Source organism: Mus musculus, chromosome 6, assembly GCF_000001635.26.
Source record: "Mus musculus strain C57BL/6J chromosome 6, GRCm38.p6 C57BL/6J".
Classification (NCBI taxonomy): domain Eukaryota; kingdom Metazoa; phylum Chordata; class Mammalia; order Rodentia; family Muridae; genus Mus; species Mus musculus.
Genome location: NC_000072.6, coordinates 57,937,417 through 58,009,505, shown reverse-complemented (window position 1 = coordinate 58,009,505; position 72,089 = coordinate 57,937,417). Strand labels below are relative to the sequence as shown.

Below are 72,089 nucleotides of genomic sequence, written 5' to 3'. Positions count from 1 at the left end.
AAAAGTACCAGTCTCAGGTGCACTACAGAAACACAAAGTGTGTATTCTGTGTAGATATGACTCTAAGTACATTCATTGTCCAAAATATTCTCTCTATATAAGAAATACTTGGAGGGTATATAGAAATGTAGGATATAGCTAATATGAAAAATCAAAAAATAAACATCTTACTCAAGAATTATTAGGGAAAATATGATTATATACCCTTACTCTAAAGTAATCATAAATGTGACACAATATATTTTTTTTCAGATATATGAAAGAGATTTCCATTATGATTTAAGATGAATATACTACACATTTATGTCTTCAATTAAGAATGTCCTTTATTTCCAATCTGGACTTGGAGTTCTAGCCAATATGTTTCTACTGATTTTCTATATTTTCATAGTCTTAGGTCACAGACCTAAGCCCATAGACCTGATCTCCTGTCAACTAAACTTTGTTCACATAATGATGTTCCTTACTGCAGGGGATATTTGGCTTACAGACTTATTTGCGTCACTGAACATTGAGAATAACTTCAAATGTAAGGCAACTTTTTACATAAACAGGGTGATGAGAGGCCTCTCTATCTGCATCACCTGCCTCCTGAGTGTGTTCCAGGCCGTCACTATGAGTCCCAGTACCTCTTTCTTGGCAAAATTTAAACATACACTAAAAAAGTACATCATATACATTTTCTTCTATTTTTGGCTGTTCAATTTGTCTTTCAGCAGTAACCAGCTCTTCTCTGCTGGTGCTTATACCAATGTGAGTGACACCAACCAAATGAAGATCAGCAAATACTGCTCATACTTTCCCACAAACAAAATTATCAGGGGATTGATTTTAACAGTGACAACTTTAAGAGATGTGTTTCTTGTAGGAGTCATGGTGACAACAAGTGCATACATGGTGCTTTTATTGTTCAGACATCAGAAGCAATGCAAGCATCTTCATAGCATCAATTACTGGAGAGCATCTCCTGAGAAAAAGGCCACACAGACCATCCTGGTGCTGGTGGTTTTCTTTGTGGTAATGTACTGGGTAGACCTCATCATCTCATCTACCTCAGTCCTGTTGTGGAGGTATGACACAGTCATACTGACTGTACAGAAGTTTGTGATGAATGTCTATCCCACAATTACTCCTTTGGTACAAATCAGTTCTGATAACAGAATACTCAAATGCCACCAAGCTTTTTTTAAAGGGGCAATTTTTGTCTTCTTTAAAAAAGATATTTATTCCTCCGGTCTGTGCCAGCATCATGCCACTTTGGATCTGAATTCAGTGGACAGTCCCACTGTCTCTGGAGGAATCTCCACCATACAGGTCCACTAACACTCCCAGGATCTTAGGATCACTGGTGAGTAGAACACAGCATCTGTTCCAAAAGAACCGGGGATGCCTGGGGAAAGCTGGAGCACAGAAACATTCATCATGATCAAGTTGGCTTCTTCCCAGGGATGCAGGTATGGTTCAATACATGGAAATACATCAACTTAATCCATAATATAAACAAACTCAAAGACAAAAACCACATGATCATCTCATTACAAGCAGAGAAAGCATTTGACAAAATCCAAAACCTGTTCATGATAAAAGTCTTAGAAAATCAGGAATTCTGGGCCCATATTTAAATATAATAAAAGAAATATACAGCAAACCAGTACCCAACACCAAACTAAATGGAGAGAAACTTGAAGCAATCCCACTAAAATCAGGGACTAGACAAGGCTGCCCACTTTCTCCCTACCTATTCAATATAGTACTTGAAGTCCTACCCAGAACAATTAGACAACAAAAGGAGATCAAGGGGATACAAATTGGAAAGGAAGAAGTAAAAATGTCACTGTTTGCAGATGATATGATAGTATATGTAAGTGACCACAATTATTCCACCAGAGAACTCCTAACCCTGATAAACAACTTCAGTGCAGTAGGTGGATATAAAATTAACTCAAACAAATCAGTGGCCTTTCTCTACACATAGGATAAACAGGATGAGAAGAAAATTAGGAAAACAATACACTCTACAATAGTCACAAATAATATAAAATACCTTGGTGTGATTCTAACTAAGGAAGGGAAAGATCTGTATAATAAGAACTTCAAGTCTCTGAAGAAAGAAATCGAAGAAGATCTCAAAAGATGGAAAGTCTCATGCTCATTGATTGCCAGGATTAATGTAGTAAAAATTTTTGCCGAAAACAATCGACAGATTTAATGCAACCCCCATCAAAATTCCAACTCAATTCCTCACAGAGTTAGAAAGAGCAATTTGCAAATTCATCTGGAATAACAAAAAAATCTGGATAGCAAAAACTATTCTCAATAATGAAAGAGCCTCTGGTGGAATCACCATCACCAACCTCAAGCTGTACTACAGAGCAATTGTGATAATAACAGCATGGTAGTGGTACAGTGACAGACAGGTTGATCAATGTAATATAATTGAAGACCCAGAAATGAATTGACACACCTATGCTCACTTGATCTTTGACAAAGGATCTAAAACCATCCAGTGGAGAAGAAGAGAGCATTCTCATAAAATGGTGCTGGCTCAACTGGCTGTTAACATGTGAAGAATTTGAATTGATCCATTCTTATCTCCTTGTACAAAGCTCAAGTCTAAGTAGATCAAGGAACTCCACATAAAACCAGAGACACTGAAACTTATAGAGGACAAAGTGGGGGAAAAGCCTTGAATATATGGGCATAGGGTGGGGGGGAATTCCTGAACATAACAGCAATGGCTTGGGCTGTAAGATCAAGAATCGACAAATGGGACCTCATAAAATTGCAAAGCTTCTGTAAGGCAAAGGACACTGTCAATAAGACAAAATGGCAACCAACAGAATGTGAAATGCTCTTTACCAATCCTAAATCTGATAGAGGGCTAATATCCAACATATATAAAGAACTCAAGAAATTGGATTCCAGAAAACCAAAAAAGAAAAAAAAAACCTTATTAAAAATGGGGTAGAGAGATAAACAAAGAATTTTCAACTGAGGAATATTAAATGACTGAGAAGCACATAAAGAAATGTGCAATACTCTTAGTCATCAGGGAAATGCAAATCAAAACAACCCTGGGATTCTACCTCACACCATTCTGAATGGCTAAGTTCAGAAAATCAGGTGACAGCAGATACTGGCTAGGACATGGAGAAAGAGGTATACTCCTCCATTATTGGTGGGATTGCAATCTGGTACAAACACTCTGGACATCAATCTGGCATTTCCTCAGAAAATTTGGACATAGCACTATCAGCAATACCTCTCCTGGGCATGTACCCAGAATATGTTCCAACTTGTAATAAGGAAAAATGCTCCACTATGTTCATAGCAGCCTTATTTACAATAGCAAGAAGGTGGAAAGAACCCAGATGTCCCTCAACAGAGGAATGGATACAGAAAATGTGGTACATTTACACAATGGAGTACTACACAGCTATTAAGAACAATGAATTCATGAAATTCTTAGATAAATGGGTGGATCTGCAGAATATCATCCAAGGTGAGGTAACACAATCACAAAAGAACTCACATGATATGCACTGACTGGTAAGTGGATATTAGCCCAGAAGCTCAGAATACCAAAGATACATTCTGCAAAACACATGAAAGTCAAGAAGGAAGACCAAAGTGTGGATACTCCAATCCTTCTTAGAAGGGGGAACAAAATATCCATGGAAGGATTTGCAGGGACAAAGTGTGGAGCAAAGACTGAAGGAATGACGATCCAGAGACTGTCCCATCTGGGGATCCATCCCATAAACAACCACCAAACACAGACACTATTGCAGATATTGCACTAACAAGAGCTTGCTGACAGGGCCCTTATATAGCTGTCTCCTGAGAGGCTCTGCCAGTGCCTGACAAGTAGAAGGGGATGCTCACAGCCATCTGTTAGACGGAACACAGGGTCCCCAATGAAGGAGCTAGAGAAAGTACCCAAGGAGCTGAAGGGATTTGCAACACCATAGGAGAAACAACAATATGAACTAACAAGTAACCCCAGATCTCTCTGGGACTAAACCATCAATAAAAGAAAACACAGGGAGGGATTTGTGGCTCTAGCTGCATATGTAACAGAGGATGGCCTAGTTGGTCATCAGTGGGAGGAGAGGTCCTGTGAAGGTTCTATGCCCCAGTATAGAGGAATGTCTGGGCCAAGAAGCAGGATTAAGTGGGTTGGGGATCAGGGGGAGGGGAGAGAGGATAGGCGATTTTTAGATGGGAAAATAGGAAAGGAATAACATTTGAAATGTAAATTAAGAATATATCTAACAAAGCCGGGCAGTGTTGGTGCACACCTTTAATCCCAGCACTTGGAAGGCAGAGACAGGTGGATTTCTGAGTTTGAGGCCAGACTGGTGTACAAAGTGAGTTCCAGGACAGCCAGGGCTCTACAGAGAAACCCTGTATTGCAAACTTTATAGGAGAATGCTAGGGCCAAGAAGCGGGAGTGGGTGGTAGGGGAGCAGGGCGGAGGGAGGGTATAGGGAACTTTCAGGATAGCATTTCAAATGTATATTAAAAACTATCTAATAAAAATATAAGAATATATCTAATAAAACAGAGATTTGTTTTAGTTATGTCATTTTATTTTATATGTATATGTGTTCTGCCAGCATATGTCCATTTCTGGTGCTCCCAGAGGTCATAGGAGGTCACTGGATTCTGTGGGACTGAAATTAGTAATGTTTGTAAGGAGTTACATTGGTCTAGCTTCAATTATTTCTTAAAAAAAAAAACAGGTTCCTTTTAAGCTGTTTCATAGTTCAAGCAGCAAAACAATTTTTATGTGATTTAAATACAAGTAGTGCTTTTATACATTCGTTTTAACATTTCTGCTCTATTTTAAATCATATCATAAGCCTGTCCAGAGAGAGCAGGTCTCCCAGGAGTGTTAACATATCAAAGATCACAAGACCACCAGTGCTGTCCAAATACTAGCCACAAATGGGTCCTGCCCAGAGCCCACAGGACCCAGGAACTCCAGAGCAGCCAGGTACAGGATCCTCCCAGTTTCCATCTGTTCCCCAGGGCTGACCCTGTGTCACAGCTATCTAGTCCCGAGTCCCACGCTAAACCCTAGTACTCTCCAGAGAGAACAATTCTCCCAGGAGTGCTAATACACCAAAGATCACAAGAGAGCTGACACACCTAAGAAGGCAGGCTCTTCAAGTCACAGGAGGGACAAGCTCCAGTCAGAGGCAGAAAAACGAGCTATGACCAGAGATAATCAGATGCCAAGAGGCAAGCACAAGAACATAAACAACAAAATGCAAGGACACCAGGCATCATCAGGACCCAGTTCTCCTAGCACATCAATCCCTGGATACCCCACCACATCTAAAAAACAAGATTGGAATGTAAAATCACACAGTGTTGGTGATAAAGGACCTTAAGAAGCACATAAATAACACTGTTAAAGAAATGTGGGGAAACACAGGTAAAAAAGTAGAAGCCCTTGAAGTGAAAACACATAAATCCCTTAAAGAATTATAAGAAAACATAATCAAACAGGCAAAGGATTGAACAAAAACATCCAGGATATAATAAAGGAAATAGAAACAATAAACAAATCACAGAGGGAGACAACATTTGAGATAAGAACCTAGGAAAGAGATCAGGAGTCATAGATGCAAGCATCACCAACAGAATATAAGAGAAAGAAGAGAGAATCTCAGGAGCAGAATATATCGTAGAAAACATTGACACAACAGTCAAAGAAAATGCAAAATGCAAAAAGATCCTAACTCAAAACATCCAGGAAATCCAGGACACAATGAGAAGACCAAACGTAGGGATAATAGTTATAGGAGAGAGAGAAGATTCACAACTCAATTGGCCAGTAAATATATTCAACAAAGTTATAGAAGAAAATTTCCCCAACATAAAGAAAGAGATGACCATAAATATTTAGGAACTCTACAGAAGTCCAAATAGACTTGACCAGAAAAGAAATTCCTTCCATCACACTGTAATCAAAACACAAAATGCACAAAAAAAGAATATTAAAATCAGTAAGGGAAAAGGACAAATAAGATATAAAGACAGACCTATCAGAATTACAGCAGACTTCTCACCAGAGACTAAAAGCCAGAAGATCTTGGACAGATACAGAAAAAAACAAACAAACAAACAAACAAAAAACCCACAAATGCCAGCCCAGGCTACTATTCACAGAAAAACTCTCACTTACCATAGATGATGAAACCAACATATTCCATGATGAAACAAAATTTAAACAACATCTTTCCACAAATCCAGCACTACAAAGCATAGTAGGTGGAAACTACAACATAAGGAGGATAACTACTCTAAAGAAAAAGCAAGAGACATTGCCTGAGCATCAGCAGCAGACATCTTGGTTCTGGGACCCCGCTGAGAGTATTCTGCACAGGCCCCAGATATCTGACCACCTTCCCGGCCAGAGGATAGGGGTCCACCCGGCCCGGGAGCACATTGCCTGAGCATCGGCAGCAGACATCTTGGTTCCGGGAACCCACGGAAAGTATTCTCCACAGGTAAGTGTGCAGAATACAGAAACTAACAGCTTCTGGGACAGGCGGGAGCCACAGAGCTTCTAAGGCAGCCCCCTTTTCGGGCCCCAGACATCCGGCCACTTTCCAGGCCAGAGGATAGGGGTCAGCCCAGCCCGGGAGCACTTTGCCTGAGCATCTGGTGCAGACATCTTGGTTCCAGAACCCACCAAGAGTAATCTGTACAGGTGAGAGCGTACAATACAGAAGCTAACAGCTTCTGGGACAGACCAAAGCAACTCAGCCATGGGACAGGTCCTGTTTTGGGCCTTCACCTTTGGTGAGGAAGAAGGTCCTAACGCCAGATATCTGTGCACCTTCCCTGTAAGAGGAGAGCTTGCCTGCAGAGAGTGCTCTAACCACTGAAACTCAAAGGAGAGATCTAGTCGCCCAGGTCTGCTGATAGAGGCTAACAGAATCACCTGAGGAACAAGCTCTAACCAGAGACAACTAAATCAACTAACTCCAGAGATTATCAGATGGCAAAAGGTAAACATAAGAATCTTACTAACAGAAACCAAGACCACTCACCATCACCAGAACCCAGCACTCCCACCTTGCCCAGTCCAGGGCACCCCAACACACCCAAAAAGCTAGACCTGGATCTAAAAGAATATCTCATGATGATGGTAGAGGGCATCAAAAAGGACTTTAATAACTCACTCAAAGAAATACAGGAGAACACTGCTAAACTGGTAAAAGATCTTAAAGAGGAAGCAAAAAAGTCCCTTAAAGAATTACAGGAAAACACGACTAAACAGGTGATGGAATTGAATAAAACCATCCAAGACCTAAAAAGGAAAGTAGACACAATAAAAAAAAAAAAAAACCCAAAGTGAGGCAACGCTGGAGATAGAAACCCTAGGAAAGAAATCTGGAACCATAGATGCAAGCATCAGCAACAGAATACAAGAGATGGAAGAGAGAATCTCAGGTGCAGAAGATTCCATAGAGAACATCGGCACCACAATCAAAGAAAATACAAAACACAAAAAGATCCTAACTCAAAATATCCAGGAAATCCAGGACACAATGAGAAGACCAAACCTACGGATAATAGGAGTAGATGAGAATGAAGATTTTCAACTCAAATGACCAGCAAATATCTTCAACAAAATTATAGAAGAAAACTTCCCAAACCTAAAGAAAGAGATGCCCATGAACATACAAGAAGCCTACAGAACCCCACATAGACTGGACCAGAAAAGAAATTCCTCCCGACACATAATAATTGGAACAACATATGCACTAAATAAAGATAGAATATTAAAAGAGGTAGGGGAAAAGGGTCAAGAAACATATAAAGGCAAGCCTATCAGAATTACACCAGGTTTTTCAACAGAGACTATGAAAGCAAAAAGAGCTTGGACAGATGTTATACAGACACTAAGAGACCACAAATGCCAACCCAAGATACTATACCCAACCAAACTTTCAATAACCTTAGATGGAGAAACAAAAGTATTCCATGACAGAACCGAATTCACACATTATCTTTCCACGATACCAGCCCTTCAAAGAATAATAACAAAAAAAAAAAAAAAAAAAAACCAATACAAGGATGGAAACCACGTCGTAGAAAAAGCAAGAAGGTAATCCCTCAACAAACCTAAAAGAAGACAGACACAAGAACAGAATGCCAACTTTAACAACAAAATACTAGGAAGCAACAATTACTTTTCCTTAATATCTCTTAATATCAATGAACGCAACTCCCCAATAAAAAGACCTAGACTAATAGACTGGCTACAAACAGGACCCAACATTTTGCTGCTTACAGGAAACGCAGTCACTACCTCAGAGTGAAAGGCTGGAAAACAATTTTCCAAGCAAATGGTCTGAAGAAACAAGCTGGAGTAGCCGTTCTAATATCGAATAAAATCGACTTCCAACCCAAGGTCATCAAAAAAGACAAGGAGGGGTACTTCATACTCATCAAAGGTAAAATCTTCGAAGAGGAACTCTCAATTCTGAATATCTATGCTCCAAATACAAGGGCAGCCACATTCATTAAAGAAACTTTAATAAAGCTTAAAGCACACATTGCACCTCATACAATAATAGTGGGAGACTTCAACACACCACTTTCACCAATGGACAGATCATGGAAACAGAAACTAAACAGGGACACAGTGAAACTAACAGAAGTTATGAAACAAATGGATCTGACAGATATCTACAGAACATTTTATCCTAAAACAAAAGGATATACCTTCTTCTCAGCACCTCATGATACCTTCTCCAAAATTGACCACATAATTGGACACAAAACAAGCCTCAACAGATACAAAAATATTGAAATCGCCCCATGCATCCTATCAGATCACCATGGACTAAGGCTGATCTTCAATAACAAAATAAATAATAGAAAGCCAACATTCATGTGGAAACTGAACAACATTCTCTCAATGATATCTTGGTCAAGGAAGGAATAAAGAAAGAAATTAAGGACTTTTTGGAGTTTGATGAAAATGAAGCAACCACATACTCAAACTTATGGACACAATGAAAGCATTTCTAAGAGGGAAACTCATAGCTCTGAGTGCCTCCAAAGAGAAACTAGAGAGAGCATACCTAAAAGCTCTATAACAAAAGGAAGCAAATTCACCCAAGAGGAGTAGACAACAGGAAATAATCAAACTTAGGGGCAAAATCAAGCAAGTGGAAACAAGAAGAACTATTCAAAGAATCACCCAAACGAGGGGCTGGTTCTTTGAGAAAATCAACAAGATAGACAAACCCTTAGCCAGACTCACTAGAGGGCACAGGGAAAGCATACTAATTAACAAAATCAGAAATGAAAAGAGAGACATAACAACAGATCCTGAGGAAATCTAAAACACAATCAGATCCTTCTACAAAAGGCTATACTCAACAAAACTGGAGAACCCGGATAGAATGGACAAGTTTCTAGACTGATACAAGGTACCAAAGTTAAATCAAGATCAGGTTAATGATCTAAACAGTACTATATCCCCTAAAGAAATAGAAGCAGTCATTAATAGTCTCCCAACCAAAAAAAGCCAAGGACCAGATGGGTTTAATGCAGTTTTCTACCAGACCTTCAAAGAAGATCTAATCCCGGTTCTTCACAAACTATTCCAGGAAATAGAAGTAGAAGGTACTCTACCCAACTCATTCCATGAAGCCACAATTACTCTGATACCTAAACCACAAAAAGACCCAACAAAGATAGAGAACTTCAGACCAATTTCCCTTACGAATATCGATGCGAAAATCCTCAATAAAGTTCTTGCTAACCGAATCCAAGAACACATCAAAACAATCATCCATGCTGAACAAGTAGGTTGCATTCCAGGGATGCAGGGATGGTTCAATATACAGAAATCCATCAACGCAATCCAGTATATAAACAAACTCAAAGACAAAAACCACATGATCATCTCGTTAGATGCAGAGAAAGCATTTGGCAAAAACCAACACCCATTCATGATAAAAGTCTTGGAAAGATCAGAAATTCAAGCCCCATAGCTAAACATGATAAAAGCAATCTACAGCAAATCAGTAGCCAACATCAAAATAAATGATGAGAAGCTGGAAGCAATCCCACTAAAATCAGGGACTAGACAAGGCTGCCCACTTTCTCCCTACCTATCCAACATAGTACTTGAAGTCCTAGCCAGAGCATTTCGACAACAAAAGGAGATCAAGGGGATACAAATTGGAAAGGAAGAAGTCAAAATGTCACTGTTTGCAGATGATATGATAGTATATATAAGTAACCATAAAAATTCCACCAGAGAACTCCTAAGCCTGATAAACATCTTCTTCGGTGTAGTAGCTGGATATAAAATTAACTCAAACAAGTCAATGGCCTTTCTCTACACAAAGAATAAACAGGCTGAGAAAGAAATTAGGGAAACAACACCTTTCTCAATAGTCACAAATAATATAAAATACCTTGGCGTGACTCTAACTAAGGAAGTAAAAGATCTGTATGATAAGAACTTCAAGTCTCTGAAGAAAGAAATTAAAGAAGATCTCAGAAGATGCAAAGATCTCCCATGCTCATGGATTGGCAGGATCAATATAGTAAAAATGGCTATCTTGCCAAAAGCAATCTGCAGATTCAATGCAATCCCCATCAAAATTCCAAGTTAATTCTTCAACGAATTAGAAAGGGCAATCAGCAAATTCATCTGGAATAACAAAAAACCTAGGATAGCAAAAACTCTTCTCAAGGATAAAAGAACCTCTGGTGGAATCACCATGCCTGACCTAAAGCTGTACTACAGAGCAATTGTGATAAAAACTGCATGGTACTGGTATAGTGACAGACAAGTAGACCAATGGAATAGAATTGAAGACCGAGAAATGAACCCACACACCTATGGTCACTTGACATTTGACAAGGGAGCAAAAACCATCCAGTGGAAAAAAGACAACATCTTCAACAAATGGTGCTGGCACAAAGGCCAGCATGTAGAAGAATGCTGTTATCGTGTAGAAGAATGCGAATTGATTCATTCCTATCTCCTTGTACTAAGGTCAAATCTAAGCGGACTAAGGAACTCCACATAAAACCAGAGACACTAAAACTTATTGAGGAGAAAGTAGGAAAAACCCTCGAAAATATGGGCACAGGGGAAAAATCCTGAATAGAACAGCAATGGCTTGTGCTGTAAGATCGAGAATTGACAAATGGGACCTCATGAAACTTCAAAGCTTCTGCAAAGCAAAAGACACCTTCAATAAGACAAAAAGGCCACCAAAAGATTGGGAAAAGTTCTTTACCTATCCTCAATCAGATAGGGGACTAATATCCAATATATATAAAGAACTCAAGAAGGTGGACTCCAGAAAATCAAATAACCCCATTAAAAATTGGAGCTCAGAGCTAAACAAAGAATTCTCACCTGAGGAATACCGAATGACTGGGAAGCATCTGAAAAAATGCTCAGGATCCTTAATCATCAGAGAAATGCAAATCAAAACAACCCTGAGATTCCACCTCACACCAGTCAGAAGGCTAAGATCAAAAATTGCGGTGACAGCAGATGCTGGTGAGGATGTTGAGAAAGAGGAAAACTACTTCATTGTTGGTGGGATTGCAAGCTTGTACAACCACTCTGGAAATCAGTCTGGTGGTTCCTCAGAAAACTGGATATAGTACTACCAAAGGATCCTGCAATACCTCTCCTGGGCATATATCCAGAAGATTTCCCAACCGGTAAGAAGGACACATGCTCCACTATGTTAATAGAAGCCTTATTTATAATAGCCAGAAGCTGGAAAGAACCCAGATGCCCCTCAACAGAGGAATGGATACAGAAATTGTGGTACGTTTTCACAATGGAGTACTACTCAGCTATTAAAAAGAATGAATTTATGAAATTCCTAGGCAAATGGATGGACCTGGAGGATATCATCCTGAGTGAGGTAACCCCATTCACAAAGGAACTCACACAATATGTACTCAGTGATAAGTGGATATTGGCCCAGAAACTTAGAATACCCAAGATATAAGATACAATTTGCTAAACACATGAAGCTCAAGAAGAATGAAGACCAAAGTGTGGACACTTTGCCCCTTCTTAAAATTGGGAACAAAACACCCATGGAAGGAGTTACAGAGACAAAGTTTGGACCTTGTCAAAAGGATGGACCGTCTAGAGCCTGCCATATCCAGGGTTCCATACAAGAATCAGCTTCCAAACGCTGACACCATTGCATATACTAGCAAGATTTTGCTGAAAGGACCCAGATATAGCTGTCTCTTGTGAGACTATGCCGGGGCCTAGCAAACACAGAAGTGGATGCTCACAGTCAGCTATTGGATGGATCACAGGGCCCCCATTGGAGGAGCTAGAGAAAGTACCCAAGGAGCTAAAGGGATCTGAAACCCTATAGGTAGAACAACATTATGAACTAGCCAGTACCCCAGAGCTCTTGACTCTAGCTGCATATGTATCAAAAGTTGGCCTAGTCAGCCATCACTGGAAAGAGAGGCCCATTGGACTTGCAAACTTTATATGCCCCAGTACAGGGGAACGCCAGGGCCAAAAAGTAGGAGTGATTGGGTAGGGGAGTGGTGGGAGGGTATGGGGGACTTTTGGGATAGCATTGGAAATGTAAATGAGAAAAATACCTAATAAAAAGTATAAAAAAAGCAAGAAATTAATATTCTTTCAACTAACCCAAATGAAGATAGCCACAAAAACTTAATTCTACTTCTAACAACAAAAATAAGAAGAAGCAACAATCATTAGTCCTTAATATCTTTTAATATCAATGGACTCAATTCCTAAATAAAAAGACATCAACTAACAGACTAGATACATAAACAAGACCCTGCATTTTGCTGCATACAGAAAATGCACCTCAGTGACAAAGACAGACACACAGATTAAAAGGCTGAAACATATTTTTTTCAGGAAAATGATGCCAAGAAACAAGATGGAGTAGCAATTCTAACATCAAACAAAATTGTCTTTCAACTAAAAGTTATCTAAAATGTGTGGAAGAACATTTCATACTCATCAAAGGATAAATCTACCAAGATGAACTCTTATTTCTGAACATCTATGCCACAAATTCTAGGGCACACACATTCAAAAAAGAAACTTTTCTAAAGCTCAAAAAGCACATTGAACCTCACACAATAATAGTGCAAGACTTCAACATGCCACTCTCACCAATGAAGAGATCATGAAGACAAAAACTAAAGAGAGACACAGTAGAACTAACAGAAGATATGAACCAAATGGATTTAACAGATATCTTTAGAATATCTGTTAAAGAACATTTCATCCACAAATAAAAAGATATACCTTCTTCTCAGCATCTCATGGTACCTTCTCCAAAACTGACCATATAATCAGTCTCAAAACAGGCCTCAACAGATACAAGAAGATTGAAAAAGTTCCAAGCATCCTACCCGATCACCATGGACTAAGGTTAATCTTCACTAACAACATAAATAATAGAAATCCCACATACACATGGAAGCTGAACAACAATGGAAGAAATAAGGAAATAAAGAAATTAAAGACTTTTTGGAATGAAAATGAAAAGACAACACTCTCAAACCTATGGGACACAAAGAAACCAGTGGTAAGAGGAAAACCCATAGCTCTAAGAGCCTCCAAAATGAAATTGGACAGAGCATACACTAGCAGTTTATCAGCACATCTGAAAGCTCTGGAAGAAGAACAAGCAAATACACTCAAAAGGATTAGACAGCAGGATAAAAATAAAACTCAGGGCTGTAAACAACCAAGTAAAAACAAAAAGAACTATACAAAGAATCAACAATATTAGGTGCTGGTACTTTGAGAAAATCAACAAGATAGATAAACCCTTAACCTCTAGTTAGTCTAACTAGAGGACACAGAGACAGTATCCAAATTAACAAAATCATAAATGAAAAGGGATACTTGATAACAGAAACTGAGGAAATTAAAAAAACTCAGCATATCCTATACCCAGATGTCCCTCAGCAGAATATGGATACAGAAAATGTGGTACATTTCCACAATGGAGTACTACACAGCTATTAAAAACAATGAATTTATGAAATTCTTAGACAAATGGATGGATCTGGAGGATATCATCCTGAGTGATATAACCCAATCACAGAACACATACGATATACACTCACTGATAAGTTGATATTAGCCCAGAAGTTCAGAATACCAAAGATACAACTTGCAAAACACATGAAACTCAAGAAGAAGGAAGACCAAAGTGTGGATACTTCAGTCCTTCTTAGAAGGGGAAACAAAATGCCCTTGGAAGGAGTTACAGAAACAAAGTGTGAAGCAGAGACAGAAGGAATGATGACCCAGAGACCGTCACAACTGGGGATCTATCCCATAAACAACCACGAAACCCAGCAAATATTGTGGATCCCAACAAAAGCTTGCTGACAGGAGCCTGATATAGCTGTTTCCTGAGAGACTCTGCCTATGCTTGACTAATACAGAAGTGGAGGCTCACAGCCATCTGTTGGACAGAGCACAGGTTCCCAATGAAGAAGCTAGAGAAAATGTCCAAGGAGCTAAAGGTGTTTTCAGCCCCCTAGGAGGAACAACAATATGAACTGACCAGTATCTCCAGAGCTCCCTGAGATTAAACCACCAACCAAAGAAAATACACTGTGGAACTCATGGCTCTAGCTGCATATGTAACAGAGGAATGCCCAGTCATCAATGGGAAGAGAGGCCCTTGGTCCTGATAAGGTAATATGCCCCAGTATAGGGGACTCACAGGGCCAGGAAGCAGGAGTGGGTGGTTTGGTGAGCAGGGGGAAGGGATAGGGGATTTTCAGAGGGGAAACTAGAAAGGGGGATAACATTTGAAATATAAATAAAGAAAATATCTAATAAAAAATTCTGGAAGGTATACCAATGGTCCTCTACTGGATCTATGCTTTTAATTCTAGATTCTGAGAATTTAAGATTTCATGGGAAAAGAAACATTAAAAAAGATGAATTGAGATAGACCTTTTGCTTATTAAAACTGCCATATTAATAATTATGACAGAGACTCATTAAATTGTGAGTCAAAATGTGGATAATTGCAAAATGGAGCATATTCAAATTATATAACATGATGCTTTCTCATCTGATTTTTTGGGATATCTTTCATGATTTTTCCCTAGCTCACCAAAGTTTTTGTTCATCTGTTCAAATGTGATTGATCTTCTATGCTCATTACTACTGTTTTAGTTCTTAAGTATGAAATGAGTCAATTTAAAGCAATGGGATTTGATTTCTAAGATATGAGACTCAGGTGCAAGACAGGAGCACAAAGTATTTTGTGTAGATATGACACTAAATACATTCATTGTCCATAATATTCTTTCTTTATGGGAGATACGTGAAGGGTATAAAGAAATGTAGGCTATATCCAGCATGAAACATCAAAAGTGAAAGACACAATTTACTCACAAGTTAGTAGGAAGGATTGGACCACCAAACAGGCATCATATACCAGCTGATATAAGGCCCTAACACACATACAGTAGAGGACTTCTGGGCCTTCTGGGTTCATTCAGAGATGATTCACCTAACCCTCAAGAGACTGGAGGCCCCAGGAAGTTTAGAGGTCAGGTGGGGTGGAGGTGGAGATATTCACATGGAGACAGGGTGGGATGGGGAGGAGGTGTGGGATGTGGAGCAGTCGGAAGGTGAATCGGGGCAGGTGTAGGGAATGGAATATGGAGTGTAGAAAATAAATTAAATTTTAAAAAAGGAATCAGTAGGAAAAATAGAATGATTATATAGCCATGCTGTGAAACAAATAATAAGTGTGATATATAATATATTATGTTTTTCATAATATATGTTTTTTATAATATATGTTTTTCAGATATATGAGATAGACTTCCATTATGCTTTTAAGATGAATACACTTTCTATTTAGGTCTTCAATTAAGAATGTCCTTTATTTCCAATCTGGACTTGGAGTCCTAGCCAATCTGTTTCTACTGACTTTCTATATTTTCATAGTTCTAGGTCACAGACCTAGCCCATGGACCTGATCTCCTGTCAACTGACCTTATACACATAATTATGTTTTTTTTTTTACTATGGCTCTGTAATGTTACTTTAAATGAAGTACTGTGATATTTCCTGTAACACTTGTATGTGTAAAATAAATATTTTATCTTCTATACTATCAGTATCAATATTCTTTCAACAAAATTGAAATCCAGCTAACTACATTTTGACACAAGCCACATGTCATTAATATCAATTATAATGTCCCTATAAAAAAGTTTATTCTGACATGTAATGTTTTACTATCACAAATACAACTTTTTCTAAAAATTGTGACTGTACACAACTAGAAGGTATCAATTTTTACATTATGTCTACACTGTACTCTAGTGTTTATTCATTTATTCTATTTAAATAATAGAGAAAAGAGTTTTTTAGTAATTTACGTACTATATAGACTGGAGGTATATAATTTACATTTTTTTAGGAAGACTTACTTCATTTTTCATTCATCTACTGCTGATATTTTCTATTTACTTGGTTTAAGCAGCATAATGTCATCTATATAGTGGACCAGTATAATATCCAGAGAACAAAAAAAGAAATCTAGATCCCTTTGAACTAATTACTGATAAAGGAATAGAGAATTAATATACTTTGAGAAAGAAATCTGAATATTTACTCCTGACATTGAAAAATGAAAGAGAGTGCTTTTGTTGTACCTTTGGAAAACTATTTTAAAAATGCATTTGTGAGGTCACTATATGTTCACAGGGATCAGAAGATATGGTAGCTTGTTGAAGACAAGCTTGTACAACCACTCTGGAAATCAGTCTGATGGTTCCTCAGAAAATTGGACATAGTACTACCGGAGGATCCCGCAATACCTCTCCTGGGCATTTATCCAGAAGATGTTCCAACCGGTAAGAAGGACACATGTTCCACTATGTTCATAGCAGCCTTATTTATAATAGCCAGAAGTTGGAAAGAATCCAGATATCCCTCAACAAACAGAGGAATGAATACAGAAAATGCGGTAGGTACATTTACACAATGGAGTACTACTCAGCTATTAAAAAGAATGAATTTATGAAATTCCTAGGCAAATAGATGGATCTGGAAGATATCATCCTGAGAGAGGTAATCCAATCACAAAAGAACTCACATGATATGCACTCACTGATAAGTGGATATAACTTACAATACCCAAGATACAATTTGCAAAACACATGGAACTCAAGAAGAAGGAAGATCAAAGTGTGGATACTTCATTCCTCCTTAGAAGAGGGAACAAAATACCCATGGAAGGAGTTACAGAGACAAACTTTGGAGCTGAGACTAAAGGAAGGACCATCCAGAGACTGCCCCACCCAGGGATCCATCCCATAAACAGCCACCAAACAGAGACACTATTGCATATGCTAGCAAGATTTTGCTCTCAGGACCCTGATGTAGCTGTCTCTTGTGAGGCTATGCCAATGCCTGGCAAATACAGAAGTGGATGCTCATAGTCATCTATTGGTTGGAACACAGGGCCCCCAATGGAGAAACTAGAGAAAGTACCCAAGGAGCTTAAGGGGTCTGCAACTCTATATACAATATGAATTAACAAGTATCCCCAGAGCTCATGTCTCTAGCTGCATATGTAGCAGAAGATGGCCTAGTCATACATCATTGGGAGGAGAGGCCCTTGGTCTTGCAAGATTATATGCCCCAGCATAGGGAAATGCCAGGGCCAGGAAGCAGGAGTGGGTGGATTGGGGAGCAGAGCAGGGGGAGGCTATATATAGGGGACTTTCAGGATAGCATTTGAAATGTAAATGAAGAAAATAATTTTTAAAATTGCCAAAAATAAAACAGAAGAAGAAGAAGAAGAAGAAGAAGAAGAAGAAGAAGAAGAAGAAGGAGGAGGAGGAGGAGGAGGAGGAGGAGGAGGAGGAGGAGGAGGAGGAGGAGGAAGGAGGAGGAGGAGGAGGAGGGAAGGAGGAGGAGGAGGAGGAGGGAAGGAGGAGGAGGAGGAGGAGGAGGAGGAGGAGGAGGAGGAGGAGGAGGAGAAAATGTCCAATATCCTTAGCCATGCAAATAAAATAGACCTGAGATTCTAACTTATACCAACCACAATGGCTATGATCAAAAACTCAAGTGACAGCAGATATGGGAGAAAGAAGAACACTCCTCCATTGCTGTTGGGACTGTAATCTAGTATGACCACTCTGGAAATCAATCCAGCATTCCTCAGAAAATTGGCAATAGTTTTTCATGAAGACCTAGTTATACTACTCCTGGGCATATACTGAAAAGATCCTCCATTATGCCTCCATAAAAAGTGTTCAGCTATGTTCATAGCAGCCTTATTCATAATAGCCAAACACTGGAAACAACCCAGGTGCCCCTCAAAAAAAAATATGGATACAGAAAATGTGGTTCATTTACGCAGTGGAATACTATTCACATATTAAAAACAAAGACAACATAAATTTTGAAGGCAAATGGATGGAACTAGAAAATATCATCCTGAGTGAGGTAACCCAAACTCAAAATGGTACGTACTCATTGAAAAGTGGTTATAAGCCAAAGCGTACAGAACACCCATTATACAACTCAGATTGTATGAAGGTTAAATCAATTGATTTTTAATACACAAGTCCAAAGTTTTTCCACAATCCTCTCCAAAACCCATGGTCAGGTCTCTGCAAGGAATAATAAATTATCTTAATACCAACTTGACTTAGGCTTACTTTTGCTATGATGAATATCATGATCAAAAGCAAGCTGGGAGGAAAGCTGATACTTCCATAAGTTAGTACTTTTTTTGGCAAAGGTCAGGAAAAAATTCAAACAGAACAAAAACCTGTAAGTATTAACCAATACAGAGGCTATGGAAGGGTGCTGCTTACTGGCTTGCTAGATGTGGCTTCCTTAGTCTGTTTATTTTAGAACCCAGGACCACTAGCACAGGGATGGCACTACTCAGATCCCCCATCAATCACTCATAGTATCACACAGTTTTGCTTACAGCTAAAACTTAGGGAGATAAGTTTTCTTTGTCCTTTTTAAAATTAATTTATTCCCTTTATATCCCAATCACAACCCTTCTCACTCTGTTTCATTTTTTTGTCTAATTTTCTTTTTTTAATTTATTTTTACACCTCATATTCCATTCCCTGCTCCCCCATCCACCCTCTGACCATTCCACATCCCACACGTTCTCCCCACTCCACTATCTCCACGTGGATGCCCCCCCCCCACCTGACCCTTAAACTCCATAGGGCCTCCAGTCTCTTGAGGGTTAGGTACATCATCTCTGAATGAACACAGACCTGGAACTCCTCTACTGTATGTGTGTTGGGGGCCTCATATCAACTGGTGTATGTTTGGTGGTCCTGTGTTTGAGAGATCTCTGGGGTCCAGATTAGTTGAGATTGCTGGTCCTCTTGAAGGATCACCCTTCTCCTCAGCTTCTTTCAGCCTTCCCTAATTCAGCAACAGGGGTCAGTTGCTTCTGTTCATTGGTTGAGTGTAAATATCTGAATCTGACTCTTCAGCTGCTTGTTGGGTTTTTGGAGGGCAGTTATGATAGATCCCTTTTTGTGAGCACTCCATAGCCTCAGTAATAGTGTCAGGCCTTGGGACCTCCCCTTGAGGTGGATCCAGCTTTGGGCCTGTCACTGGAACTTTTTTTCTTCAGGTTCCTCCCCATTTCCGTCCTTGTAATTCTTTCAGACAGGAACAATTATGGGTCAGAGATGTGACTGTGGGATTCATTTTCTTAATTGAAGTCTTCTCCTGTCACATGACTTTAGCTTGTGTCAAGTTGACATAAAACTATCTAGAACATAGATATACTCTCATTTTTTGATAGATATCTAGTAATGTGGTAGGGACTAATTATACCATGCCTACTTATAGCTTCCTTTTTTTCAAATTTACTCTAACTGAAATGGCACGTCCCCTTCTGAGAGACTCTCCGTGATTCTGAAATCCTTAACGTGCTCTCCAGTTATTCAAATTCGAGAAAGGAAATGGGTTTTTTAAATTAAGTATTTATTTCATTTACATTTCCAATGCCATCCCAAAAGTCCCCCACACTCTCCCCCACCCACCCACTTCTACTTCTTGGTCCTGGCGTTCCCCTGTACTGAGGCATATAAAGTTTGCACGACTAAAGAGCCTCTCTTTCCACTGATAGACGACTAGGCCATCTTCTGATACATATGCAGCTAGAGACGCGAGCTCCAGGGGGTACTGGTTAGTTCATATTGCTGTTCCACCTATAGGGTTGCAGATCCCCCCCCCCAGCTCCTTGGGTACTTTCTCTAGCTCCTCCATTGGGGACCCTGTGATCCATCCAATAGCTAACCATGAACATCCACTTCTGTGTTTGCTAGGCCCCAGCATAGTCTCACAAGAGACAGCTATATCTGGGTCCTTTCAGCAAAATCTTGCTAGTTTATGCAATGCTGTCAGCATTTGGAGGCTGATTATGGGATGGATCCCTGGGTATGGCAGTCACTAGATGGTCCATCTTTTCGTCTCAGCTCCAAACTTTGTCTCTGTAACTCCTTCCATGGGTATTTTGTTTCCAATTCTAAGAGGTGGCAAAGTATTCGCACTTTGGTCTTCTTAGTTCTTCCTGAGTTTCATGTGTTTCGCATATTGTATCTTATATCTTGGGTATTCTAAGTTTCTGGGCTATATCCACTTATCAGTGAGAACATATCATGTGAGTTCTTTTGTGATTGGGTTACCTCACTCAGAATGATGCCCTCCAGATCCATCCATTTGCCTAGGAATTTCATAAATTCATTCTTTTTAATAGCTGAGTAGTACTCCATTGTGTAAATGTACCACATTTTCTGTATCCATTCCTCTGTTGAGGGTCATCTGTGTTCTTCTTTCCAGCTTCTGGCTATTATAAATAAGGCTGCTATGAACATAGTGGAGCATGTGTCCTTCTTACCGGTTGGAACATCTTCTGGATATATGCCCAGGAGAGGTATTGCGGGATCCTCTGGTAGTACTATTCCCAATTTTCTGAGGAACCGCCAGACTGATTTCCAGAGTGGTTGTACAAGCCTGCAATCCCACCAACAATGGAGGAGTGTTCCTCTTTCTCCACATCCACGCCAGCATCTGCTGTCACCTGAATTTTTCATCTTAGTCATTCTGACTGGTGTGAGGTGGAATCTCAGGGTTGTTTTGATTTGCATTTCCCTGATGATTAAGGATGCTGAACATTTTTTCAAGTGCTTCTCAGCCATTTGGTATTCCTCAGGTGAGAATTCTTTGTTTATCCTGAGCCTCATCTTTTAATGGGGTTATTTGATTTTCTGGAGTGCAGCTTCTTGATTTCTTTATATATATTGGATATCAGTCCCCTATCTGATTTAGGATAGGTAAAGATCCTTTCCCAATCTGTAGGTGGCCTTTCTGTCTTATTGATGGTGTCTTTTGCCTTACAGAAGCTTTGCAATTTTATGAGGTCCCATTTGTCGATGCTCGATCTTACAGCACAAGCCATTGCTGTTCTGTTCAGGAATTTTCCCCCTGTGCCCATATCTTTGAGGCTTTTCCCTACTTTCTCCTCAATAAGTTTTAGTGTCTCTGGTTTTATGTGGAGTTCCTTAATTCACTTAGATTTGACCTTAGTACAAGGAGATAGGAATGGTTCAATTCTCACAGAAAGGAGATGTTAGAATCAAGACCACATACTGCTCATTTCACATTCATATATAGCCATCTCATTTCCATTCTTATGGATTATGGTATACTTGCTGTAAAAAGAAGAGATAAAAATAGAGAGAAAGAAGAATGGAAAGAAAGACAGAGTAGGAAGATGGAGAGAGGGAAGGAAACAGGAGAGAGAGTCAAGGAGAGAGAGAGAGAGAGAGAGAGAGAGAGAGAGAGAGAGAGAGAGAGAGAGAACAGGGAGAGACCTTTCCAAGACTTCCCAAGAGCTCAAGTTCCAACAGAAGGGCAAGTATCCTAATTCTATCTTCCAGATGTTACAACCCTAAGACACACTTCCTGTTGTGTGTTGAAATCACCTACCCTAAACAAATTGATGTTAATCTGTGTCTTTTAATCCAGTTTTAAAATTTGTTTAATATGAAACTGGGTGTCACTGAGTATGATACATATTTGTTTAGGACCGTACTGTATTCTTTTTTTAAAAAATATTTTTATTATTTTCTTCATTTACATTTCAAATGCTATCCCCTCTCCTAGTTTCCTCTCTGAAAATCTGCTATCTGTTCCCCCTGCCCCCGGCTCCCCAACCTACCCACTCCTGCTTCCTAGCCCTGGAATTACCCTATACTGGGGCATAGAATCTTCGCAAGACCAAGGATCTCTCCTCCCAATGATGGCCAAGTAGGCCATCCTCTGCTACATATGCAGCTAGAGACATGAGTCCCACCATATGTTTTCTTTGATTGCTGGTTTAGTTCCAGGGAGCTCTAGGGGTACTGGTTAGTTCATAATGTTGTTCCTCCTCAAGTGTTCCATTGACTAGAATGAAATGCCCCTCTTTATCTCTTCTAATTAGTTTTAGTTCAAAGTCTATTTTTGTCAGAAGTTAGGATAGTACCACCAGATTTCTTCCTGGTTTTATTGGGTTACATTTGTCCATTCTTTTACTCTAAGGTGGGGACTATATTTACAACTGACTTTTTTTCCTTAGAGGCAGCATATAAACATGTTTTTTAATCCTTTCAGTCAGTCTGTAACTTTTGAATGGAGAATTGAGACCATTTATAGTAAAGTGTTGTTGAAACATGTGTTTAAGTTCTGGTCATTGTGTTGTTTATTTTTAGTGTTGTGTTCTCAGTGGTACTTGGTTTTTTACTAGTGATGGCTTCATATTTTTTCACAGTCTCTCTGTTATGCTCATTCCTCTCTTCTGTCCAAAATAATGCTACCTGACTTGCCTTAGGTTAGATTTGTTGAATATAAATTTTTATATGTCTATGTTCTGGAAATTTGTTTTTCTTCTTTCATCATTGCAGCAGTTTACTTGGTATATTATTTTACATTGGCTGTCATTTAGCATGGGAGAGGCACTGCTGTGTGCTCTTCTGAGTTTGAAGGTTTACCTGGAGAAATCAGCTGTTCCAACTCAACCATTTTCTTCTAATTTGGAAAGTTCATTTTTCCATTTAATGGGTTTTATTTGTTTGTGATTTAACAGTTTTTCTCTTAGAGCTAGCAATCCACTTTTTAGTTCTGTATATTTAGTGTTTTGTCTATAAGATGCATGGAAATTTTTTATTCTACTCTTGTCTTTTTATGTGGTCTCTGTGTTTCTTGTGTTATATAGGTATGTCTTTGGGCTGGTTTATTTTATGATCTTATTGAATGCTTTGTGTTTGCTATTGACTTGGGATTATTTTCCATCACCTGTGGCTATAACTTGAAGGTATGACTTATTTCATTCAGTTTACTGAATACTTTACATACAGAATACTTTCTAGGCATGTACTCTATGAACTGAGCTATATCTCAAGCCCACAGCCCAGTTTCTCCTGAAAATACAGTTACATGTTCTCACTTCTATCTGCTCTGTAAGAAACATTTCTCTCCTAAGTGTGTTTGGAGGAGGTGACATTTTCTTAATTTTATCAAAAGAGCTGTTAATTTCTAGGTGAGATCCTAAAGCCATTGTCAAGTATGTATGGAACTGACCATAAGTGATTTAGAAGAACAAAGGATACCATGGAGGAATCTAAAATGTTTTTTCTATTTCTCTTAAGTGGGTATTAATGTTGTTACTACTGTTTTGTTCACAGGAACTGGGATCAATTAATCTACACAAACAGATGTGGCCTCCAGAGAATAGCTCACATGTGGAAAACTCAAAGCTCAGCTGTTCCTACTCTACTGTTTTCTTGGGATTAGGAAAGTTCACTTTGGCATTTGAGCATAGCACTTCCTAACAACCTCAAGGTCAGAACTGCCTTCTCCAGATGACATAACTATGGGTATACAGGGAGATGAACTGATAACATCTCTTCCTTACTACTTCTTAGGGCCTCATTCAACAAGGATGTTTGTCAATGGCCCAGCTGGTGAGTGTTCTTTTTCTTTTCATTATAGTGAGAGCTGTTTATAGTGGGTAAAATAGGAACAGGATTCTGTAATAAATGATTATAGAATTCTCTGCTTAGAATATTACTTTTGAGCCATACAGTAAAATAAGCATTCAACAGATGCTTGTAGACATAAATGGGTCAGTGTAACAATTTATAAAAGAACATAGATTTATCTTAATGTGATCTCTGATTGCATATGTTACAGTAGAAGGGACTATTGGAAAGGTGATAGGGCCTATCAGAAGGATGGATAGAGAGATAGGAAAGGCTAATGGGTGAAAGTAATCAATGGCTAATATGTATTGAACAAACATGCCCTGAAACCCATCACTTTTTAAAAATGAATGTATACAGGTGTACATGTAAAAGTAGGTCCAGATGCAGTATTTTAAGGAGCATTTCTGACATAGGATTCTCCAGAGTTTGTACTCTAATAATTCTAAGAATGTGGTTCTACCTAGGTATTGCCAAATGTGTTAGTTTTCTATTCCTGTAACAGAACACTCAAATACCTTAGAGGATGATAAAGAAACACTCTTATTGGTGTGCAGGATTACCTTCATAGAATTAAATTATCTTTAATTGTATTTTCTCATTTTACTACTTTTGTCAAGTTAACTGGCTGTATGCATTTAAGTGTAAGAACCTTAAGCTAGGAATACAACAAATATTAACTAATTTAGTGTTTATCAGTAATTTCCCAATTTGGTAAATTGGCATATAACTTAGGAATTCTTAGGAAAGATTCTACTCGTGGCCTAGAAAAACTTAAGGCATTGTTAGCATTATATAATAAGTTCTTTTTTTTTTTTAATAGTGAGATTTGGTTACTCTCTTGCAATGATTTCTTATAAAGTGGATCTTTACTATGTAATTCAAATACTCACTATTTAAAGTATCTGGCATCTCACATTACTTATTTGTTAAATCCATGTAACATTATCCTTAAAAATTATAATCTGGATAAGTTTCAGTGGATATTTAAGTGTTTCAATTAAAGCAAAATCAGTTTTAATATTTCAAGTTTTCTTCATTGAAGCTGGTAACATTGCTAAGAATATAGTATGGAGTAAACTTTTTATTAGCAGTGAGAAAAAAATATGTTTAATTCTCAAATAGTATAAAATTATTTAGAGTTACAATCCCCAACATTTCCTTCAATAGTTATAAAATACAATTGCTCCTTAAAATATGCATTCCCAAAGAAATGCGAAGTAAGTTTTAGTTAAGGTGATGTATATCTCAAGTCTATTTTTATTTTTCTGGAATATCAGTTACTAATGTATATAGGAGATAAAAATGGAAAATGAAGGCAGGTTTGGTGGCACACATCTATGATCCCAGCATTTTCAAGGCTAAGGCAGGAAGAACATGGGTTTGATTGAAGTCAGTCTGAACTACAGGTTGCAATCTCCCTCCTTTGTTTTCTTAAACATACACACACACACACACACACACACACACACACACACACACACACATTTCAAGTGAACATTTTCATGTCTTTCCCAAACTCACTCAATGCAACTTGTAATGAAGCTCAGGAATGATTGCTTCCCCACAGTCTCTGCAGTGACACTTCTGCTGCTGCTGCTGCTGCTTCATCTCAGAGGAACCGGCTTGTAAGTGAGAGACTGTAATATGCTAGTCAGCTTCTAGTGATTTCAGTTACATCAGTGCTAAACTCAATTTTCAAAGAACTATTCAAACATTTCAGTTATTTAAGAGTATCATGTAATAATTGCAAGTTAATTCTTATTAAGTGGCTATCAATATTTAGTCATGCTGTCATTATCTAGTTCATAAAGATTTCATAGAACTAGCTTGGGTGGCTAAGGTCCTCATCTACTGAGATTCCTGATGGCTTATTGTTGCGGACAATGGACCATCAGCCAATACCATGCATCTGTCACCTGAAAGTCACATGCTCACTTTATGTTCTCTATGAGCAGTCATACTGCTTTTGGTCATTGCTAACAAAAGGTGGCAAAACTTAAAATGAAAATGATACTTGTCATCTGTTATATTTGTATGTCCCTTAGATTATTAAATCTCCACAAAGTAGAAGGCAAAGATCACCATAAATTCATAAACCAAGGCTGTTATATAATCAAATAGTGTGATAATGATCTTTCTTTTAAAATGTAGAACTAAGTAGAAAGCAGCTCTCAGTCTCTGATTTCTTATCTCTTGAGATAGCTGTCTATATACTACTTTGTTTTTTTTGGATCTGGGGTCAATTTAATAGTGATGGCTTCTCCGCAGTAATTAAGGTTTATGGACACTGGACACACTTTGGTTTTTATTACTTGGAACTAAATATTACAATTTCTACTAATGTGAAAGTCCCCAGAACTTTATTTTTTTTTCAAGTAAAAATAATGACTTTTTTCAGTGCATGCGTATGTTAACAACCCAGTTTCTAGCTCTGGTAGCTCTGATCTTTGCTGGTCATGTCTTAGTTTCAGTGAACCCCAGAAAAATATGCCACTTGATCAATTAGAAGACATGCCATCTTCTATATGTGAAAGACATTTACAAACAAAGGCTATGAAGGAGAGAGTTTGGGAAATAAACCTTTGGAAAAGAAAAAAAACACTTCAGACTACTATCTTTTATCTTATATTATCATCTTTTATATTACTTACGTTATATGTGCTATAAATTGTAGATATAAAATTAATCAAAAATTTTATACATATATGATTTGTACATTTGCAATTTTAAATGTATATGGCTACTATTTTTTCAATTTGCAGATGAAGGCTTGAATTAAGTATTATCCCAGAGTTTTTATTTAGTTACATCTTTATTTCTTTTATTTTATGTATATGAATGTTTAATTTGCATGTATTTCTGTGTCGCAGGGCAATGGGTTCACCCAAATTACAATTACAGACGGTCAGGTCATAAGCCACATGTCATTGCTGGGAATCAAGATCCTTTGCAATAGTTAAAAATACTCTTAAGCACCAATCCATATCTCCAGCCTTAATCCCATAGTTTAAAAAAAAAAAACAGCCAGTGAGGCCAATCTTGCTGCAACCTCTCTTCCTATAGTGTCATAAAGTAGGGAAAATTCTACAACTCTTCAAAGCACTCCTTGAAGTGCAGGTGGCAGACACCAGTGCTGTTTGCCTTGCTGGACCACAGTGGAAGCACCAAAACCGTCAGTAAGACAAAATCTAATGGGATGGGGGAGTCTCACCAGAATAAGAACTAGCGGTTAGCGGGCCAGGCTGGGGGTCTGGGGTCTATGACAGAGTCCTCCAAAGGCTCTCAGGTAGTGTTCAATGAGATGGAGATTCGCAAAGATGAGCAGAGCTCAGAGTTCCGACCTGCAGTGAAGTCCCCCAGTAGAACCAGCCTCAAGAACGCCCTCAAGAACATGATGGGCCTGGACTAGGACAATTGACAGTCACATACAGTCCCTGTCAGAACAGGAGACTTAGGCTCCTCTTTTTCCCAGGTCTGGTTGCTCTCCTCTTGCTCTTCAGCCCTGCCCTGCCCTTATCTCCCAATGAGATGGAAAGTTTCATTCCAATTTTCCTTTCCAAGTCTTGTACTTCTCCTTCACCTTTACCACTAAGCTTTACGGGAGACTAGGGACTAACCCTACTCCTCACCTGTCCCAAGGGCTATCTGTTTGGTGCCTGATCCTCAGGCACCGAGAAGAAAGGGACCTTAATAGCCTCTGCCCAACTCCAGGCTCCTTGGCCTTCCTATCTCCTCCCCAACCCCGCAGCTGATCGCCAGGCTTCTTCCTGCTCTCTCCTTTCCTAACTTCTGGTAGCCCAGCTCCACACTCTGTCCTTGGGCTCAAATCCACAACATGCGGATCAAACTCTTCAACAGGGTTTATTTAGGATGCTATATGTATGTATATGTGTGTGTGTGTGTGTGTGTGTGTGTGTGTGTGTGTGTGTGTGTATTTCTTCATCTATTCTTTTGTTTGTTTACCTGAGCCCATGGCACCATGACCGAGGACCAAGACTTCATGTGGCTTTTGCAGTTCCCCACTCCTATTAAGTCTTTACTAAAGAGCCAGCCAGGCAAGCAGAGCATAATTAATGCCCTCAAACCACTCTGGAGCACAGTTTGGGACTCTGAGATCTGGGTAGGGAGAGATAACAAAATGGATCTTCACAAGTCCGGGGTGCAGAAGGAGGCTTTAAGAATTGTCTTCAAAATAAATAATCAGAAGAACAGGATATATCAATGAGAATAAGAAGGAAAGGAAATGGCTGCACCCCCAGGCAAACGGGATTCTTAGGACTTTTCTACATTCTTTATATTTCTCCAACCATCTCCAAATGTCCTTAAATGTTTAATAAACACTGACATTTCGGGGGGGGGGCAGACAATCACCATGCAGACACTGTGGATATAGGTTGTTAAGAGAATTAGATATTTGGCTCTGGCAATTTGGATGATCCATTCCTTTATGAGAGTAAGCATTTTAAGAAGAAAATTCATATAAATATAAAACGTGTAGTTTATTATTTCATATTCATGGTCACATTATAGGAAGGTCTCTTCCACTAACTTCTTCATTATTTCTATGCAGACAAGCATGCATGCATGAAAATATGTGGACTATCTGAGTGCACTTGAAATATAATCGGGCAATCCATTTCTCACAACCTTTGAGTAAGTACAGGCATTTTCTATTTCTTTATCACAAAGCTGATTTTAAAGTACTGAATTAAATCAATTCAATAATAAATTGCTCCTGGTAACTAGGCCAAGTAACTTACATACACACCAAAGGAAAAACTGTTGTGTGAAACTGTAAAGAGTGTCTGGGTGCTGGTTATAAATGATAACACTGGGACCTTGTTTCCACTACATGGGAAGGAATTTCTTTTAAACAGAAATTCCCAAGGAACATCCCTAGATGGACATCTTCAGCAAGCTCCCCATTGTGATAATGTGTGGAAAATAGTGCTTACCTTAATTTACATTTTCTTTCTTGTTGAAAGTTCCTAGCTCCATATCTTCCAATGTGGTTATATAGCCTATAGAAAATATTAGAAATCAGGAAAGCAAAAATGGAAACATTGTAAGGGTAGGGGCAAGTGTGGGAGCAATAGACAGCAGAATTGAAGGTTATAAGTATCTGATCATGGATGTGGAAAACTCAGGGCTCCTTACTGTTGAGTAAAGAGGTAAATACTAAGAAGGTGGGAGAAAAGTAAGGGGAATAGCAAGACACAATTTATCAAATAGGGAAATAGGAAAATGGGTGGATCCTTAGGTAAAGAAGAGGAAGATAAGTACAAAAGAAAGAAAGGAGATAGTTAGGTAAAATAACAATATGGATGGCTCAAAAGTCCATAAGGAATTATGCTGTTAATGATTTACTTCCCTCCCCCACAAAAAGAAAGAGAGTATTTGTCTTGATGGCAGGAAGTTAGTTTCTTAATCCTTAATTGGAGTTCACAAAGGGTTTTAATGTGATGGGAACTGAAGTGAGAACTGCCTAGGGTCATTTATATCCATAATGTTCATACAATTAATACAACATAACAAAAAGATGACCGACCTTTTACTAATTAAAATAGTAAGATTATCATGAATTATAACTGTGATTCCATTAGAATTCTGAGCCAAAATATGGATAGCTGTGAAATAAAGCACAGTACAATTAAAGACCATGAGAATGAATGACCTGATTGTATTATTTATTTGATAATTTTTTTCCAAGACTACATATGTTTTGTTCTTCTATAAGGACATGATTAATATTGTGTGCTTATCAGCACTGTTCTGTATAGTTAAGTGTACAAAAAGGTAATTTAAATCAATAGGATTGTGTTTCTAAGGCATGAGAATCAGGTGCATGAGACAAAGTGTTCATAAAGTATAGACATGTGTGTGGATGAATTTATTGTCTATAATATTCCATGTATAGGGGGTACATGGATGTTATATAGAAATGTAGGCTATGATGTTCAGTCTGGAACATCAGAAGTTAAAGATTAATCAAAAATTAGTAGAATGATAATTTAGACATACTGTCCAGTGACTCACAAGTCTCATGTATACTCTTCTTTTTCAGATATCTGAAATACACATCTAATATGCTCTTGAGATGAATACACTTACCACTTATGTCCTCATTAACGAATATCCTTTATTTCCAAGCTGGACTTGGAATTCTAGCCAATACTTTTCTCCTTTGTTTCTATACTTTCACAATCCTATGTCATAGATCAAAGCCCATGGATCTGACCTCCTGCCAACTGACCCTTGCTCATATATTGTTTTTGCTAGCTGGAGGGGATAATTGGCTTGCAGTCATACTTGAGTCACTGAACATTGAGAATGACTTCAAGTGTAAGGCAATTTTTTATACAAATAGGGTCATGAGAGGGTTCTCTATTTGCATCACCTGCCTACTGAGTGTGTTCCAGGCTGTCACAATCAGTCCCCATACCTCATTGTTGGCAAAATTTAAGCATAAGCTAAAAACATACATCATCTATGCTGTTTTCTATATTTGGTTTTATAATTTCTTGGTCTGTAGTCACCTGTTAGTCTATGTTGGTGGTTTTAACAATGTGAGTGAAACCAACCAGATGAGAGTCACTGAATCCTGTTCACTATTTCTCATGAACTACATCATCAGTGGATTGATTTTTACAGTGACAACTTTCAGAGATGTGTTTCTTGTAGGAGTCATGCTGATCACAAATGCATATATAGTGATTATCTTGTTCAGACACCAGAGGCACTGCAAGCATCTTCATAGCATCAGGCACCTGAGAGTGTCCCCTGAGAAAAGGGCCACCCAGACCATCCTACTACTTATGGTTTTCTTTGTGGTCATGTATTGGGTGGAAATCATCATCTCATCCACCTCACTCTTGTTATGGATGTATGACCCAGGCTTCCTGACTGTTCAGAAGCTCATAGTGACTGTCTATCCCACAATTACTCCTTTGGTACAAATCAGTTCTGATAAGAGAGTAATCAATGTGTTGAAAAACTTGCAATCAAAGTGCCAACAGATTTTCTAAAACATGATTCTTTCTCTTCTTTTAAAAATGATTTACTTGGAACTAGAGAGATGGCTCAAAGATTAAGAGCACTGTCTGTGCTTCCAGAGGTCATGAGTTTAATTCCCAGAAACCACATGGTGGCTTACAACCATCTGTAATGGGACCTGATGCCCTCTTCTGGTGTGTCTGATGACAGCTACAGTGTAGTTATATAAATAAAATAAATTTTAATATGATTCACCGATTTTTATTTATATCTGTAAGTGCTGTATCAATATGTCTATATGACTGCATTCCTGATGCTCAAAGATGTCAGAAGAGGTCATGGGATCCCCTGGAACTGGAGTTTCAAATGAATTTAGGTACCATGCTTGTAGCTCTAGTAATTGGATTTTGTCCAAACTATAAATATTTCTTAAACTTTAATTGTCAAGGGGCAAAGTGAGATTCTTCATATGATTTAAATAATGTTTGTAGTATTACATACAAAGGAAGCTCCTTGCTAATAAGTAACTTTTTAAGCCTTTCTTTTAAAAAAAAAATTTAATCTCTAATACATCAAGTTTAGTTAAAATTATAACTTTAATTCTGTTTAATAATTCTAATTTCTTTGGGTTATAAAAACAATGTTAATTTAGATTTTCCACTGTTTACCAGAGCTTTACTCAATTAGACTCATCTGAAACTTTCATATGTTTGTTTGTTTACAATTAATTTCATCTACATTTATTGAAATATTATTGGTAAATTAAAATTGTTTACATACAGATAGTACAAATACAGATATGCAATATCTTTTTATATAATGTCTTTTCTGTGAATGTGTATATGATACTATGTATGTGCACTGACAAACGATATATGTTCATTTATACTTGGAGGCCAGGAGACACTTTAACTATTTTTCTTCACAAACCATTCACCTCATGCTTTGATAGAGAGTATCTCTTCTGGACCTGGGAATTGCCAAACATTCCAAGTTGGTAGCCTTATGGATTCTCCTGTCACTGCCTCTCCAGCTCTGTGATCACAAAGGATCCCTACCATACCCCATTATTTAAAATTATGTTTTTCTTTTATTGAAAAAACTTTCTATTCATTTAATATATTCTGATTAGTTTTTCCCCTTCCCCTAGTCTTCCAAGTTCTTTCCCATCTCCTTTCTTGTCCAGATCCACACCCTTTCTATGTGTCCTTATGATACTAAAATGCATCTAAACAATAATTAAACACAAAAATAAATAAACCACAATAGTATAAAACAATCAGAAGAAAAAGAATCAAAGAAAAAGCATAATAAACATATACAGACATAGGAACATACAAGTTCAACACGGGGACCTTATAAAAATACAAAGACAGATGTCATAATACATAGCAAATGACCTGTAAAGATTGTACTGAGTTCATTTTGTGTTGGACATCTTGGGCAAAGCAGAGTGATTTATTTTGCTAAGTGTCTCAAGGTCTCCTACTCTCGGAATATTTTCTAGCTGTGGTTCTCTGTATTTGTTTCTGTCTGCTAATAGAGGAACCTGTTTTGATGATGGCTGAGCAAGTCTCAGATCTATGAGTCCAGCAGGAGTCATTTTAGTGCTACGTTCTTCTGGTTTCCATGTGGATGGTATGACACAGTTCCCACCCCTAGAGCAGGACATGAGTCTCTTGGATTGCTGGTGGTTGCTGTAAGAATAAAGCTTATTTGCATAATAATGCACATATTCTATGTCATGTTCTTTCTGCCAAATATTCTCCCTGGGAAAGTTTATGTCTCCATATTATCAGAAACAGCATGATTATGGAAATCAAGAATTTGTCTGGTGCTCCTCAGCAATATAGTGATTCTATAGCCTTCAGAGAAGCCCTTAAGGCTGTAGTAAAGAACTCTAAAAATATTAGTTCAAGAATACATAAATAGCTAAGTAATATTCCATTGTTTAAATGAACCACATTTTTTGTATCCATTCTTCTGTCATGGGACATCTAGGTTGTTTCCAGCTTCTGGCTATCACAAATAAGACCACTATGAACATAGTAGAACATGTGCCCCTGAGGCATGGTGGAGAATCTTTTGGGTATATTCCCAAGAGTGATATAGCCAGGTCTTCAGGGAGACCTATTTCTAAATTTCTGAAGAATCTCCATATTGATTTCCAGAGTAGTTGTACCAGTTTGCAATCCCATCAGCAATGGAGGAGTGTTCCTCTTTCTCCATATCCTCTCCAACATGTGTTGTCACCTGAGGTTTTGATCTTAGCCATTCTGATTGGTGTAAGGTGGAATCTCAGGGTCATTTGTTTGCATTTCTCTGCTCACTACATCCTGAGTTTTGCAGGAAAATGGATGGAATTAGAAAATATCATCCTGAGTGTGGTAACTCAAACCTAAAAGAACATGCATGGTATGTACTCATAAATAAATAAATAAATAAATAAATAATACAGAATATACAAGATACAGGCCACATAACTCAAAAAGCTTAATAAGCTGAAGCACCCAAGTGAGGATGCCTCGGTTCCACTTGGGAGAAAAAAGAAAGTAATCACAAGGAGGAAGGGAGGGAGGGAGCTGGGAGGGAAAGTGGACAGAGAGAGGGAGGGGAGCGGGCAGGGAGAGGGGAACCTGATCTGGTATTGGAAAAGGTCTGAAGCCCTGAGAGCCAGCAGAAAGGATGTATGAAATAGGAGGTTGAGGGCAGGGAATGGAATATAGAGTATTTTTTAAAAATAAAATAAAATTTAAACATAAAAATTAAAAATAAAATTCACCTCAATGTTGGCAGTATGGGTATTAAAACCAACAGCAAACAGATCAATAAATTTTTTAGTGATAATAACCTTTAAAAAAATGAATACATAAATCACTGTAAGAACTGTTCTCTACAGGATTTCTGAACTATGCAAAATATAAGGGTGCAGTATGAATTACATGAAGGGCTTCCCAGACCTGAAAAAACAAACAAACAAACAAAAAAACAAAACAAAAACAAAAAAAACAAACAACAACAACAACAACAACAAAAACAGAGGCAGCTGCACTAATGAATCAGTTTAAGAGAGACGTTGAGGAAGGAGAAATGATTTGGTCAATAGAGGAAAAAACCTGGATCACAAATGAGAAAGGATTTTTTTTGAAAAGGCTCAGATAGATGGTTATATAATATTAATGTTAAATGGTGGTCTCCTCCATGGAAGCCATTTACAACTAAATTTGACCCAGATATTCTCCTCCCTAAAAGAGATAGGTATAAGTGCACTCCAAATGAAGGTCATAGACAGACAAATGTCTGCTCTCAAGAAAAAAATTGGTCGTGCAAACTTTATATGCCTCAGTACTGGGGAACACCAGGGCCAAGAAGTGGGAGTAGGTGGATAGGGGAGTGGGTGGGAGGGTATGGGGGATTTTGGGATAGCATTGGAAATGTAAATGAGGAAAATACCTAATAAGAAATTTAAAACACAAAGAAATAAATTTAAAAAATGATGGCTTAATGATATTCGTACTTTGTGGGATGATAATAATACTTTGCAACAATAAGCCTTGGAGTTACTGAGATAAAAATGAAAAAATAAAGAATAAAACAATATATTGTGGCAGCTGAGAATTATAAAAATGACCTAATGACCTTCAATACTGCTTGCAGTGGTATAAGAAAGAGCTTGCTAAATTGCTATATATATATATATATATATATATATATATATATATATATATATAGTATTATGTTTAAAGAGAACTTTCTCACTTAAAAATCGCCTCTATGTCTACTTGGCAACCATAAGCACTGTGCCTAGTGAACAGCATAAGAATTGCTATGTTAAAAAAAATTACTTGACACTGCTATCTAGTCTTCTCTCCTGAAGACACCATGTCCTGAATCATCCCAGAAGATGACTCTGCTACACACAGAGCAGTTGGAAAGAACCCTCTGAAGTCCCAGAGCTGCCACTGGGAGCCTAGTGGACTCAGGACTCATCATTCTCCAAAATCCCTGCCCACCTAATTCCCCTCCCCATTCACATGGTACTTTCTATTGGGGTACACTACTACCAAGTCTGCTCCCCTGAGAACACCATATCCTGAGTCATCCCAGAAGATTTGCTACACTCAGAGCAGTTGGAAAGAACCCTCTGAAGTCCCAGAGCTGCCACTGTGAGCTTAGTGGACTCAGGACTCATCATTCTCCAAAATCCCTGCCCACCTAATTCCCCTCCACATTCACGTGGTCCTTTCTGTTGGGGTACACTACTACCAAGTCTGCTCCCCTGCCGACACCATACCCTGAGCCATCCCAGAAGATCCACTGCACTTAGAGCAGTCAGGCAACTGACACTACAGCCTGACACATCCCAGGAGATCTGCTGCACACGGGGCAACTAGACAGCAGGCACTGCAGTCTGAAGACCTTTGGGTTGGGGGAAACCTCTGTGATATGCAGGGCAATTGACCCAAAAGACTGAAAGCCTCCCTGGAGTTCTGCTGCACACAGGAAAACAGAAACCACAGTCCATGGGGCCCCTGGTGAATGTCTTCATACAGGACAACAGCTTGACTGCTCCACTGAAGACCCAACAGTTTGAATGACTCCCAGGAGATCTACTACAGCCAGGGCAACAGATCAGCAGCTTCTCTGCCCTTATGAAGAGTTCCCAGTTGGAAGGCCCCACAGGTGATCTCTTACAGACAGGGCTACAGGCCTACCAGGAGAACTGAAGCAACCCAAGGACAAAAGATGAAGACTTCAGACAGAGTCACTGAGAACACCAGGGATAACCAGATGGCAAGAGGCAAACACAAGACCAAAAAGCAACAGAAATCAATATACATGAGCATCATCAGAACCCAGTTCTCCCACCACAGCAAGCCCTGAATACAACAACACATCTGAAAATCAGGAAGCTGACCTAAAATCCTATTTCATGAAGAAGAGTCCTTTAAGGATTATATAAATAATTCACTGAAAGAAATACAGGAAAACACAGGTAAACAAGTAGAAGCCCTTAAAAAGGAAACAAATAAATCCCTTAAAGAAACACAGGAAAGTAAAATCAAACAGTTGAAGGAATTGAATAAAGCAGTCTAAGACTTCAAAGTGGAAGTGAAAACAATAAAGGAAACACAAATGGGTGCAAACCTGGAAATGGAAAACCTAAGAAAGAGGTCAGGAATTAGAGATGTAAGTATCACCAAGATAATACAAGAGATAATCTTAGGTCTAGAAGATACCATAAAAGAATTTGACACAATTGTCAAAGAAAATTCAAAACATCCAGGAAATTCAGGATACAATGAAAAGAACAAATCTAAGAATAATTAGAATGAGGGGAAAGAAAATTCACAGTTCAAAGGACTTGAAAATGTCTTCAACAAAATCATAGAAGAAAACTTCCCTGATTTAAAGTAAAAGAAGGCCATAAAGGTACAAGAAGCCTATAGAACACCAAATAAGTAGAAATGGAAAGAACTATTCTCTCCCCACATAATAATCAAACACTAAACACAGAGAACAAAGAAAGAATATTAAAATCCGCAAGGGAAAGGGTCAGGCAACCTTCAAAAGTAGACCTATCAGGATTATACCAGACTTCTCAACACAGAGACTATAAAAGCCAGAAAGGCCTGCTCAGAGGTCATACAGACTCTAAGAGAACACAAATGCCAGTCCAGGCTATTATATCCTGCAAAATTCTCAATCAACATAGATGAGGAAACTAAAGCATTCCAGAACAAAACCAAATTCAAACAGTATTTATCCATCAATCTAGCCCTACAGAAGATCCTAGAAGGAAAGCATCTCACAACAAAGCCAAAAGTAGAGAACCACAATCATATATAGCCACCTACAAAAACAAACAAAGCAGAAACCAAAAGTCATGTCTTTAATATCTCTCAATATTTATTTACTCAACTCACCTATAAAAAGACATAAGCTAACAGACTAGATATGCAAACAAGAGACAGCATTTTGCTGCACACAATAAACACATCTCAAATACAAAGACAGACACTATCTTAGCGTAAAAGGATGGAAAAAGGTCTTCTAAGCAAATGGTTCCAGGAAACAAGAAAGAATTGCCATCCTAATATCCAATAAAATAGACATTCAACGAAAAGTTGTCAAGTGTGATGTGGAAGGACACTTCATTTCACAAAGGGAAAATCTGCCAAGAGAAAGTCTCAATTGTGAACGTCTATGCCCCAAGTGCAAGGGCACCCACATTCATAAAAGAAACCTTACTAAAGCTCAAAATACACACTGAATCCCCCACAATAATATTGGAAATCTTCAACACACCATTCTCACCAATGAACAGGTCACTGAAACAGAAACTAAACAGAGACACAATGAAACTAATGCAGGTTATGAACAAAATGGATTTAACAGATATCTACAGAACATTTCTCCCTAAAACAAAAGAATGCACTTTCATCTCAGCACCTCAGGGCATATTCTCCACAACTGACCATATAATCAGTCACAAAACAAACAACCATTAATACAAGAAGACTAAAATATTCCCATGTATCCTATCAAATCACCATTGCCTAAGGCTGGTCTCCAGTAAGAGCAAAAATGACAAAAAGTCCACATGCACATGGAAACTGAACAGCTCTCTAATGAATGACAACTTGGTCAAGAAAAAAATTAAATATTTCCTAGACATTAATGGAAGGTTGACAGAACATATCCAAACTTATGGAACACAATAAAAACAGTGCTAAGAGGAAAATTCACAGCACGAAGTAAAGGATCTGGAGGGATCTTACACCAGCAACTGAACAGCACACCTGAGAGCTCTAGAACAAAAGGAAGCAAACACACCCATGAGGAGTAGAGGACAGGAAGTAATCAATTTCAGAGCAGAATAAAACCAAACAGAAACAAAGAGTACAATACAAAGAATCAACAAAACAAAAAAGCTGGTTCTTGGAGAGAATTAACAATATAGATAAATGCTTAGCAAAACTAACCAGGTGGCACAGAGGTAATATCCAAATTAACAAAATCAGAAACAGAAAGGGAGACATACCAACAGAAACTGAGGAAATGAAAAAAAAAAAAAAAAAACATCAGATCCTACTACAAAAGATTATACTCAACAAAACTGGAAAATCTGGATGAAATGGACAATTTTCTATTCTGATACCAGGTAGCAAAGTTAAATCAGGATCAGATAAATCATGTAAAGAGGCCCATAATCCCTAAAGAAATCGAGGCAGTCATTAGTAGCCTCCTGATTAAAAAAAAACAAGGACAAAATGGGTTTCGTGTTGAATTCTATCAGGCTTCAAAGAAGACTTCATACCAATACTCTTCAAAATATTCCATAAAAAGAAACAGAAGGAACACTATCCAATTCGTTCTATTAAACTACAGTTATGCTTACACCTAAACCACACAAGAGCCAACAAAGAGAACTCCACACCAATTTCCCTTCTGAATATCGATGCAAAAATATGTGATAAAATTCTCGAAAACCGAATCCAAGAACACCACAAAGAATCATCCATCATGATTAAGTAAGCTTCATCCCAGTTATTCAGGGATGTTTCAATATAGAGAAATCCATCAACATAATCCATTATGTAAACAAACTCAAAGGGAAAAAAACACACATGATCATTTATTTAGATGCTGAGAAAGCATTTGACAAAATCCAACAACCCTTCATGATAAAAGTCTTAAAAATATCAGGAATTCAAGGCCCATGCCGAAACGTAGTAAAAGCAGTATACAGAAATCCAGCAGCCACCATCAAAGTAATGTAGAGAAACTTGAAACAATCTCACTAAATTCAGGGACTAGGCAAGGCTGCCCACTTTCGCTCTACCTGTTAAAAATATGGTACTCAAAATTCTAGGTAAAGTAATTGGACAACAAAAGGATGTCAAAGGAATACAAATTGGAAAGGAAGAAGTCAAAATATCACTATTTGCAGATGATATGATAATATGTTTAAGTGACCCCAAAAATTATACCAGATAAACCCTAAACCTGATAAACATGTTCAGCAAAGTTGCTGGATACAAAATTTACTCAAACAAATCAGTAGCCTTCCTCTACTCAAAGAATAAATAGGGTGAGAAGGAAATTAGGGAAATGATACCCTTCACAATAGTCAGAAATAATATAAAATACCTTGATGTGACTCTTAACAAGCAAGTGAAAGATCTGTATGACAAATCTGTGAGAAAGAATCAAAGATCTCAAAAGATAGAAAGATCTATCATGCTCATGGATCAGCAGGATTAGTAAAAATGGCCATCGTGACAAAATCAACCAACAGATTCAATGCAATGTCCATCAAAATGCCAACTCAATTCTTCATAAAGTTAGAAAGTCATTTGCATATTCATCTGGAATAACAACAACAACAAAAAAGTATAGGGAAAACTATTCTCAACAATAAAAGAACTTCTGCAGGAATTACCTTCCCTGAGCTCAAGCTGTATTACAGAGCAATAGGGCTAAAAACTACATTGTATTGGTACAGACAGGTAGGTAAATCATTGGAACAGAACTGAAGATCCAGAAATGAACCCAATGGTCACTTGATTTTTGACAAAGGACCTAAAATTATATGGTGGAAAAAGAAAGCAATTTCAACAAATGTTGCTAGTTTAACTGGCAGTTAGCACGTAGAAGAATACAAATCAATGCATTGTTACCTCCTTGTACAAAGCTCAAGTGCAAGTGGATCAAGGAAGTTCACATAAAATGAGATACACCGAAAATAATGGAAGAGAAAGTGGAGAAGAGCTTTGAGCACATGGGCACAGGGGAGATTCTCCTAAACAGAACAGCGATGACTTATACTCTAAGATCAAAAATTGACAAATGGGACCTCATAAAATTTCAAAGCTTCTGTAAGGCAAAGGACACTGTCAATAGGACAAAACAGCAACCAACATGTTGGGAAAAGATCTTTACCAACCCTACATCTGATAGAGAGGGCTAATATCCAATGTATACAAAGAACTCAAGAAGGTAGACTCCATAGAAACAAATAACCCTATTAATAAATGGGGTATAGAGATTAAACAAATTCTCAACTGAGGAATACTAAATGTCTGAGAAGCACATAAAGAAATATCCAACATCCTTAGTCATCAGGGAAATGCAAATCAGAACAACCCTGAGATTCCAAGTCACACCAGTCAGAAGGGCCAAGATGAAAAACTCAAGTGACAGCAGATACTGTCAAGGAGGAGGAAAAAGAGGAACACCCCTCCATTGTTGGTGGCATTGCAAGCTGGTACAACCACTCTGGAAATCAATCTGGTGGTTCCTCAAAAAATTGGTCATAGTACTACCTGAGGATCCAGCAGATGCTCCATCATGTACTGAGGACACATGTTCCACTATGTTCACAGAATCCTTATTTTTTTTTTAATTTTATTATTTATTTATTTTTAATATGTATGAGTGCTATGCCCATGTGGGAACTAAAAGGGGGCTGAGGAGAGGGAGGGGGAAGGGAGGATAGCCCACGCCCCACCAGACTTCCTCCTATGTTCTTGGCAGAAGGACACAGGAGGGCTGCCAGATCCTTTGCACTGAGTCCACTCGACAGGGAAGGGGGTGTGGACAAGGGGTAGCCCCTGACCAGGGGCATGGGGCAACACCCTGTCATTCCAGGGTTATGGGAGAGAGGGCTGAGGAAGAGAGGTTCCCATACAGGCGAGAGTCTGTGCAGTGGGCCTTGATGAGCAGAGACTGTCTATGGTTTTAGAGCTTTATTGTAGAAAGGCAGTGGGGAAGAGAAAAGGTGGAGAGAGAGAGAGACCAGCCATGGAAAAGAGGAGAGAAGGGGGAAAAGGAGAGAGAGAAAAAAGAAAGGCTAGAGAGTAAGAGGGAGAGAGAGGAAGAGAGAGAAGAGAGGAGAGAAGATAGAGAGAGAAGAGGAGTGACAAAGTGAGGAGGGGCCAAACAGTCCTTCTTAAAGTATGCTGCTATCTCTTTCTAGGTAACTGTTCTAGGTAACAGTTCTAGGTAACTGGGGAGAAGTTTAGCCTGAAGGTCAGCTTGGGACATTGCCTAAGTGACTACTAACCATGCTTCTCTTGTGAGGGCTGAGGGTGCTAGTAACTTCGACAGGAGCCTGGGTTCCAGGAGACATGAGAGAACTCCTTCCGTCCCATGTAGGTGAATTAGTCAGAAGCTGGAAAGAACCCAGATGCCCTTCAACAGAAGAATGGGTACATAAAATGTGCTACATTTGCACAATGGTGTACTACTCAGCTATTAAAAATGATAAATACATGAAATTTTTAGGCAAATGAATGAAACTAGAAATTATCATCCTGAATGAGGTAACCCAATACCAAAAAAAACCACACATGGTATAAACTCACTGGTAAGTGGATATTAGCCCAGAAGCTCAGAATACCCAAGATACAACTCTCAGACCAAATGAAACTCAAGAAGAAGGAAGACCAAAGTATAGATACTTTGATCCTTCTTAGAGTGAGAACAAAATTCCCATGGGAGGATATAGAGACAAAGGGTAGAGCAGAGACTGAAGGAAAGGCCGTCCAGACACTGCCCCACCTGAGGATCCATCCCATATAAAATTGCCAAACCCAGAAAATATTGTGGACATCAAGTACTTGCTGACAGGAGGCTGATATAGCTGTCTCCTGAGGGGCTTTGACAAATACAGAGGTGAATGCTAACAGCCAACCATTGGATTCAGCACAGGGTCTCCAATGGAGGAATTAGAGAAAGGAGTAAAAGAGTTGAAGAAATTTCCAGCCCCATAGGAGGAACAACAATATAAAGCAACCAGATCCACAGAGCTCCCAAGGACTAAATCACCAATCAGAAAGTTAACACGGACCCATGGCTCCAGCAACATATGTAGCAGAGGATGGCCTAGTTGGTCATCAGTGAGTGGAGAGGCCCTTAGTCCTGTGAAGGCTTGATGTCCCAGTGTATAGGGAATGCCAGAACAGGGAAGTGGGTGTGGGTGGGTGGGGGAACACCCTCGAAGAAGCAGGGGGAGAGGAGGAAGTGAATAGGGGGACTTCAGAGGGTAAATCAGAAAAAGGGATAATATTAGAAATGTAAATTAAGAAAATATATAATAAAAAGATGTTCAAAGTCCTTAGTGATTAGAGAAATGCAAATCAAAGCCCATGAAATTCCACCTTACACCAATCAGAATGGCTAAGATCAAAACCTCAGGTGACAACACACGTTGGAGAGGATGTGGAGAAAGAGGAACACTCCTCCACTGCTGATGGGATTACAAACTGGTACAACCACTCTGGAAAGCAATCTGGAGGTTCCTCAGATAACTGGAAATAGATCTTCCTGAAGACCCAGCAATACCACTCTTGGGAATATACCCAAAAGATGCCCCACCTTGACACAGGGGCACATGTTCCACTATGTTCTTAGAAACCTTGTTTGTGATATCCAGAAGCTGAAAACAACCCAGTTGTCCCAGGACAGAAGAATGGATGCAGAAAATGTCATCCATTTACATAATGGAGTACTACTCAGCTATTAAGAGTTTTGCCTGCTGAGTTTTGCAGTTTTACACTCCAAATTCCATCCACCCTATCACTGGTCCACATCCCACACCTCCACCCCATACCACCCCATCTCCACATGGATGCCCCCACTCCCACCCCACCTGACCTCTTAACTCCCTGGGAACTCTAGTCTCTTGAGGCTTAGGTACATCATCTCTGAATGAACACAGACCCAGAAGTCCTCTACTGTATGTGTGTTGGGGGCCTCATATGGTATATGCTGTCTTTTTGGTATTCCAGTGTTTGAAAGATCTCAGGAGCCCAGATTAATTAAGACAGCTGGTCCTACTGCAGAATTGCCCTTCTCTGCTTCTTTCAGCCTTTTCTAATTCAACAACTGTGGTAAGCTGCTTCTGTCCATTGGTTGGGTGTAAATATCTGCATCTGACTCTTTCAGGTGCTTGATGGGTCTTTTGGAGGGCAGGCATGATGCCTTTTTGTGAGTGACCCATAGCCTCAGCAATAGTGTCAAGCCTTGGGACCTCCCCTTGAGCTGGATCCCACTTTGGGCCTGTCAGTGGACCTTCTTTTCCACAGGCTCCTCTCCATTTCCATCCCTGTAATTCTTTCAGACAGAAACAATTATGTGTCAGAGATGTGACTGTGGGAAGGTTTTATGATCAGGTTGATGTTCCCTTCTTTTAATCTGAAGTCCTTCATGGTTTCAGAAGGTGACCAGTTCAGTCTCCTTAACCACTTCTGTTATGAGTCTCAGCTAGAGGCACTACCATAGACACAGTGAGAATCTCTCTTGTCCCAGGTCTCCAGCTACTCCCAAGATTTCCCTCACTGTTTACCACTCTTACTGCCAATCCTCTCCCACACCCCTCTTCCTGTTACCAATTCCCATCCCCACCCCCACCCCCATCCCCATCCTCAGTATATCTCCCACACAGTTCCTCCCTTCATCCAACTCCACAGACTATTTTGTTTCCTCATATGAGTGAAATTTAATCATCGTCCCTTGGGCCCTTTCTTTTTACTTAGTATGTTTTGGTCTGTGGATTGTAACCTCGTTATCCAATATTTTAGTTAATGTCCACATAAAAGTCAGTGCATACCATGCATGTCTTTCTCAATTAGGTTATCTCAATCATAATAATATATTCTAGTTGCATACATTTGCATGCAAATTCATGCTATCCTTGTTTTTAATAGCCAAAAAGTATTCTACTGTGTAAATGAACTACATTTTCTTTATCCAGTCTTTAACTGAAGGATAACTAGGTTGTTTCTAGTTACTGGCTATTATGAATAAAACTGCTTTGATTATAGCTGAGCAAGTGTCCTTGTATAGAGTGGAGTATCTTTTGGGTTTATGTCCAGGAGTTGTATAGTGGTGTCTTGAGGTAAAACTATTCTTAAAAAAAAAAAAAAATTGATCTCCAAAGTGTTTGTACCAGTTTGCACTACCAGTAGCAATGGAAGAATATTCCCCTTGATCAATATACTTACCAGAATGTACTGTCTCTTTGCAATTTTAATATTCACCATTCTGAAGGATATAAAGTAGAATCTCTGAGTTGTTTTGATTTTCATTTCCCTTATTAGTAAGAATGTTGAACATATCTTTAACTGTTTCTCAGCCGTTAGAGTTTCCTCTATTGAGAATTAACTATATAACTTAATACCCCACTTTTTAAATTTTAATTTATATTTAATTTATTTTTTACACTCCATATTCCATCCCCAACCCCTCCCCATCCACCCTACCACTGCTCAACATCCCACACCTCCACCTCACCCTACCATGTCTCCAGGTGGATGTCCCCACCCTCCACCTCACCTGACCTCTAAACTCTCTGGGGCCTCTAGTCTCTTGAGAGTTAGGTGCATCATCTCTGAATGCACAGACCTGGAAGTCCTCTACTGCATTTGTGTTAGGGACCTCATATCAGGTGGTGTATACTGCCTGTTTGGTGGTCCAGTGTTTGACGATCTTGTGGGTCCAGATTAATTGAGACTGCTGGTCCTCCTACAGGATTGCCCTTCTCCTCAGCTTCTTTCAGCCTTCCCTAATTTAACAACAGGGGTCAGCTGCTTCTGTCCTTTGGTTAGCTACAAATTTCTGCATATGACTCTTTCAGCTGCTTGTTCGGTCTTTTGGAGGGCAGTCATGAGCTCTCTATAGCCTTAGTAATAGTGTCAGGCCTTTGGACTTCCCCTTGACCTGGATCCCACTTTGGGCCTGTCACTGAACCTTCTTTTCCTCAGGCTCCTCTCCATTTCTATCCCTGTAATTCTTTCAGACAAAAACAACTATGAGTAAGAGATGTGTCTCTGGGATGGTAATGCCATCCCTTACTTGATGTCCTTTCTTCATGCTGGAGGTGGGCTCTATCTCTCTAAGTTCCCTCTCCCTACTCTAAGGCATTTTATCAAAAGTCCTTCCCTATGAGTGCTGGGAGTCTCTCACCTCCCAGGTCTCTGGTGCATTCTGGGTGGTCCCCCAAACCTCCTATTTCCTGAGGTTTCCTGTTTACATTCTTTCTGCTGGTCCTTAGGGCTTCAATTCTTTTCCCTCACCCAATACCAGATCAGGTTCCACTCTCCCCCCTATTCCTCTCCCATTCTGTTCACCTTCCCTCCCAGGTTTCTTCCTCCTTCCCCACTTGGAATTGCTTTCTTCTCTCTCCCAAGTGGGACTGAGGTGTCCTCACTTGAGCACTTCAGCTTGTTGACTTTTATGAGTTCTGTGGACTCTATCTTGGTAATTATATACGTTTTGGGTTTTTTGTTTGTTTGTTCGAATGGCTAATATCCACTTATTAGTGAGTACATACCATACATGTTCTTTTGGTCTGAGTTACATCACTCAAGATGATATTTTCTGATTCCATCCATTAGCCTGCAAAACTCAGCATGTCCTCATTTAAAATAGCTGTATCTTATTCCATTGTGTAAATGTACCACATTTTCTGTGTCCATTCTTCTGTCTTGGGACATCTGGACTGTTTCCAGCTTCTGGGTATCACAAATAAGGCTGCTATGAACATAGTGAAACCTGTGCATGGTGGGGCATCTTTTGGGTATATTCGCAAAAGTAATATAGCTGGTTCTTCAGGTAGATCTATTTCCAATTTTCCAAGGAACCTTCAGATTGATTTTCGGAGTGGTTGTACCAGTTTGCAATCCCACCAGCAATGGAGGAATGTTCCTCTTTCTCCACATCCTCTCCAACATGTCTTGTCACCTGAAATTTTGATCCTAGCCATTCTGACTGGTGTAAGGTGGAATCTCAGGGTCATTTTGATTTGTATTTTTCTAATCACTATGGACTTTAAACATTTATTTAGGTGCTTTTCAGCCATTTGAGATTCCTTCTACTTTTTAAGTGATTTATATGGCTTGTTAGTGTCTAATTTCTTGAGTTCTTTATGTATTGGGGATATTAGTCCTTTGTCAGATGCATTTTAATGAAGATCTTTTCATACTCTATAGGATGACATTTAGTCTTATTGAAGGTTACTTAGCCTTGCAAAAGCTTTTCAGTAACATGAGGTTTTATTTATTATTTGTTGATCTTAATGACTAAGATATTGGTATTCTGTTCATGAATTTTTCTCCTCTGCCAATGTGTTCGAGGCAGTTGCTCAGTTTCTCTTTTATTAGATTTAGTGTGTCTGATTATAAGTTGAGGTCTTTGATCTGCTTGGACTTGCATTTTTTTACTGGGTGATAAATATGGATCTATTAGCATTCTTCTTCAGGCAGACATCCAGTTATACCAGGACCAACTGTTGAAGGTGTTTCCTTTTTTTACATTGCATTAGTTAGTATTCCTTGTCAAAAATCAAGTGTCCATAGGTAACTGAGTTTATTTCTGGATCTTCAATTTTATTCCTTTGATGAACCTGTCTGATTTCAGGCCAATACTATAAGATTATTCTAGTGTTGCTCTGTAGCATAGATTGAAATCAGGGATGGTGATACCTTGAGGGTTTTTTTTTTTTTTTTTTTTTTTTTTTACTTTTACTGTACTTTACTCTATTTTTACTAATTGTTTTAGCTATCCTCGGTTTTTTGGTTTCTTTGTGAAGTTGGGAATTGTTCTTTGAAGATCTGATACAAAATGCATTGGAGTTTTGATGGGAATTGCACTGAATCTGTAGATTGTTTTTGGTAATTTGTTCATTTTCACGATGTTAATCCTACCAATTCATGAGCAAGAAAGATCTATCCATCTTCAGATATCTTACTCCATTTCTTTCTTCAGAGATTTGAATTACTTCTCATATAGGCTTTTCACTTGTATGGTTAGAGTTACACAATGGTATTTTATATTATTTGTGGCTATTGTGAAAGGTATAGTTTTCCTAATTTCTTTCTCAGCCCATTTTTTGTTTGTATAGGAGGGCTAATGATTTTTTTTAGTTGATTTTGAATCCAGCCACATTGCTGAATGTGTTTAACAACTGTAGGATTTTTCTGATAGAATTTTGGGGGTCACTTATATGTGCTATCTTATCATCTGCCAGTAGCAATACTAAGGATTCTTCATCTTCATTCTGTGTCCTCTTGATGTCCTTTAGTTGTTTTATTGCCATGACTGGAACTTTAAGTTGAATAGATGCAGAGAGTGTGGGCAGCCTTGATTTGTCCATAATGTTAGTGGAATTACTTTAAGGTTCTTTTCATTTAATGTCATGCTGGCTATTGCTTTGCTCAATATTGCTTTTATTATACTTAGGTATGCATCTTGTATCCCTGATCTTTTCAAGTCTTTCCTCACTTGTGTCTCTATCTTGAAGGTTTGACTTATCTCATCGTGCCCACGTACACAAAACTTTCTAGGCATGCTGTCTATAAACTAAGCTACATCGCAGCCCCAATAGCCCAGTTTCTCCTGATAATACATTGTCTCACTCCTGTGTGCTCACAAAGAATGATGACTTTTCCTAAAAGAATTCAGAGTAGGTAACATATTCTTAATTTTATATATATAGACCTGTTAATTGTTAGGTGAAACCGTGAATATACTACCAAGTAAGCATGGAGGGAACTATCAATGTTTTAAAAGAAGGAAGGATACCATGGGGAATCTAAATTTGGTTCCTACTTCTTTTAAGTGGCATATATTGTTGAAAATTTTGTTTTGTCCATAATGACTAGGAACAGTTAATCCATACAGAAACATATAGAATGGAGAGTACAGCTTACACATGGGGAACCAAGATCTCAGGTGTTCCTACTTTACTGTTTTCCTGAAATTAGGGAAGTTCACTTTTCCATTTGGTAGTGGCACTTCCTAATGGCCTCAAGGTGAGAACTGCCTTCTCCAGATGACATGATAACAATGGGTCTAGAGAGAGATGAACTGGTGATATTTATTCCTTATAACTACTTCTTAGGGCCTCATTCTACAAGCATGTTTGTCAAAGGCCGAGCTGGGTAAGTGTTTTCTTTCCTCTTCATTGTAGTCAGAGTGGTAAGTAGGTGGCAGAAAGAAGCAAGATTTTCTGTAATGATTAGAGAAATCTTTGCCTGTAATATTACTTTTGAGCCATTCTGTACAACCAGCATTCAACAGATGCTTGTAGACATAAAGGTACCAGTGTAATGATTAATATAAGAGCATATATTTGTCTACGTATGATCTCTGGTTATTTACGTGACACTAGAATGGGACAATTCAGATAAGAAACAGGGCCTACCAGAGAGAGATATAGAGAAATAAGGAAAAGGAAAAAAGCATTAGGTGATCAATGTGTATTAAATATTCACTGAAAATATAATGCAGTCAGTCACTTTTCAAAATGAATGCACTTCATATGCATGTAAAAAGTTGCTCCAGATGCAATATTAGGAGGCACATCTGACATACCATCCTCCAAAAATTCTAACAGTATAAATCTATATAGGTATTGACAAATGTGTTACTTCTCCATCCTCTAACAAGACATTGGAATACCTTGGAAGGTGATAAACAAAGAAACACACTTATTGGTGTGCAGGATTACCTTCACAGTATTAAGTTATCTAAAATTGTATTTTGCATTTTCTCATTTTACCTCTTTTCTCAAGTTAACAGGATGTATGTGTTTAATAATATAAAACTTAAGCTATGAATACAACAAATATTAACTAATTTAGCATTTAGTGAAACCACAAAATAATACCAGGGTTTTTGACAAGCATATTTACAATTTTATAAAAATTACTCTTAATTTTTCATTATTATACTCTGTAGAAATATATAAACATCCCAATATTACTCATCAGCACACACAGCTTCAGCTTCAAACATTATATGCAGGCTTATATTCACTGGCTTAGCTTGGCAATGTCATTTTTCTCACCCTTAGTGGCAGAAGTTCCCAAGGTTACATGGTTCTATGCTATGGACCACAAATATAAATTGAGGTAGCACTACTCCTGGATCCATCACTCAACAGCAGTGTTTATGATAACATATAATCATTTCCCCTGGGCAAATTTCCCTTGGGCCACCAGTACTGAACATTTATGTGTGAGTGTTTAGAAACTCGATGTCTCAGTTCCTATTTCAGGTTACTTTATGCACATTGCTCATTATCTCTTTGGAACTTTTTCTTCTTTTGCAGTAGCAAAATAAACCTGGTAAATGTGAATATTTTCTTCAAGAAAGTCACCCTTATTTCACCAACTTTTTTCATGGTTTAACATAACATTCTCATGGTTTCCTCCAATACTTACAAATACAATTATTCATTAAAATATTCATTCACAAATTAATGACAATTAAATTTAAGTTTAGGTGATGAGTATATTTTTATTCTGTTCCAATATCAGTTACTAGTGTATACAGGAGATTACAATGGAAAATGAAGGCAGGTATAGTGGTACACACCTATGCTTTCAAGGCTAAGACAGGAGAAATGAGTTTAATTGAAATCAGTCGGAACTGCAGGTTGAGATCTCCCTCCTTCTTTTGCTTTAACAGACACACACACACACACACACACACACACACACACACACACTTACACAATTTCCAGTAACCATTTTCATATCTTTTCCAAACTCACACTATGTAACTTGTAAAGCTCTTGGAATGCTTGCTTCCCCACAGTCTCTGCAGTGACACTTTTGCTGCTGCTGCTTCATCTCAGAGAACAGGCTCATAAGTATGAGACTGTAATATTCTAGTAAATGTCACCTGTGCTCAACTCAATTTTCACAGAATTCATGCTTTTAACTTATATAAGAGTATCAAGCAATATCTATGAATTAACACCTTCTTAATAAATTATCAGTATTTATTCCTGCTGTCCTCAATTTTGTAAAGATCGCATGAAACTAGCTTGGATGACTAAGGTCATCATCTCCTGAGATAACTGAAGACTTACACGTCCTGCTGACAATGGAGAGTTACATCACCTGACACCATGCTTCTTGTCACCTGAAAGTCACATACATATTTCGTGTTCTCTCTGAGTAGTCATATAAATTTTGTGTCATTACTCACTAAATATGTTAAAACTTAATTTGAAGTCGATGCTTGTCATCTATTTTATTTGCATGTCCTTTAGATTACTAAATCTCCACATCTCAGAAAGCAAAGATCATCATGATTTAATAAAACAGGAATGTTCTAAAATCAATTCTGGGATTATGAAAAGGTAAAGTAGTTTTACATTGAATAATATAGAGAAAACAGCTCTCGGTCACTTTTGTTGCAGGTCTCTTTAGACGCCTGTCTGCACGATGCATGGTTTTGTTTTGTTTTGTTTTGTTTTGTTTTGTTTTGAGTCCATTTCACAATGATGACTTCTCCAATATTTTGAACGTTTATGAACACACTTTGGATTATAATACTTACAACAAATTATTACAATTTAAACTAATTGGAAACAACCCAACACGTTTTTTTTTCAAATAAAAAAAGACTTTTATTAGTGCATACCTATGTTAACAGGTCTGTATCTGTGGTCGTTATGGTCTTTTCTGGTCTGCTCACAGATTCTGAGTATGTCAGGAAAAGATGCCATTTGATCAAGATGTGTTCTTTTCTATATGTGATAAACATTTACAGAGCAATAGGTATAAAATAAAAAGGTTGAAAAACATACCTATGGGGAAAAACACTTAAATTCCTAGTTTTGACATATATCATTATTTATCATATTAATTGTATTAAATGTTGTATTTAATAAATTAGAGATGTATAACAAAAGTTTTATACACGTATAGCTTGTACATTTCCAATTTTAAAGTCACAAAGGCTATGGCACTTTCATTATGGAGACAAGGTCTTAAATTAAGTTTATCCAGGAGCTTTTATTTATTTAAGATTTATTTATTTGATCTAACATACATGAGTGTTTTGCTTGCATGTATGTCTGTGTACCACTGTCATGCCGTGTCATACAGGACAATAGATACTCCAGAACTAGACTTACAGATGGTCATGAACCACCACGTCTATGCTGGGAATCTAACCCAGACACATTACAAGATTTAAAAGTGCTCTTAACTACTAAATGTGGAGTGTTTAAAAAAAAAACACAGAATTTCACTGTATAGCTATTATAGAGGTATGTTGATGATACAAGTCGATGTGTGGCTCTGAAATTGGGATGAATCCATTAATTTACTAGACTAAGGTTTTTAGGAGCAAAACTCATGTAATTGTAAAGTGTGTGATTTATCATGGTATATTCATGGGGATTGTATAGGATGGTCTCTTCCACTAACTGCTGCATTATATATGGACATACAAGCATGAATGTGTCTATGTATGTGGAATATTCTAGAGAACTTGAAAATATAATTGGGCACTCCTTTTCCCACAAGCTTTTAATCACTGTAGGCATTTTCTACTTCATTACAACAAAGCTGATTTTAGATTACTTCATTAAATATATTCAATATTAGATTGTTCCTGGTAATCAGGCCAAGTAACTTACATATGCACCAAAGTAAAACCATTGAGTGAAACTGTAAAGATTGTCTGGGTGCTGGTGTGAATGATAACACTGGGACCTTGTTTCCACTACATGGGAAGGAATCTCCTTTAAAGAGAAATTCTCAAACAGCATCACTATATGGTCATCTTCAGCAAGTATGTGTTTGTCTTAATGTATGGAAAATAGTGTTTGTCTTAGCATCCCATATTCTTTCTTGCTGAAGGCTCATAGCGCCACATCTTCAGATGTGAATATGTAGTCTGTACTAACTACAGAAACCAGGAAAACAAAACAGGACCATTTTCTGCATAAGGTTGAGGGTGGGAGCAATGGAGAGCAGAATTGCAGTCTACAAGTATCTGATCAGTAAAATGGACAGACAGGGCTCATTAGGGGTGACGAGGCAGATAGAGAAGTGGGGAGAAAGGTAAAGAGAAGTAGAAACAGGACACAAATGATAAAAGAAGGAATGGGAAAATGGGTGAGTTCTTAGGTAACTTGGAGAGAGATAAATACAGAAAGAGGAGGTAGTTAGGGAAAATATCAACATGGATGGCTGAAAAAGGAAACATCCTGTTAATGATTTTCTGACCCGCCCTCACAGAGAAAGGTCAAAAAATTGTGCTTTCTTGATGCCTCAGAATTAGTTCCTTAATCCTAAATTGGAGTACAGAGTTTAAATTGGATGAGAACTAAACTGGAGGCCATATGGACCCATTTAGAACAATACTGCTTGAGAGGCCAGCCTGGTCTACACAGTGAGATACTGTTTATGAATTAATAGGATCTAGAAGGTACACTAGCAGTCTTCGACTGTATCTGTCTTTCATTCTAGATTCTGAGAATGTAAGATATCATGGGAAAAGAATAATAAAAAATGAATTAAGATGTACCTTTTGCTGTTTAAAGCTGTCATGTTATAGTGAATTATGACTGGGAATCCATTAGAATATTGAGTCAAAATAAGGATAATTGCAACATAGATCATAGTAAAATTATACATTATAATGTATATTTTTTAATATTTTCCATGATTTTCCAATTTGTGCAAATGTTATAGATATTCTATTCTCGTTACTACTGTTTTAGTTGTTAAGTATAAGATGAGCCAATTTAAAGCAATAGGATTGGATTTCTAAGGTATGAGATTCAGGTGCAATACAGAAACACGAAGTGTGTATTCTGTGTAGATATGACACTAAATGCAGTCATTATCTATAATATTCTGTCTGTGTAGGAATCACTTGCAGGGTATATAGAAATGTCGGGAATATCCAGTGTAAACCATCAAAAGTAAAAGAGCAGGTTACAAAAGAATTACTAGGGAAAATAGAATGATTATAAAGCTATACAGTGAAGTGAATCATAAGTTTGATTTATAATCTATTATTTTTTTCAGATATATGAAATAGGCTTCCATTATGATTTTAAGATGAATACACTTTCCATTTATGTCTTCAATCAAGAATATCCTTTATTTCCAAGCTGGTCTAGGAGTCCTAGCCAATATGTTTCTACTGACTTTCTATATTTTCACAATCCCATGTCACAGTCCTAAGCCTGTGGACCTGATCTCCTGTCAACTGACTTTTATTCACATAATTATGGTCCTCACTGGATGGGATATCTGGCTTACAGACATGTTTGAGTTACTGAACATTGAGAATGACTTCAAATGTAAGGCAACTTTTTACATAAACAGGGTGATGAGAGGCCTCTCTATCTGCATCACCTGCCCCCTGAGTGTATTCCAGGCTGTCACTATCAGTCCCAGTACCTCACTGTTGGCAAAATTTAAACATAAACTGAAAAAATACATCATATATGCTTTCTTCTATGTTTGGTCTTTCAATTTGTCCTTCAGCAGTAACCAGTTCTTCTCTGTTGGTGCTTATGCCAATCTGAGTGAGACCAGCCAGATGAAGGTCACTAATTACTGCTCACACTTTCCCATGAACAACATTATAAGGGGATTGATTTTAACAGTGACAACTTTAAGAGATGTGTTTCTTGTAGGCGTGATGCTAACCACAAGTTCATACATGGTGGTATTTTTGTGCAGACATCAGAGGCAATGCCAGCATCTTCATAGCATCAGGCACCTGAGAGCATCTCCTGAGAAAAAGGCCACACAGATTATCTTGCTGCTGGTAGTTTTCTTTGTGGTCATGTACTGGGTGGACTTCTTCATCTCATCTACCTCAATCCTGTTGTGGAGGTATGACCCAGTCATCCTGACTGTTCAGAAGTTTGTGATGAATGCCTATCCCACAATAACTCCTTTGGTTCAAATCACTTCGGATGAAAGAATAATCAATGTGCTGAAAAACTTGTGGCCATAACACTACCAGGCTTTTTTAAAGGGAGTAATTTTACTCCTTTAATTGAAAATGTAAACGAGGAAAATACCTAATTAAAAAAAGAAAAAGAAAAAAATGCCTGAAAAAATAAAATAAAATAAAAATAAAATAAATAAATAAATACGAGGCCCACGACATATATACAGCAGAGGTCTTCCTGGTCTGGCTTCAGTGAGAGAAGAGACACCTAACCCTGGAGAGACGTGAGGCCCCAGAGAGTGAGGAGGTTTGGTAGGATAGGGATATCCTCTTGGAGACCAGGGAGGAGGTACTGGATGAGGACCAGTTAGAGGGCAGACAGGGAGTGGGTAACAAGTGGACTGTAAATAAAAGATTAAATAATAATAATAATAATGAGATTTATTTTATTTTTATGAATGAGTGTTATGACATGTCTGTATGTGTGTATTCCTGGTGCTCACAGAGGTCATATGAGGTCATTGGATTCTTTGGAATTGGACTTAGCAGTGCTTGTAAGTAGTTATTTTGGTCTAGCCTCAATTATTTCTTTTTTAAAAAGTGACTTAGGCCATCCAGAGACTGCCCACTTCATGATCCATCCCATACGTAGACACCAAACCCAGACACTGTTGATGATGCCTAGAAGTGCTTGCTGACCAGAGCCTGGTATAGCTGTCTCAAAAAAGGCTCTAAAAGATCCTGACTAATACAGATGCGGATGCTCTCAGCCAACCATCTGTCTGAGCACAGGGACCCCAATGGAGGAGTCAGGGGAAGGACTAAAGGAGCTGAAGGGGCCTTATCTGGCATCAATGGAAGAAGAGGCCCTGGGTCCTGTGAAAGCTTGATACCCCAGTGTAGAGGAATGCTATGGCTGTGAGGCAGGAGTAGGTGGGTGGGTGTGGGAGCACCCTCATAAAAGCAGGGGGGATGGGATAAGGGGTATGCAGAGGAGAAACCAGGAAATGAGATAACATTTGAAATGTAAACAAATAAAATACCTAATTTTAAAAAAAACCTGATTCCTTTTAAACTATTTAATAGTTCAAATAGCAAAGCAAGATTTTTCATGTGATTTAAGTAATATTTGTGGTACCATACATCCATTTGTCATTTGCTGCCAAGATGTATGGAGTTCTTTCAGTTCATTGTACACCATAAGTTGATATTTACACGTGAACTCTCTTCCTCCATTTTAACTCATATCATAAATGTTCCCTTGATTGATTACTCAAAAGGACAGTCTTACTTATAGTGATTTTTTAAGCATTTCTCTTGAAAATATGTTAATTTGCTCTAAATTAATAAGAATAATATTAAAATACTAATGTAGATTTAATTCTGTTTCCTAGTTATTATTATTTTTATATTCTCATACAGTACTTCCCAAGTTTCCCATTCCTGCACTCCTCCCAACCCCTCCTCGCCATCTGTTCTCTGCCAAATACCCATTTTCCCCTGAGAAAAAAAAAGAGCAGGCCTAAGGATATCAACTGAACTTGGTATAGAAAGTTTCAGTAAGACTAGGTACAAACCCTCTTATTAAGAGGTAGATGAAGCAACCCAGTGAAAGAAAAATAAAGCCACAAGCATAGGCAAAAGTGTCAGAAACATGCCCACCTCTACTCTTAGGAATCCCTTAAGAACACACAAACTGCACAGCTATCATGTGTGTGCAGAGGACCTAGCACAGACCCATATAGGGTCCATGTTTGTTGCTTCAATCTGTGTGATCCCTGCATAGTTGATGCTGTGAGCCCTGTTCTCCTGGTGGCCTCTACCCCTCTGCCTCCTATAGTCCTTTCTCCATCTTCTAAGCTGTGGGGTTTCCCTGGCTCTGCCTAGTCTTTGCCTATTGATCTCTACATCTGCTTCCATCAGTTGCCAGATGGTGCTTCTCTGGTGACAATTGGGATAGACACTAATTTCTGAGTGCTGAAAAATATCATTAGGGATTATTTCACTGATATTTTTCCAGTTGTGTTTGGTTCTGTTCTGGGCCTATGGGCTGTCCCGTCTCTGGCTCCAAGTGATGCAGGCAGCATAGGCTCCTTCCAAGGTTATGGGGCTAAAGTTGTACCAGACATTGGTTAGCTACTCCCACAGGTTCAAAATCTCCATTACCTCAGGACATTTTGCAGGGAGGACAGATTGTACATAGAAAGTTTTGTAGCTGGGTTGATGTCTCAGTCCCTCTATAGAAGAATACCAGTTCAGGTTCCAAATCCCACATTACTAGGAATCTTCACTAAACTCATTCTTATATGTCTCAAGGAGTTTCCACTTAATTAGGTTTCTACATCACCTCTCCCAACTGCCTCCCAATTGCAGTCATCTTTCTTAATACTCTCCCTCCAGCCCTCCCACATTCTGCCTGATCCCTCCTGTTCCCATCCCCACCTGCCCACCAGTCTACCTGCAACTCTATTCTTTGTCCCCTTCCCAGGGAAATCCATATTTGTCCCTTTAATCTCTGCTTGTTACTTTGCTTCTCTGGTTGTGTGGATTGTAGCATGATAATCTATTATTTCATTGTTAGTATCCACTGCACACACTATATTTGTCTTCTTGAGTCTGGGTTACCATACTCAGGATGATTATTTTTTTACTGGTTCTAACCATTCACCTTTTTAAAAATTGAATAATACTCTATTGTATATATTTATCATATTCACTTTTATCCAGTCACAGGTTGATAGTCATCTGTGTTGTTTACAGTTTCTGCCTATTATGAATAAAGCTGCTGTGAACATAATTGAGTAAGTATCCTTTGGTATCATTGATTATCCTTTGGGTATATACCCAGGAGTATTATATCTGGGTTTGAGGTAGACTGATTCCCAATTGTCTGAGAAAATACCATATTGATTTCCAAAGTAGTTGTACAAGCTTATAATCCCCCAGCAATGGAGGAGTGTTCCCCTTACTCCACACTCATGACATGATGAGCTGTCCTTTGTGTTATTGATTTTAGCCACTCTGAAGGGTGTAATCACAAAATAGTTTTGATTTGCATTTCCCTAATGAGTAAGAATGTTGAACATTTCTTTATGAGATTCTCAGCCCTGAGAATGCCTTGTTTAGATATGTACCCAATTTTTAATTGAATTGTTCAGTTTTTGTTTTCTTTTTCAGTATCTAGTTTCTCTGGTTCTTTATTACTTTGCATTTTAGCTCTCTGTCATATGTGGATTTGGCAAAAATCGTTTCCAATTCTGTAGGCTGCCATTTTATCTGATCTATGTTGTCCTTTGCCTTTCAGAAAATTTTAGGCTTTATGAGGAGGTCCCATTTATTGATTGTTCTATTTACTGCTTGTATTACCAGTGTTCTGCTCAGGAAGTTGTCTCTTGTAGAAATATATTCACAGCCACCCCCAAATTTCTCTTCTAAGAGGTTCAATGAATTTCATTTTATGTTGAGATCTTTGATACACTTGAATTTGAGTTTTCTGCAGGGTGATAGATATGGATCTATTTCCATTCTTCTACATGCCAACATACAGATAGACTAGTACCATTTTTTGAAAATGCCTTCTTTTTTCCATTGTAGATTTCTTACTTCTTTATCCAAAACCAATGTCCATAGGTATGTGGGTTTATGTCAGAGACTTCTATAACATTCCATTTGTGAACTTCTGTGATTTTTATGCCAATACCTGTAGTGGAGATTAAAATCAGGAGTTATGACACCTTCAGATATTCTTTTATTGTACACAATTGATTTTTCGTTTTTCCACATGAAGCTGAGTATTGTTCTTTCAACATCTGTAAAGAATTGTCCTGGAATTTTGATGGTGATGTGTGTTGGAATTTTGTGTTGATTGTGTAGATTACTTTTGATAAAATCACCAATTTTACTATATTGATCCTATCAATCCATGAGTGTAGGAGCTCTTTCCATCTTCTGATAACTTCTCCAATTCTTTCTCCCAAACATTTGAGGTTTTTGGCATAGAAGTCTTTCAGTTCTTTGGTTAGAGTTACTCCAAAATGTTTTATGTTATTTGTGGCCACTGTGGAGGGTCTTGTATCCCTGATTCCTTTCTCAGCCTGCTTGTCATTTGTGTTTAGAAAGGGTACTGATTTTTGTTAGTTACTCTTGTATCCAGTTGAATGTGTTTACCAGATGTAGGAGTTCCCCGATAAAATATGTGTACTTTCATATCATCTAAAACATAGGTTCTTGAACTTCCTCCTTTCCAATTTGAAAGTTTGTATACCCTTGATCTCCTTTAGTTGTCTCATTGTTGTAGCTAGTATTTCAATTAATAAATTGGATAGATATGGAATGAATGAGTAGACAACTTGTCTAGTTCCTGAATTACTGGAATTACATTCAGTTTCTCTTCATTTACTTTGATAATGGCTATAGACTTGCAGCAGTAGGTCTTTATTATATTTAGGCATGTCCTTGTATACATAGTCACTTCAAGATTTTGCCATGAAGAAATGTTATATATTGTCAAAAGATTTTTCAGTAATAATGAGATGTTTATGTGTTTTGTGCTATTTTTCTTTCATTTTGCTTATATAGTAGATTTACTTACTGATTTTATATGTTAAACTATCCCTGTATCTCTTGTTAAAAACTACTATATTATGGTGGATTATTTTTTTAGGTAATCTTCTGAGAGTATTTTGGTTATTATTTTGTCCATGTTCATGCACGAAACTTATCTGAAATTTTCTTTGTTGAAATTTTGAATGATTTAGTTACCAGGGTGACTGTGGCTTAATAAAATAAATTTAATAATCTGTTTGTATTTTTTGGAGTAATTTGAGGTCTATTGGGGTTAACTCACTTTTGAATGTGTGGTCGAATTTAAAACTTATCTTCTCTTTGATTGTGAGTCTTTCCATGACTGGTTCAAATTTTTAGGGGTCTATATAAGTTGATTAGCACATTGTGATTTAACTTTGGTAAGTAGTATTTATTGAGAAAATTATGTATTTGTTTTAGATTTTCCAATTTGTGGACTATAGATTTTTAAAATATGACCTAATGATTTCTTGGATTTCCTCAGTATTTGTTGTTATGTGCCGTTTTCACTTCTAATTTAGTTGGATATTCTCTATGTGTCTTAGAGCTAGTTTATGCAAGGGTTTTTTATAACTTGTTGATTTTCTCAAAGAAGCAACTCTTTGCTTGTTCATTTACTCTTTGTATTTATCTCTGTTTTTTTTATTTTATATATTTATGTACAGAAAATTCAGTGTACACTTGTCCCAGTTTAGTGGCAAGTTCTTAAGCCTTTGCCTTTTCCAGCTTGGCAATGAGAGCCACAGACTGAGGACCCAGGACGGTGCCTCCCCTGTGGTGAGAGATCTTGTCATATCTGTCTTTATAGTTAGTCCCAATAGCTTCCACCAGATTAGCAAGAGCACCATAGTCTTCCGAGTTAACCTGTGTGAAGGCAACAGTGGTGCATGTCTTCCTATGGACCAGGCATCCCCAGTCCTGCCTTTCCCTTGATGATGCAGTAAGGCACCCCAATCGTACGACACAGGGCAGGCAGAAAAACCACCAACTCAATAGGATCTACATCATGGGCAATCACCACCATCTGAGCCTTCTTATTCTCCACAAGATACCCAAAAGAAAGAAGGCCAAGGGGAAGAAGGTGCCCACCCACTGGCATTTTCAAGAAACAGGAGACCAAAAAGATGGTCACTCCTTTGTCTGAGAAAAGGCCCAAGAACTTCAGCATTGGGCATGACATCCAGCCCAAAAGAGATCTAACATGATTCGTCAAATTGCTCCTGTACATCAGGCTGAAGCAGCCAAGAACTGTCCTCTATAAGCAGCTCAAAGTACCTCCTTCTATTAAGCAGCTCACCCAGGCCCTGGACAGGCAAACAGCTACTCAGCTGCTTAAGCTTGCCCACAAGTACAGGCCAGAGACAAAGCAAGAGAAGCAATGACTACTGGCCCATTCTGAGAAGAAAGCTGCTGGCAAAGGGGACCACCTGACCTCCAAGCAAAAGTCAATATCTCTTTGTTTCTATTTGATTGTTTTTGATATCTCAGATAATTTTATGTTCTCACTCATCTTTGATGTGCTTGTTTCTTTTAGATTTAGAGCTTTCAAGAGTGCTATGAAATTTTCTAGGACATGACTCAAATTATTTTTATTTGTCTTTATTTACTTATTTATTCCCTTTATATCCTGATAACAGCTCTCATGACTCCTCTCCTCCTACTCCAATTGTACAAATTCTTCCCTTCCCCCATTATCTCCTCCTCTTTTCCTCAGTTAAGGGGAATCCTTCCTTTAGTACCATCCCACCCTGGGGTTGCCAGTTGCAGTAGGTCTAAGCCTATCTTATCCTACTGAGTTCCAACCAGGCAGTAGAGTTTAGGGAAGTGGACCCACTTGAAGACCAAGCTGCACATCTTCTATTAATAGGTAGGGGGCCTAATTCCAACCCATGCATCCTCTTTGGTTGGTCATTCAGTCTTGGTGAGGCTCATGGGGTCAACTAGTTGACAATGTAACTTTTCTTGTGGTGTCCTTACTCCCTTCAGCCAGCTGAATTCTATCCCCTACTGTTCCACAAAACTCCCCAAGCACCTCTGAATGTGTCACTGTGGGTCTCTGTATCTGTTTCCATCCAGTGCTCAATGAAGCCTGTCAGGAGACAGTTATGCTAGGCTGCCATCTGTAAGCATAGCAGAGTACTATTAATACTGTCAGGAGTTGTTTCTGGGATATATCTCAAGTTGGGCCACTCTTTAGCTGGCTAATCTTTAGTTCTTAATCTTTGCTCCATCTTCATCCCTGCCAACTTGTAGGCAATACTAAATTGGGATTGAACGTTTTGTGAAAGGATTGATGTTCCCTTCTTTTTACTGGAATTTCTGCAGGTTTCAGAAGGTGGCCAGTTCAGTCTAGATAGCCACTTCTGTTATGAGTCTCAGCTAGAGGCACTGATATAGACACCCTGGGGCTCTCCCTTGTCCCAGGTATCCAGGTACTCCCAAGATTCCTCCCAATGTTTAACATTCACACTCACAGTCCTTTCCCACACCCCTCCTCCTATAACTGATTCCCTTACCTGTCCACATTTTCATTGTAGCTCCCACACAGATCCTCCCTCCATCCAACTATTTTGTTTCTATATCTGAGTGAGTTTCACTCATGCTCCCTTGGGACTTCCCTATTACTTAGTATCTTTTGGTCTGTGTATTGTAACATGGTTCTCTAGTACTTTATGGCTAATGTCCACTTTAAAAAAAAGTGTAGACCACGCATGTCTTTCTCATTTTGGGTTATCTCACTCATAATCATATATTCTAGTTATATACATTTGCATGAAAATTTCATGATATCCTTGTTTTTAATATCTGAATAGTATTCTACTGTGTAAATGAACTATGTTTTCTTTATCCAATCTTTAATTGAAGGACATCTAGGTTGTTTCTAGTTACTGACTAGTATGAACAAAGCTGCTATGCACATAGCTGAATAAGTGTCCTTTTATAGAGTGGGGCATCTTTTGAGTTTATGCTCAGGAATAGTATAGTTGGGTCTTGGAGTAGAAATCATCTCAATTGTTTCAAAGAAACAACCAAATCAATCTCCAAAATGGTTGTAGCACTTTGCACTTCCATCATCAATGGAGGAGTGTTCCCCTTGATCCACAGCCTGACCAGCATGTCCTGGCTCCTGAGATTTTGATCTTAGCTATTCTGAAGGGTTTAAGATATAATCTCAGAGATGTTTTGATTTGCATTTTCCTGATTAGTAAGGATGTTGAACATATCTTTAAATGTGTCTTTGCCATTAGAGATTTCTCTGTTGAGAATTCTCTGTATAACTCAGTACTCATTTTTTAATTGAGTTATTTGGCTTGCTGGTGTCTAATTTCTTGAGTTCTTTATTATTTTCAATATTAGTCCTTTGTTATATGCATTGTTCATGAAGAACTTTTCCTGCTCTATAGGCTGCCATTTGGTCTTATTGAAGGTAAACTTTATATGCCCCACTACAGGGGAACACCAGGGCCAAGAAGTGGGAGTGAGTTGGTAGGGAAACAGGGCAGGGGGGGGGGATATAAGGGAGTTTTGTGATAGCATTTGAAATGTAAATGAAGAAAATATCTAATAAAAAGATTTTTTAAAGTAAAAAAAAATGAAGGTATACTTAGCTTTGCAAAAGCTTTTAAGTACTATGAGGTTCTATTTATTATTTATTGATCTTAGTGTCTGAAATACTGGTATCCTGTTCATGAATTTGACTCCTCTGCCAATGTGTTCAAGGCAGTTGCTCTGTTTCTCTTCTATTAGATTTATATTGTCTGATTGTAAATTAAGGTAATTAATCCACTTAGACTTGTGTTTTGTACAGTGTTATAAATTTGGATCTATTAGCATTCTTCTTCGGGCAGACATCCATTTGTTGAGGTTTTTTAAACATTGTATTGTTTGGGCTTCTTTATATAAAATCAGGTATTCATAGGTGTGTGAGTTTATTTCTGGGTCTTCAGTTCTAGTCCATTGATGAACGTTTCTAATTACAATACTACGAGATTCTTTTTTTTTTTTTAACCATTGCGCTGTAGTATACCTTGAAATCAGAAATGGTAATACCTTGAGAATTCCTTTTATTTTACTTTTACTGTACTTTTACTGATTGTTTTAGCTACCCTGGATTTTTTGTTTTTCCATATGAAATTAAGAATAGTTCTTTGATGATCTTTTTAAAAAATGTGCTGGAAATTATTTGGGAATTGCACTGAATCTATAGATTGTTTTTGGTAAGATGGTCATTTTCACTATGTTAATCCCACCAATACATGAGCATGGGAGATCTTTCCATCTTCTGATGTCTTCCTCCATTTCTTTCTTCAGAGACATGAAGCTCTTCTCACACAGGCCATCTATTTGCTTGGTTAGAGTCAACCCAATGTACTTTATATTATTTGTTGCCTTTGTGAAGGGTGTTGTGTTCCTAATTTCTTTCTCAGCTCATTTATTGTTTGTATAAAGAGGGCTGCTAATTTCTTTCAGATGATTTTGAATCCAGGTACTTTGCTGAAGGTGTTTGTCAGCTGTTGGATTTCTCATGTAGAATTTTTAGAGTCACTTATGTATACTATCATATCATCTGCCAGTAGTAATACTAAGGATTCTTCCTTTCCAAATTGTGTCCTCTGTATCTCCTTTAGTTGACTTATTGCTTGTTGGAGACCATACCATGAGAAAGTGAGCCTTTCACAGTCTCCCACCCTGACAAGCCAAATGGCCTTGTGCTAAGGAGCGGGTCATCACTCCCTTCTCCCTGTTCCCTTCCTGGCACCTTAGGCTGTAAAAGCTGAATTATACTCCCTTTTTCTTTATCTCTTCCTGACTCCCATGACATTCAAGGACATGAGTTACATGATGAGCCTGGCCTGACACCCAAGGCTGTTAAGGAGGATCCACATTCCAGAGATAAGACGCAGAGTGCCCGCTGCCTGGAGCCTGACTTCACCCTTCATGTCCCCAGATTCCCACTTCTTTGTTCTTTGTTAATTCCCCATCAACCCCTCCCTACTCCCTTCGATGTATGCTTTAAAACCCAGCATTCCAGCCTAATAAACTGAGACCTTGACAGGATTTCTCTCTTTGGTCTCTGCTCCTTTTTCTCTCCCTCCCATGTTCTGCCAGGTTTGCGGACCCCTCGCACCCACGAATAACTGCGTCCTGCTGGACGGGGCAAGTGGTGCCCAACGTGTGGCTGAGGTTCAGATCATATTGCCTTCAGTGGAGGTTCCAGAGAAGTTCATCATGACACCAAAAAAATAGAAGTAGTGAAGAACCACTTCCACTGCTCACGGGAGAAAGAAGTCCTTGGTGAGTGATTCATCTCCAATCAGGAAATGAGAAATAAGCTTTCTTAAGAGGCAACCTTTGTTAAAGGATTAAAGATAGCTCTCAGGGAATGAGGAGTTAGAGTTAAAAAGAAAGATTTGATAAACTTTTTTATCTTCATAGACCAGGCATATCAATGGTTTATTATAGATGGAGCAGAGTACACTGTAAAAAATGGTGAAAGGGGCAGCACCCTTTTTGCACTCCAGACATCCGGGCACCTTCCCTGCCAGAAGATGGGTGTCTGCCTGGCCCTGGAGGGCTTTTCCAGAGCATCTGCAGGAGACATCTTAGTTCCCAGAATCCACCGAGACTAGTCTACACAAGTGAGAGTGTGGAATACAGAAGCAAACAGCTACTGGGACAGGCAGGAGCCACAGAGCTTCTGAGGCAGCCACCTTTTCATGCTCCAGACATCCAGGTACCTTCCCTGCCAGAGAATAGGTGTCTGCCTGGCCCGAGAAGGCTTTGCCTGAGCATCTCCGGGAGACATCCTCGTTCCCAGACTCCACCAAGACTAGTCTGCACAGGTGAGAGTGTGGACTACAGAAGCTAACAGCTTCTGGGACGGGTACTGTTTGGGGCCTTCATCTTCTGCCAGGAGGCATGTCTGAACGCCAGATATCTATGTACCTTCCCTGAAAGAGGAGAGCCTGCCTGAAGAGAGTGCTCTGACCACTGAAACTCAGGAGAGAGCTACTCTCCCAGGTCTGCTGGTAAAGAATAACAGAATCACGAGAGGAACAAGCTCTAACCAGAGACAACTATAACAACTGACTCCAGAGTTTACCAGATGGTGAAAGGCAGACATAGGAATCTTACTAACAGAAACCAAGAAAACTCACCATCATCAGAACCCAGCACTCCCACCTAAGCCAGTCCAGGGCACACAAACACACCCGAAAACCTAGACCCAGATTTAAAGACATATCTCATGATGATGGTAGAAGACATCAAGAAGGTCTTTAATAACTCACTTAAGTAAATACAGAAGAACACTGCTAAAGAGTTGCAAGTCCTTATAGAAAAACAGAAAAACACATCCAAACAGGTGATGGAAATGAACAAAACTATACTAGACCTAAAAAGGGAAGTAGACACAAAAGAAAGCCCAAAGTGGGGCAACGCTGAAGATAGAAACCATAGGAAAGAAATCTGAAACCATAGATGCGAGCATCAGCAACAGAATACAAGAGATGGAAGAGAGAATCTCTGGTGCAGAAGATTCCATAGAGAATATGGACACAACAATCAAAGAAAATACAAAATGCAAAAGGATCTTAACTCAAAACATCCCAGAAATCCAGGACACAATGAGGAGACCAAACCTACCGATAATAGGAGTAAATGAGACTGAAGATTTTAAACTCAAAGGACCAGCAAATATCTTCAACAAAATTATAGAAGAAACCTTCCGAAACCTAAACAAAGAGATGACCATGAACATACAAGAAGCCTACAGAACTCCAAATAGACTAGACCAGAAAATAAATTCCTCCCAACACATAATAATCAGAACAACAAATGCACTAAATAAAGATAGAATATTAAAAGCAGTAAGGGAAAAGGGTCAAGTGACATATAAAGGCAAGCCTATCAGAATTACACCGGATTTTTCACCAGAGACTATGAAAGCAAGAAGAGCCTGGACAGATGTTATACAGACACTAAGAGAACATAAATGCCAACCCAGGATACTATACCCAGCCAAACTTTCAATAATTGTAGATGGAGAAACAAAAGTATTCCACGACAGAACCAAATTCACCCATTATCTTTCCACAAATCCAGCCCTTCAAAGGATAATAACAGAAAAAAACCAATACAAGGATGGAAACCACGTCCTAGAAAAAGCAAGAAGGCAATCCCTCAACAAACCTAAAGTAAGACAGCCACAAGAACAGAATGCCAACTTTAACAACAAAAATAATTGGAAGCAACAATTACTTTTCCTTAATATCTCTTAATATCAATGGACTCAACTCACCAATAAAAAGACATGGACTAATAGACTGGCTACATAAACAGGAACCAACATTTTGCTGCTTACAGGAAACCCATCTCAGGGGAAAAGATAGACACTACCTCAGAATGAAAGCCTGGAAAACAATTTTCCAAGCAAATGGTCTGAAGAAACAAGCTGGAGTAGCCATTCTAATATCTAATAAAATCGACTTCCAACCCAAGGTCATCAAAAAAGACAAGGAGGAGCACTTCATACTCATCAAAGGTAAAATCTTTCAAGAGGAACTCTCAATTCTGAATATCTATGCTCCAAATACAAGGGCAGCCACATTCATTAAAGAAACTTTAGTAGAGCTTAAAGCACACATTGCACCTCACACAATAATAGTGGGACACTTCAACACACCACTTTCACCAATGGACAGATCATGGAAACAGAAACTAAACAGGGACACACTGAAACTAACAGAAGTGATGAAACAAATGGATCTAACAGATATCTACGGAACTTTTTATCTTAAACAAAAGCATATACCTTCTTCTCAGCACCTCATGGTACCTTCTCCAAAATTGACCACATAATTGGACACAAAACAAGCCTCAACAGATACAAAAATATTGAAATCATCCTATGCATCCTATCAGATCACCATGGACTAAGGTTGATCTTCAATAACAAAATAAATAATATGTATCCAACATTCATGTGGAAACTGAACAAAACTCTCCTCAATGATACCTTGGTCAAGGAAGGAATAAAGAAAGAAATTAAGGACTTTTTGGAGTTTAGTGAAAATGAAGCCACAACGAACCCAAACTTATGGGGCACAGTGAAACATTTCTAAGAGGAAAACTCATAGCTCTGAGTGCCTCCAAATAGAAACTAGAGAGAGCACACATTAGCAGCTTGACAGCACACTTAAAAGCTCTAGAACAAAAGGAAGCAAATTCACCCAAGAGTAGTAGAAGGCAGGAAATAATCAAACTCATGGGTGAAAACAGCCAAGTGGAAACAAGAATAACTATTCAAAGAATAAACCAAAGAGCTGGTTCTTTGAGAAAATCAACAAGATAGACAAACCCTTATTCAGACTCACTAAAGGGCACAGGGAAAGTGTTCTAATTAAAAAAATCAGAAATGAAAAGGGAGACATAACAACAGATCCTGAAGAAATCCAAAACACCGTCAGATCCTTCTATAAAAGGCTATGTTCAACAAAACTGGATGAAATGGACAAGTTTCTAGACAGATACCAGGTACCAAATTTGAATCAAGATCAGGTTAATGATCTAAACAGTCCTATATCCCCTAAAGAAATAGAAGCAGTCATTAATAGTTTCCCAAACAAAAAAAGCCCAGGACCAGATGGGTTTAGTGCAGAGTTCTATCAGACCTTCAAAGAAGATCTAATCCCGGTTCTTCACAAACTATTACACAAAATAGAAGTAGAAGGCTCTCTACCCAGCTCATTCTATGAAGCCACAATTACTCTGATACCTAAACCACAAAAAGACCCAACAAAGATAGAGAATTTCAGACCAATTTCCCTTATGAACATTGATGCAAAAATCCTCAATAAAGTTCTCACTAACCGAATCCAAGACCACATCAAAATAATCATCCATCCTGACCAAGTAGGTTTCATCCCAGGGATGCAGGGATGGTTCAATATATGCAAATCCATCAATGTAATCCAGGATATAAACAAACTCAACGACAAAAACCACAGGATCATCTCGTTAGATGCAGAAAAGCATTTGACAAAATCCAACACCCATTCATGATAAAAGTCTTGGAAAGATCACGAATTCAAGGCCCATACCTAAACATGATAAAAGCAATCTACAGCAAACCAGTAGCCAACATCAAAGTAAATGGTGAGAACCTGGAAGCAATCCCACTAAAATCAGGGACTAGACAAGGGTGCCCACTATCTCCTTACCAATTCAACATAGTATTTGACGTCCTAGCTAGAGCAATTCGACAACAAAAGGAGATCAAGAGGATACAAATTGGAAAATATGTAGTCAAAAATATCAGTTTTGCAGATGATATGTTAGTATATATATAAGTGACCCTAAAAATTCCACCAGAGAACTCCTAAACCTGATAAACAGCTTCGGTGAAGTAGCTGGATATAAAATTAACACAAACAAGTCAATGGCCTTTTTCTACACAAAGAATAAACAGACTGAGAAAGAAATTAGGGAAACAACAACTTTTCTCAATAGTCATAAATAATGTAAAATATCTTGGCATGACTCTAACTAAGAAAGTGAAAGATGTATATGAGAAGAACTTCAAGTCTCTGAAGAAAGAAATTTTAGAAGATCTCAGAAGATGGAAAGATCTCCCATCCTCTTGGATTGGCAGGATCAATATAGTAAAAATGGCTATCTTGCCAAAAGCAATCTACAGATTCAATGCAATCCGCATCAAAATTCCAACTCAATTCTTCAATGAATTAGAAAGGGCAATCTGCAAATTCATCTGGAATAACAAAAAACCTAGGATAGCAAAAACTCTTCTCAAAGATAAAAGAACCTCTGGTGGAATCACTATGCCTGACCTAAAGCTGTAAGAGCAATTGTGATGAAAACTGCATGGTACTGGTACAGCGACAGACAAGTAGACCAATGGAATAGAATTGAAGACCCAGAAATGAACCCACACACCTATGGTCACTTGATTTTCAACAAGGGAGCAAAAACCATCCAGTGGAAAAAAAGACAGCATTTTCAACAAATGGTCCTGGCACAACTGGCGGTTTAGATGTAGAAGAATGCGATTTGATCCATTCCTATCTCCTTGTACTAAGGTCAAATCTAAGTGGATTAAGGAACTCCACATAAAATCAGAGACACTGAAACTTATAGAGGAGAAAGTAGGGAAAAGCCTCGAAGATATGGGTACAGAAGAAAAAATCCTGAATAGAACAGCAATGGCTTGTGCTGTAAGATCGAGAATCTACAAATGGGACCTAATAAAATTGCAAAGCTTCTGCAAGGCAAAAGACACAGTCAAGAAGACAAAAAGGCCACCAACAGATTGGGAAAGGATCTTTACCTATCCTAAATCAGATAGGGGACTAATATCCAATATATTATCCATAGAACACAAGGAGGTGGACTCCAGAAAATCAAATAACCCCATTAAAAAATGGGGCTCAGAGCTAAACAAAGAATTCTCACCTGAGGAATACCAAATGGCTGAGAAGCACCTGAAAAAATGTTCAACATCCTTAATCATCAGGGAAATGAAAATCAAAACAACCCTGAGATTCCACCTCACACCACTCAGAATGGCTAAGATCAAAAATTCAGGTGACAGCAGATGCTGGTGAGGATGTGGAGAAAGAGGAACACTCCTATATTTTTGGTGGAATTGCAAGCTTTTACAACCACTCTAGAAATCAATCCGGTGTTTCCTCAGAAAATTGGACAGACCTCTCCTGGGCATATATCCAGAAGATGTTCCAACCGGTAAGAAGGACACATGTTCCACTATGTCCATAGCAGCCTTATTTTTAGGGCTGGAAGCTGGGAAGATCCAAGATGCCCCTCAACAGAGGAATGGATACAGAAAATGTGATACATTTACACAATGGAGTTCTACTCAGCTATTAAAAAGAATGAATTAATGAAGTTCCTAGGCAAATGGATGGACCTGGAGGGCATCATCATGAGTGAGGTAACACTATCACAAAAGAACTCATACAATATGTACTCCAGGATAAGTGGATATTAGCCCAGAAACTTAGAATACCCAAGATATAAGATACAATTTGCTAAACACATGAAAATCAAGAAGAACGAAGACCAAAGTGTGGACACTTTGCCCCTACTTAGAATTGGGAACAAAACACCCATGGGAGGAGTTACTGAGACAAAGTTTGGACCTGAGACGAAAGGATAGACCATCCAAAGACTTCCATCTCCGGCGATCCATACCATAATCAGCCTCCAAATGCTGACACCATTGCATACACTAGTAAGATTTTGCTGAAAGGACCCAGATGTAGCTGTCTCTTGTAACATTATGCCAGGGCCTAGCAAACACAGAAGTGTTTGCTCACATTCAGCTATTGGATGGATCACAGGGCTCCCAATGGAGGAGCTAGTCAAATTAACCAAGGAGCTAAAGAGATCTGCAACCCTATAGGTGGAACAACAATATGAACTAACCAGTACCCCCTGGAGCTCGTGTCTCTAGTTGCATATGTATCAGAAGATGGCCTAATCAGCCATCAGTGGAAAGAGAGGCCCATTGGTCGTGCAAACTTTATATGCCTCAGTACAGGGGAACGCCAGGGCCAAGAAGTGGGAGTGGGTGGGTGGGGGAGTATGTGGGGGTGCGTGAGGGGGACTTTTGGGATAGCATTGGAAATGTAAATGAAAAAAATACCTAATAATAATTTAAAAATGGCAAAAGGTATGTAGAGATTTAAATGATAAACTAGCTAATGAGGGTCCTGATGTGGTCCCTGTAACTGTCTTTACTTATTAGAGAGTAACTATCAGAAGCTACCACTGTGCCTCCTCTTCCTTCTCTGACAGAATTCCCAGAAGAAGGAGATAATGATTTAGAGTTTGAACATGAGAGAGAGAAAATAAGTTTCAGGAAAACAGTTATCCCCTGTTTGGGAACTTTTAGCAAAAAAAGAGGGAAAATGAAAATAAGCTATTTCAGAGCTCTCCTGGTGACAGAAAAAAAAAGGGAGATGTCCAGTTTCCCATCTAGCTCCTATGGAGATATTTTTAGTTCTGGTTAAGATATCTGGGTCCCTTTGAAACATCAAGTTCTATTTCCTCTCTGTCTATTGTGTCCTTGGTGCACCATTTGTCCATATGTCTGTCTATTTATGTTTGCTTTTGTTTTGTTGTTTGAATGATTGTTGTTTTGTGTTTCATGTTGAAAAATATAAACAGTTAAAACTTTATCAGCTGGCTGTCCATCCTTTGATTTAGTTTAACTCGTTTAAAAAGCAATCTCAATTTGCACAGCAGAAACTGTTAAGTTATGCTCCACTGTGGCTGGGAAGCAAGTACAGCTGGAAAAGCCCTGCTGGGGGCTGATTGCAAACAGAGCTCTTAAAGGGGCAGGCAGCCTTTTGCTTGTAACATAAAGTTAGCTTAAAATTGGGAACTCAGGGTTGGAGTCATTCTAAACAACATGTAGAATGAACGAACCCAGGAAAACAGGTCTTTAAAGATACTTCAAAATAGGGATAATATTTGGGCCAGGACTCTGGCAGAATGCTCAGATTGAGAAATGTTTGCATTTGGGTTGATGCTGAGCTTGGAGGAAAGCAGCCTCAGTGAGGCTTGTGTGGCACTTCTTTTGTTTCGCAAACCGTGACTAGGGAAATTCCTGGGACTTCAGCTCTCCCTCCCTTCCTTTTAGCTAAAAGAGCCTTGTTGCAGACCTAGCCAAAAGTTGTTCTAAATAAAGTTTAAGTTCAAAGTTTATAAAAGGTCAATCAGGCTGTGGAATTTATCCAGACATTGCGATTTGACTTGCCTACTTTATATAAAGTTATAGTGTAAAAAGTTTGCTTAAATGTATATGTATATTGCTTCCTAAGTGAAAAGTATTTTAGTTACTAATGCTTTTAAGGGGAAGTTAACTTTAAACCCTTGCTCTCACACAATGAGCGTTTAAGTTCTGGGAGTAGCTGTAACTCCAGATAAGATTCACAGGCTTAGCGTCTCTAGCTATATTAGAAAATTGTGGTACAGAAAAGCTAAGAAGGAAAAATTAATTTGCTTCAAAATTTTATTTTCAAAAACTTCCAGGAGATGTTAATTGGCTAAGACCTCACCTTGAGGCCTTAAGGCGACTTAAACCTTTGTTAGGTGTTATCTAGTAAGATTCAGAATTACTGGTGAGAAACAAAAATTTTCACAAAAAACAGAGGAAACTGCTATGATCAATTGTTATCAATTATAATCAATGGTAAATAAATATTACCTACTCATTTTATTTATGTGCCCACAAGAGATCTTTGGCAAGAGAAAACATTGTTGTAAAAATCATCCTTCACCTCAAAGTAAAGTTTTAACACCCTATAAAGCCACAGGGATGCTAAGAAAGAATTGTAAGATAAATTTATATATTTTAGAAAAACTATAACAAAAATTGTGTCTTAAGAACCTAAGTGTCTATTCTTTGTTCCAAACAGCCATCAATTTATTACAGAATATTGATGTTTGACCTATTGCATATCATCATATTAAATAAAATTGATAATCATTATCCCAAAGACAAGTTAAAAATTGTTTTTTGCATGCTTCTATATCTTCTATAAATTCATGCATGCATGCATCCCATTTACTGTGTCTAAAAATAGCCCTTCTATGTGAGAAAAGTATATGTGAATTGGATTACACACTTATTCTTTTGAGTTTCCTCCTGTTTCATCACA

General features: G+C 38.4%; 3 protein-coding genes and 2 pseudogenes across 3 annotated transcripts; 4 read left to right on the top strand and 1 right to left on the bottom strand.

The window, feature by feature from the left end:
* The first annotated feature begins 303 nt into the window (after nucleotides 1-303).
* On the top strand, nucleotides 304-1,323 carry Vmn1r26 (vomeronasal 1 receptor 26). Its single transcript, NM_134172.1, has one exon. It carries the CDS (start codon nucleotides 304-306, stop codon nucleotides 1,321-1,323), a length of 1,020 nt encoding a protein of 339 aa, NP_598933.1.
* Nucleotides 15,922-16,516, top strand: Vmn1r-ps13 (vomeronasal 1 receptor, pseudogene 13; annotated as a pseudogene).
* Vmn1r25 (vomeronasal 1 receptor 25) lies at nucleotides 30,204-31,112 on the top strand. Its single transcript, NM_053238.2, has one exon. It carries the CDS (start codon nucleotides 30,204-30,206, stop codon nucleotides 31,110-31,112), a length of 909 nt encoding a protein of 302 aa, NP_444468.2.
* Nucleotides 31,113-52,974: 21,862 nt separating this feature from the next.
* On the top strand, nucleotides 52,975-53,865 carry Vmn1r24 (vomeronasal 1 receptor 24). Its single transcript, NM_134173.2, has one exon. The coding sequence runs from the start codon at nucleotides 52,975-52,977 to the stop codon at nucleotides 53,863-53,865; it is 891 nt and encodes a 296-aa protein (NP_598934.1).
* Gm3382 (predicted gene 3382) lies at nucleotides 59,037-59,431 on the bottom strand (annotated as a pseudogene).

Coding starts and splice junctions, on each gene's coding strand:
- Vmn1r26 (NM_134172.1), top strand. CDS start 304: ATGTCTTCAATTAAGAATGTCCTTTATTTCCAATCTGGACTTGGAGTT.
- Vmn1r25 (NM_053238.2), top strand. CDS start 30,204: ATGTCCTCATTAACGAATATCCTTTATTTCCAAGCTGGACTTGGAATT.
- Vmn1r24 (NM_134173.2), top strand. CDS start 52,975: ATGTCTTCAATCAAGAATATCCTTTATTTCCAAGCTGGTCTAGGAGTC.